Source organism: Nuphar pumila, chromosome 11 (genome assembly GCF_984573655.1).
Source record: "Nuphar pumila chromosome 11, dmNupPumi1.hap1.1, whole genome shotgun sequence".
Lineage (NCBI taxonomy): Eukaryota > Viridiplantae > Streptophyta > Magnoliopsida > Nymphaeales > Nymphaeaceae > Nuphar > Nuphar pumila.
The window spans coordinates 15,127,231-15,199,319 of NC_143259.1; the positions used below are offsets into that span (position 1 = coordinate 15,127,231).

A 72,089-nucleotide genomic window follows, 5' to 3' on the forward strand; every position below is an offset into this window, starting at 1 on the left:
TTAAATGGAAAGAGTAATAGAAGTGTTCATTTATTGCCAAGTCCATGTCTGAGAATATGATAAGAATTTGTATGGAATGTGGATGTTGACAAACAATCAACAAAGGCAAGTTGCATTGGCTTGATGACTTATATGTGTTTGGGGTCGATCTTTCGGAATGGGGCATGTGCAGTGCGGAGCTCTAGTGAGAGAAAAATGCATCGAGTGTAGAAATGTGCAATATGTGTTCGCTTGATCAATGACGTGCGGTGGTAGCACAACATGCGATAGACATCGGTATCATTGTTAGTGCATCACTGTGTGGCGGCACAGACGTGAAACATTATCCGGTTAAGCAGTGCCAGCAGATCAGAGGATGTTGCCTTTGAAAATTTGGTTAAAGACCTCTTGGCTTGCAAGAGTGTCTCATGCGTAGCGGTTGGACGCATAGGAGTGCGTGTGGATTAGGGCTAATTCATTATTTCTCCAGGGATCACATTAGGTGATTTCAACCGAGTATGGTGACTCAGGACTAAGCTGGTAAACACCTAGGCGCCGACGAATGAATTTGGGTGGTGCTCTTCACTATGATGTTCAATCATCAACTCGGAGCCGCAAGGTCTTCTTCCTTCAGTGATAAGGTTTTGTTATGTCGTGTACATGGAGCTGCAATACGCTTAATGGCACGCAAGATTAAGGTGAAGTGTGTGTCTCTTTCGAAAGTGATAGCTGGTATAGAACGGCTATACACTAAGCAGCATGAACAAAATGGAATGCACATTTGAAAATGCACTTGATCAGCTTCCGCTAAGCAGCTGTGCACGAAGTGATACGCAGGGCCAATGAAAATGATTTATCACATGAAAAGGTGTTGGTACGCAACCTTTGGCTGTTAGGCTGGCCAGGTTGATGCGTCAAGGGTTTGCGAAGCATTCTATGCTCGTAACAAAGCGATAAAAAGGCTTGCGGTTGTAAGAAAGGATCGTCATGTTGCACTGACTTATTGAAAAAAGTAAGCTCGTAACAATATGAACTAAGTGGATTATCATGGTGCATAAGTGGTTGGCTAGACTTGAGGCTAATACACAATTCTCCCTTCACAAACAACTTAGACTAACTGAAGTTTGAGTAAACAAATATTTTATCATGCTACCTTGCTCCCAAAAAACTGTTTGTATTGCCTGGAATAACCTCCAATTTTCTAGAAATCTTTTCTTCCATATAAACCCTTCATATTTCCAAAAAAATCATAGAAAATGTTACGGGCTGCAGTGCATGACCACCATAGGCACCAGGAGGTTTCAAAGTAGTGGGATCCGCATGGCCAAAACGAGCAAAGGAGCCTTGCACACATGCATTGATGGGTTTGGGGCCGAGTACCCATGGGATTGGGTTATGCATGTATGGGTTTGGAACCCAAGAGGTATATTGAATAATGACTGTAAAATGGGATAACAGCCAAGATTGCACTATTGAGATCCCCTCTAAATCATGACTAATACCTTAGTTAAGCTCCCTAAAACAGACACACACATTGACTAAACAATATAGAATAAAGATGGAAATGATACAAATGCCCTTGTAGTATAGGAGAACACCTATGATACAAACTATAGTTCTGGACTACACTGTTTCAGATAGGGATGCTGAAATTAATCAAAAACATCACACAACTACATCCTACAGTCCAAATGCCTTAATCCTACTTCTGGTGGTGACATAATTCAAGACCTTCAAAAATTGTATCTGCTTATCCAACCAACAATTTTAAATTTAAAACAATTAAAGTACATTATAAGAATTTTTAAGGGAAAAGGTACAAGCTAACATAAGCTCATTAAACAAGAATATTTTACTACTAAAATATTCTAATCATTTTTAAAACATTTTATTTGATGAAGCACACATGAATCTATTAACAACAAAGTAAGCACTCACCAAGTTTTTATTTCATGTCCATTCATAATCTTTTCACGACAGCTCTTAAGTTGAACAAAATGATAAGGTTTCAATTTACTAACTGAATGACAGATTGGTCTATAGAGAACCACAAAAATGTGAGTTGCATAACATGAAGTCAGCATTAAGGTGCATAAATCTATAGTCACACCCTTTAAAACTAAATGTTATGATGTCTTACCTTTTAAAACTTCTCTTAAAAAAACAAGAATAGAAAAAATTACACCAAGTTTGCAAACACACGACCAGAATCAGACAGTGTACTCAAAATTCAAAATTCCACCTCATCAAAAAATATCTAGTCTAGGTTTTTCATCTTCTCAACATTCCATGACAACGATTAAAATAGTTAACTGCTTTACTTGAGTTATCGTCCTTCAGTTTGAACCAATGACCTAGATCTTCCTATCCTATGGGCCCAATAACTTTCAACAAATCAGGGTACCTAATATCAAATATAGTGAAGTTTCTTTTGTTGGCAACATGATAATTGATTGTAGAATCAAAGCCTCCACTAAAAGCTATAACCAACCTCAGAGAAATTAATTAGGAAGAACTTAAAGAAAGGTTATACTATTTTAAGAACAAATGGAATAAGTGATTTGCACAATAACTGGCATGTATCTTTGTACACCCCTACAACATTACACCCCCCTTAGTAGCAAAACAAATTAATAGACAAAGCAAAAGGTTGAGTGCACTATGGATCATGTAAGCCCAGTAAAGGTGCTCGCAGATGTTTGTCAATCTCAAGTAGAAAGAAGCTGCATATATGAGGGCAAAGCAGTGGCGTTAACTGACAGTGATTTCCAAAAAGCTCCTATAGCTTGAAATACTGTTGAAGGAAAAACCAGATCACAGGATGTGATATCTTGAGGACCCAAAATTCATATACTGATAAGGTTCACCCATTAGTTTGTGATGAAAGAAGCCCCATCTGTTGAGTAAGATGCTCCAGATTGGCTTTATCCCACCCATTTTCCTTCACTTCCGATTTGGGACCATTTTCCCTTACCGCAGCATCCTGAGTGCTTGACTCAACCTCCTCGATTTCGTATGTAACAGGGGTCTCTTGAAGTAACTGGTCCCAGGAAAAATCACTTATATCTGGCAAAATAGGCATGCCAGCAAACAAAAAATCTGCATCAGCATCTGAAGAGAATTTGTCTGTTTCTATGGGCATAGTCCCATCAACTGGTATATGATCAATATACCCTGCCTCAGAATTGGAAGGCACATATGTTCCACCTGAAAGATCAGCAGCAGCACTTGCTGGAACCAACACTGGAAGCTGAGGGAATTCAGGAATGTTAAGAACTGTGTCTCCAGAGGATACAGACTCTGGCATTCCAGAAGCCATGTTTGCATCTGGTAACTCACTTGAGTTCACAACCATGTCTGGTACACCAGAAGAAGACTGAATCTCTGATAGCACCGTAGATGAGGGAACATCGGAAAATCCTGATGCAGCAGGCAAATATTCAAGTCCAGAAGACAGCTTTACTTCCGCAAGGGTTACCCCAGAAGATTGACTGGATGAGTTGCCATTCTCAAATGTTTCAAAAGTTGATGGAACAGCATCAATCAAAAAACCATCACGGTTGTCTGATGATGGTTCAAACCGGGGAGATGAACCAATGTTAAGTATTTGCATGAGCATGGCTTTTGCAGCCTCGTTAATAGGCTGGTACTTAATTATCTGCCCATCATTCGGAGTGTGTTCACCATCTGACTCAGCATCTTTCTTTGGCAATCGGCGTTTTTTATTGACCCCAGCTATGTGTCTATTAGCATCATTCTGTTGCACCAATTGAGCCAAGAAGCCAGGGCTCTGCATTGCCTTTGCCAAGAATGACATCATCTGCTGCTGTCGTTGCTCCATCCCTTGGAAGCGCTGACCTAATGTCTGCAACTGGTGGTCAGTGGCCTGTTGTTGCTGCCTCAATCGAACCAGCTCCTGCATAAGGACATTCTTATCCCTTTTAAGCCTCTCAATTTCTTCCTCGAGCCCAAACTTTCCAACCTCAACACACGCACCAACAGAGACACTCTGTCCTTGAGGCGGTTGTGGTTGAGCATGGCTGTGGATGGGCTTGCGCCTAGAGATAGTCTTCAACAAATGCTTTTGACCTCTTAAAAACCCATCATTTGCAAATTCCCATCTATCTGGATCAACTTTCCTAAAACCCTGCTCATAAGAAAACGTACTTGAGAAACAAACATAAATAGTCGAAGGATTTAGCTTATTCAAATGCAATTAATTTTGGAATCATCAAAAATGGCATCAAGAAGGGCAAAATTTTACCAACTCTAACATGACAAATACCACACCTTTTCTCCACACTTACACATTGCCTTTACATACATATAGTCTTGTGAATCGCATGAAGACTGTGAGTACATACAATCAAATCGAAACATTTCCATGTCACCAAACCATTTTTCAATCATCCCCCATCCAATCCCTCCCATTCATAGACAGTAGATTTCTTTGTACATGATAATGTCAGCTTTCAGACTCCTTGAATATTCTAACTTAATGAACGCCCCTAAATTAAGGTTGTAGCATTTCTTCACAACGAAATCTATCACATCTCTTCTTCCCATCCTTTTCTTTTGAACAAATAGCAAAAGATATAACAAACAGAAAATCATGAATTGTGCTTAACACAGTGAAGGAGCATACTCTGCTTCTTGGGAAGTCCAGGCAGTTGGATCCCTCAGCCAGAAGGATGGACCATAGTTACCAGTATACGAAATTGATATGAGAAGCTATGCATGAAGCGGAAGCAAGTTGTTTAAAACTGGGTGAAGCGTGAAGCTTGAAACGTTTAGGAAGCATTCAAGAAACAATGGGGAAGCAAATATGAAGCAAGAACAGAAGCGACATAAGAATGATAGCTGGTAAGAAAGTGAAATTGCAAATATTTCGAATTGAAGTAAAAGCAACAGATACGATATTCAAGCAACAATAGATGAACAAATAAACATTACAATCAGTGTTAACTTGTTTACTAACTCATCATTTGAATTATAAACAAGTGTCCTTAGTGAATAATATTGAGGGTTCACATTTTTATCTAATGACTATTCATGTAGTTATCATCTCGCATGAGTTAATTAGTCAAAGGGGATATATGCAATGTCATAAAGCAATTACAAGTGGAGGTGCTCAAAAATCTCTCTGTTAAAGAAAACAAAAGTTAGAAAACTCCAAACAAAAGGGCTCAATAAAAAAATTAAAAAAAAGGCTCCAAAAGAGAAGTGCCATATGTCTTTTTTCTTAGTGCATGCAAGGGAACACATATAGATGGAATAGGAAATGCCATTTTATTTTTCATGAACCATGGATTGAACACAAAAAATGAAAAAAGAAAGATGAGGCCCATATTATAAAGGGTTTTATCCAGGTTCCTATGCTTCTCAAATCTCAATTCTCAAGCCAGAGCCCACAGCAGGGGGGCAAGACCCTCATCTTGGCATGGATCATGAGAGAGAGACAGAGAGGGGTCCTATGACACTGAGACCATCTTCATCTCCTCTTTGAAGTACATACCCTATTTCTTTGTGCGTCTTCCATTTGTTGTGTGGCAGCAAAGAAAGGGAAGGAGTAAAAAAAATGTATTTTTCCCTTTTATGGCATCAAAAGACACTGACTCACCTCCTAGTAGCAATTGACAACTATCACCGATTCTAGCTGCCTCACCTCAACTTAGCCAGCTGGAGTCAATGTAAGAGAGATGGCATTAGGGAAGAACCCAAGAATGGAAAAAAATAGGGCAACTAGGTAACAAGGTAAGGAACAAAAGATAGGAGTTTCCGATTTTTCATTACTTCTTAAAAATACCACTGGCAAACAGAGAAATGCCCCAAAGACAAACTTGTGATTTATGAAGACCACCATTAAAATGAAAAACAAAATTCCACCAATAAAGAGGGATACCACCCTTCCTCTGTTGAGGAAGTGTGTTTCCTATTAGCTCTAAAAACACATTTTGTTAGTTTCGAGAAGTGTGATTTGCTATTTAAAGAAACATGTTTTCCCATAAAACAGAAACATGCTTCTTATTTTTTGGAAGCATGTTTCTTGTTGCTTCCCCTATATTTGGAGAAGCAATATGTTTCATGCTTATGAAGTGCGGTTGGAGGGAAGTGCATTTCCCTATGCACCTAGGCACTTTCGGTAACTATGGGATGGATTAAATTTCTGTTTTCAGATTATGTACAGCTGAATAGCACATTGGTTTCACAATGAGAATTTCCCAAAACCAGCTGGCTGGTGATACAGAATGGAGGAAGAGAATGAGACTGGTAGACCACTATCTTTGAGGATATTTTCATTAGATCAGCAAGTGATAATGAAATAATGAAATCTTATGGTTGGATATGGTGAGAGTCGTGAAACTGATCAACGTAGCACTTCTATTTTTTCTATAACAGAGCTGAGGGAATTAAGACCCCTCCTTTTACAACAGTTATTCAACCACCTACAGTCAGATCGTTTTGAACTTGCAACATCCCATCACATGGTGATGTGCACTAACTACCCCTACCAGACTGTTACAAGTTACATGGCTTGGGCTAGATCCACTTGGATCAGAAAACTTATATTTGGGCATGGAAGATGCATTCGGGACCATTTAGCTTGTAAGTAGGCTTAATGATCTTGTAATTGGGTCATGGGTTTGGAATATTTGTGTATTAGGATCCATAATCTATGAGAAGGGTGTAAAAAGGATACAAGGGTATTTTGGTCTTGAAAAGTCTCTCTGAGAATCCTTGCAATAGAGATGTCTTGTGTAGCTTCTAGAGGAAGTCTTGGTTTAGAGAGTCTATAAATAAAACCTCTAGCCTTCATTTTGTAATCTTTGGACAATTAATGAATTGAGCACTCTTGTTGAGTTCTCTTGGCTTACTCTAGTTCTCTAGTGTAGGATTGAATCTAACCTAGTGTTAGAGAGACTCTAGGGCTTAGATCTATCTAAGATCTAGAGATCATCTTGTACTCATCTCTCCATTAAAGTTGTCCATCTTATTCCATCTAAACCTCCCACAATCTTAACCGTCTATCTTATTCCATCTAAACATCCCACAATCTTAGCTGTCCAACATCTCCATACTCAATCCTGTCTTATTTCCCTCAAATTCCACCTAGATCTAGGGGTGGACACCCGGTCGGCCCGCCCACGGCTAATCAGGTACCCAACCCGACTAGGGCTACACTGTGTGGTCCCAGCCCAAAAATTATCAGGCCAGGTCTGACCCGATAGCTAATCGGGTCGGGCACGGGAACAAGTGTAGGCCTGAGTGGGCACTTATGGACTTAACAAAAAAGTAAAAGGTTAAGGAGTTAAAACCCTAACCCTTAAACTCTTTTACTTTTTCCCTTACCTCCCCGCCATTTCGCCCTTACCCTACCTATTGCGGCTGCGCACCACCGTTCGGCCACTTCTGGATGTTACTTTCCACTCCACCGGCCAAGAGGAGGCCCATGACACGTTGTGGTGAGGTAGGATGACTCTCTCTCTCTCTCTCTCTCTCTCTCTCTCTCTCTCTCTCTCTCTCTCTCTCTCTCTCTCTCTCTCTCTCTCTCTCTCTCTCTCTCCACAAAACGCTTGGGAAGAACCATTGTGTGAGGGAAGAAAGTTTTCCTTTATACATTCCATGAGAGAAAAAAAGAGTGGAAAAAAAAAAACTAAGGAGGCTCCTAAGATTCAACAATTATCAGGTAGATAGGGAATTGGCAAGACAATGATGGCCTTCAGCAGCAATCTTCAGCATTGCATTTCATCAGAGCTTCGATTTTCCGGATCATTCTTTCTGTTTCCTTTCATACTAATGTTGTTGAATAGAAAAAATAAACAAAAAGGAAAGATTATAGGTTAGAGACATTTTTAATTCTAATCAGTTTGTGAAAAGCGTTGAGACGCTCCACCAAAAACCGAGACGAGGTGTAAAGCATAAGCCTCAATTTTTTTTTTTGAAAACTTAAAAAAATTAAAATATCTAAAAATACAAATAAATCCTTCTCCTTCTCCTTCTCCTTCTCCTTCTCCTTCTTCTTCCTTTCTTTTTTTTTTCTTTTGCGCCTCAGGCTTGCTTCTTGAGGCACAGAGGACCGCGCCTCAAGGCGAGGCACGCCTTTTGCTCCTCAAGGCGCGTTTTTTATAATGCTGATTCTAATGCTTTTTGAGATTTCTCGAATTAGGGTTCTGGTAATCTCTTTCCCATGACAGTTTAAGTTTTGGTGGTTTTGCATTCATGTTTAATTCGGGTCAATTTGGTTACTATTCAGGCCTACCGGGTGTCAGGTCATAACTCGGGCTTGTTGGATATCGGGCTCTAGGCAGGTCACGGACATCAGAATGAAAGTCCTACCCGATAATAGTCAGGTCGGGATTTCGGCAGCCAGGGAAGCCATTCGGGCCAGTCGTGCCTTTGAGGGCCTGTTATCGGGGCAGCCCAGCCCGACACCATGTCCACCCCTAACTAGATCCAAGGTTGCAAGCTTGAGGCTTGTAATACAAATGAGTAGAGCCCCCGTTGGTCTTATCAACATAGCACTTGATAGAAGAGAGAAAACCGAGCCTGGTTAACAAGAATATCATGAAATCAATGTATAGGCTTGCATGTTTCAGTTGCATCCTGACTCCTAAAGAGCATAAACCCATAGCCCAGAAACTGGCTTGTTTAGCGATAATTGGACAGGGTTATATATCGAAGGATAAACCACAGTGGTTTCCTAGTAGGAGTAATATGTGACTGCATTGTTATACACTGATTCATTCGGCTTGCAACTGGAATGTGTACACCTAATCGCATCTTGAATATCAAGAATTTAAAAAAAGAAATCACGAAGTTCAAAAAGCCTAAGATCCCGTGGCCATAAGTCATAGAAGCAAGTAGTTCAACTAATGAATTCAAGGGAGAATAAAAAGAAAAAGAAAACAAAATAAGACGCTTAACATATTAGCGTAAAATAAAGAACGATATGCACTGAATTCTGCAATAAAAGAACCAGAGTTTCCCACTAATGCCAAATAAATGCATCAAATCCGAGAAAATTTCAACAAAAAAGATCAACCAAAATCCTCCCAATTCCCAAAACCCTATTTCTCGATCAATCACAAGAAACCCACAAACAGAATCACGCAAGCAACATCAAAATCGTCCAACTCAAACACAAAACCCAGAAAACTCAATCGAACCAAACGAAACCGTCGCCATTCGACCACATAAACAACCACAACCACACCTGTCGTCAATAGTCCGCGGAAGCGAAATCGAATCCCCAAAGCAACCATCAAAGGAAAGAAAAAACGACGGAATCGAACTCACGTAGGTGTTGAGCTGGCGGACGAAGCTGGAGAAGTTGTTGTGCTTGAAGTACTTGGGGAGAAGATCGCGGGCGAACTCGGGGGGGTTCCACACGACGAAGCTGTTGTTCCCTTGGCTCCACGACACGATCGAGTCGGTGGCTGGGTCGTCCACCATGTCGTACGTCTTGCTCAGGAAAGGCGGCGGGGCGCCCGCCCCCAGACCGGCATGCCCTCCTCCTCCCTCCTCCATCCCTTCCTGCCTACCTTTTCCGGCCAAAACCCTAACCCCTCATCTCCGCGGACGACGACGGCGAAGGCCGATCCTGCAAAATTTTTACGGCAAATTTGGGGGCGAAATTAGGGTTTTTCTGCAACTCGGTTTTTTTCCTTCTTTCTTGGGGAAAAAGACGACGGAAGGCGAGAATCGAGCGACCGTGAATTGAGGAGAAGATGTGTTGGGGGGAGCGAAGATATATGAAAGGGGGGGAGATGTACGGGAGCGAGGGTAGAATGGTAATTTAGAGTGGAGGAATATGCGAAGGCTGGTGCGAGGAGCCGCGCGGGATAGCGAGGGCTTTGAGCGCTTGGCGACAGTTATTATTTTTCTACCTCTTTTTAATGGCGTAAATGACGATCATGTCCTATCGGTCTTCCGGTTGGACCTGGACGACGCTCGGTTGGATGCAAACGGGTCGGATTTTCGATCCGGGACCGAACCGAGTTGAGCCTAGACCGTCGGATCTGGATAGTATATATCTATCCGAATTCGGATTGAATCCGAACAAAACATTTAGGAATTTTTTTCACATATGGATACTTGGGATTGGTAGATCATTTTCATATATGGATACTGGCATCTGAACCAGATCCAGATTTCATTGTAAGATTTCATTGGGATTAGGTCTCTCATCCGAATTGCAGATTTATTTGTGTAACGGAAAATTAAATAAAAAAACTAATAATAAAAGTCTGAAGGTTGGGACTCCCATTATGGCGCTTTTAAGGGATGTGACGTATAAATAAAACGCACCCCAATTTTTATATATCTCCCATTGAGTTGATCGGCACTATTTCATCACGGTAGTCTTATGTAAAAAATACCGGCGACATTTTTAAATACTATATGATACTTTGAAAATGTCCTGTATTTTTGTGATATTATCACAAAGGATTTTTTTTTCAATTTTTGCAATATTTTCAAAATATTTTTAATTTGAAAATATTGTGACTTTGATATTAAGGCTGGAAGCTAGTGTGGGCACGTGGACCTTCTTTTAGATCTTGGGTTTTTGGTAGGCTGGTTAATTATAGGACTTTTGAGGGCCGGGCCGGGCCGGGCAAGGCCGCGGCTACAATGCTTTCACGTGGAAATGGTGAGAGACTGAAGGCTGCTTGGGCCCTCCATTTTTATAGCTTTTTCAGGGGGTTCGATCTCTCGTCGCCCAAGGCCTCTTGCATTTTTGCATTAATAAAATTTTTCACTTTTTGCATGATGTTTAAAAAGACTCATATTTAAAAAACAAAAATACATTAGGCCTCAATTTTTCTCACTGAAACTCGGATTATATCCCTCTTGCATAATAAAACAGTGAAGACATATATTTTCAAATCAAAGCTCAAAAAATAATATTGTATACAGATCTTGACCGTGATATCAGGCCTTTATATCACGGTTTCATTGAAAAGTTGGGCCTTCTAATATCTTTTTACACATGAGCACTTCTTTGAAATGTATGGCAAAAGTGTGATAAATGGAATTTTCTTTCTTTTAAATACTTTTTAAATTGTACATTTTTCAACCCAAAATCAAGGCACACCCAAAATGGTTTGGGTTAACAATGTCCTACTATTGCGGGGCTTTGCTCACCTGTTATGAGCGACTTCTCAAGATCACCAAGTTGACCAGAGTTACTGGAGGTCACAAATTCAAAACCGACGAAGGGCATTGGAACATAGGGATTTTACGTATCTTTGGGATCGAAGGTGCATATCACGAGGAAACCTCAAGGTTTTACCAACCAAAGACGTGCCAGCAAGACCCAAGGGGTTTGGCGTAGTGGGATTAGGCCTAGACCGTTTGACAGGCAGTCTAGGTTCAAATCCCATGGGCATCACCCCCCGGCGTAAACCGAAGTTTGATGACTCTCTAAGGTCGAGGGGTAAGTAAGCCCTCTGACTTTTATGCCATATGGACAGAGACCGTAAGTACGGCAGGCTGGCTAGTTCTCTACGCCTGAGGCGATTTCTTCGAGTAAACAAAAAAAGATATGCCAGCATGCAGTTAGTGATTGAAGGGGGGGGGGGGGGGGGGAACTGTTACTAGGAGGATGGAAATCAAAATAAATGATTTGCATTGAACATAAAAATTCTCATCACCCAGGGATGCAAATGAGTAGAATTCAAGATAGACTTTTTGCAATTTTTTATTGTTTTGGATCCCATTCTGATCCAAATCGCCATATATATTTAGATGTTCCATATCAGTGCATCCTTACTCGATACTGATAAAATCTTGTGATAAAAGTCTTGTTTTATTTTGAAACACTGGAAAATTTGCTTAATCACATGGAAGTAAAAATACAAATCTATACGATCATAAAAAAAAAGATATAGATAATGTTTTATGATAAAATAATAATGTTATGAAATATAATATCTTATTTTTTTGAATAAGATCAGTTTAAACAAACAAAAAAAGAAATAAGGTGCTTTTCAAAGTAGTCCTTCCTATTGTAATAATTACCTTAGGTGTTTTTACAAAATTGTCCTTGCTTTTTTGTTAGTCCTTGAAATTAAAAGCCTGCGTGAGTTTTATGAAAATGATTTTTAAAATAATATTTTTAATAAAAATCAGGTGTCAAACATCAAAAATATAAAAATTTGTTGGCACAAGTGGTGGAGTCCGGGTCAATTTTAGCGCCAAAAAATATTTTTTATCCAATCACACAATCTAACTACGCTTTATTGCCTTGAAAAATAAAAAAATAATTAACTAGCTAGACAAAAAAGTGATGACCCAGTAGAGGGCTTAAACAAATAAATAAAGTGCTTTATTACAAAACTCAAATAAATTAAATAAATGAATTCCTAATCTAAAAAAAAAAAAAAGGCTTCAGTGCTTGAGTTTTTTGTCCCCTTTCTAGGTTGAATACTTTTGCATGGTTTGCTTAAGAGCTCTCTGAGGGCCTAAAGGGACCTCAAAGGGTACTTTGAAAGTACAAAAATGGGCTCATCGTACATCCAAACGCTTCTCTAAAAAAATCAAAAACACAAATCAAAGTAGTACGAATAGAACTAAACAAGAATTGATTAGTTAATGAACAAAATAAATCAACAAAACCAATAATTAAACCAACTAAAACAAACTAATAACATGAATTAACCTATGAACTACTTATAACAACCTAACACTAAAAGTCAAAATAGTAAAACAAACAAAAAGACTAAAATTCAATTAATGTAACAAGCTACTAACAATCTAACTAAAAAGCTAATAACTAAAAAAAACTAAATGAACCTAACTAAAGCTACCTGATGTACAGTTTTTCAGAACTAACAAATAAAACTAAAAAATAACATTAACCTAAACTATTCTAAAAAACAATTGTAATCGAAAATAAAAACCAGCTATTTATTCTAATAAAAAAAAACTATGCATGATAAAGGCTAATCAAGAACTAAAATAAAAACACTACTTGGCTGTTATTTAAGAACTAAGCTAACACGGTTTTCAAAATTAAAATAAATAAAACAACTACTAAACTAATAACATGATTCAAATAAAGCTCACTTAATGTGCCTAAAGTAAAGTATAACTATTTAATCTCTACTATATTTTAACTATAACAAATGTTAACTCACTAAAAAAAACAGTAGTTAACAAAAAAAATGTGATTCAGCTACTCTATTTAATCAAACAAAATACTAATTTAATACGTTGTTGAACAGAGTTCTAAGCTAAACAATTAGCACAATGCTGGAATAAAACTAACCATACTAAAAATAGTAAAATACGACAACTACCTAGCTGATTGTGCAAAACAAAGACAGAAGAAAAGTTTCTGAACTACAAACAATTGACGTGACTTATTTTAAGACTAGCTACATAATTAAACTAAAAATCTATAGCAAAATATAACTAATTGAAATTAATATAAACTGTTCTAAAAAAAACAATACATGAACTATTGAATCGGCTATTAAATTAACTACCTAATCTATACAATTTACACTATTAAAAGTAATTATAAACTAGCTAAATTACGTGAATCAAATATTCTGATCTAACTGAATAAAAAATTACCTTAATCTGGAACTATTCACGATTAACTAAAATTAATAATGGTTACTACTTAACAGAAAATGAGAATTGAATAAAGACACAAATCTGCTATAAGAAAATTACAATTTTTGTGATCTAAACAAACTGAATACATAAAGACGTGAAGCAACTATTCTACCTAGATCTAACCTAAAACTAATCAAGAATCAATAAGAAAAATATGAAACTTGTTTCAAAACTAACGATCTACCTAAATCAAGACTATTCTACGCCTGAATCAAGAAAACGGCTAACCTATATCAAAATGAAATATATTTTTTTCTTGTTTTTATTTTTTTGGATGCAAGAAAACTAAACTAAACTAATCTAGATATGCAGATGATATAATGATCTAATAAAACTACATGCGATAGTATGCTTTATACGATGCAAAACCTAAAACTACGTGAAATGGAAAATAAAGAAGCAAACCTAACGATCTGCTTTCGACGGATTGGATGAGAAGAGAAAATGATTAATCCCAGCCGAACACACGCCTCTAAAAAAAAAACGGTTGTTGAAGACGGATTGGATGCGAAGAGAAAAAGAGAAAGAAGAAGAAGAATAAGAATAAGAGAGGAATAAGTAAGGATCGAGAATAAGGGAGAGAGAGAGGAGAGGGAGAGAACAAGGAGGGTATTTTTTCTAGAGAAAAAACAGTTTTTTTGCTAGAAAAAGAAGTATTTATAAAAAAATTAGGTTAAAACATATTTTTTATAGAAGTCTAAAATATTTTTAAAAATTCCAAAAGAGGTATCCTCTAGAAAACATGTTTTTAAAAAAGGGTTTAAAAGAAAGATTTCTAAACTAATTAAAATAAGTTAATGATAGCTTAATCTAACTAAATTATAATTACAAAAATTCTAAAATTAATAAAAATACTAAAAAATACAAGGCAAGATTTGAAATACATGATTTTTATGATAATTTCCATTTCAATGCGGTTTCTTAAAACTAACCATAAAAATGAGTTTTTAAAATAATTTTATCATTGGATAAAGCATAAGATCCCGATGAATAAAATACAAATATTATGCATGACCAGTAGCCGCTAAGAACATGATGGTGACAATTGAAAGAAAGTCTCGAGGTGGTAGTTTATATATGATGCCAAGACAATTTAAGAAAATTTGATGCTGGCAAAAACATTAGAAAACTTAAAATTAGAAAACCTCACCAGATATTTATCTCACATATTATACTAACAAACAAAAGTCTTAGATTTGCTAGTCAGCGTTACCTGGACCAGGCCTGTATTCGAAACTGCCAGGCCATGATCCGAACTCATTGACATTACCCTATCCAATCTAATTGAAAGACAGAGATGTTCCATCCCATCCTCTTCAAACAGCTCACTGGATAGCAAACGTGTGGCTCCGAATGCCTCACGCCGTGGTTAAGAGATTGGAAGGGTAATTTACCAAATTGCACACAACTTTCCAATCAAAGGCCCATCAGATTTTTTAAATCGACCATTCAACATCAAACTCTTGGCCAACGGCTGCTCCTTTCAAGAAACATGATTAAGAACCACTTTCTAATTTGCTTGAGAATCAGAATCACATGAGACCTATGTCATTCTATCGCAAGCAAATTAGAACTTAACTTTTTATGTTCGGCTGCTTATACAAACCAGATTAACTTTCTCATTTAAATGAGAAAGTAAACCAGAATGATCCAACCGAACGTGCTTATATGAAAGGACACGACACGAGACTAAATTGGGTAATCCTGTGACTTAGGTCCCCATAATGTTAGCCACATCGCACCAATCTGTACATTGAGTACCTAAACAAGCCTTGCTTGAATGTTGTTATGCTAGGTCAAGTTGGTTAGGGTAATGCCCCCACAAACTAAGCCTGTTAAAGCCAAAGTCCATGTTGTCTTCATTTCCTGTTGATAACTGGGGGCAAAGCCACATCACTTATTCGTGAGCTCATTGGTGTAAAAACCGGGGATCTTTTATCAATGGGGCTAAGCTTGTTTGGTAGGAGCTGTTAGTGCAGGTCACCATGTGTTGGGAAGTTCCTAGTTCAAAACCCAATGGTATGTTGTGTAACTGGTGGGGGTCTGCCTAACCCCAGTTTGCCTATCAAAAGAAAACCTCAAGTCTTTTCTAGTTAACCAAGAGGTACACCTACCTTTGGTCTTGCAACAAGGGACGTGCACTTGTAGGTTTCAAACTCATGACATTGCTTCAACTTGATGACATTCAGTAGTGGACCCTACCAAATGAGTAAATCCTATGTGAGCATCGTCATCAAGCCTTGTCCTAACTTTATGGGGTCGGCTTTACCAGTCTTATTTCTTCATTCTTGTCTGTTTGAAGCTAAAACTTTGGTGACTATAATTTTAAATCCTCTGTAGACATGGATTCAAAATTCTTCTTTTAGTTGTAATGCATGTATCTTTTTCTTTAATGGATACACCGTACACATTCACAAATTTGAGCTGAAATTTGAAATTTACATCCTCTTTTTTTTTTAAAAGGATTTGAGATTCAGCATTTATTTACCTTTCTCTTTGACGCGGAGTTCATGGCTAATGCAATACACAGATCTGAATTCCAAGGCATTCAAATGCACCCTTTTAAGTTGGACCAGACTCAAGTCAACCAAGACCTAGCTCTACCCAGCTCTTCCACCACCCAACAAAGATGTCTAAAACTGTACTATGACCAAGATTAAAGATCCATTTTAGTAAATTTCTTCACATCATAAACCCATCTCCCACCCCCTCCCTCCAGTGAATCCTTCCCTCACTCTGCATGTAATCTATCCGCTCTGAAAACTCACCAATCTCTTCGTTTAGAAAACGATGGCTGTGACCATTAATGGCGTCTTTTTTTCTTTGAGTCCAAGGCTATTTCATTCAGGGAAAGCCAGAAGTTCTTCATCACCAAATTCGGTATTGCTACTCGACTTCCATCCAGAAAGAACGAGTTCTTTGCGAAAACGTCACCCTTCCCACAAGAATCCAAAAAGAAACGGCGTTTTTGCTAATTTGATGACCGACCCAGATGATTTTGAGGTCGGAAGGTTCATTGGGAGTTATGGGTATATGAATATTACCAGGTAAATTTTTGTGGGTCTTCTTGTATTTTACCAATTGGTGTTTTCCTGCGTACGGAGCATTGTTACGGTGTATTTTTGGTGGTGTATTGTTTCTGTTGTTGGTTTGTGGATTTTTGGTGTTTTAGATTGTGAAAACTTTGTTTCACATCACAAAAATTGATAACCATTTGAGTTCCGCTGTAAATCTTCTTACAATTCCACGAGATGAAATGAAATAATCTCACAATGGGTTTCTTTGTTGGTCCACCGCCGCCAAGTAGTGCCTCTCTAGGAAGCACGTAAATTGAAGAGCCATTAGTTTACAGACTAACTTTCTTGAGCTTTGTATATGTCTATTTTTCTTTTTTTCTCCAGTGGTGCAGGAATTGGGAGCAAAACTGTGATTAGTTCTGTTACATTTGGTAAACTTGAGATTGGCATTGACTTTTTAGTTTACTTTGCAGCTACTCTTCGTTTCAATCAGGAAACTTTCTTGATGCTGAGGGACTCGAAGACGTGAATCTTCGGAATTATCAGAGTGACATCGAGCGGTTGAGAGTCCAAGACGTTCGAGAGGGACCTGTGAAGATCAGGTGAAAATCTTATAGATAAATGGATTCCTGTAATTTTCTCTATTTTGGTGCATGCGTTTAATTAAAACTATCCTTGGCAGTTTTAATGCAGGCTTTATGATGGCCGAGTAACTCAGGGACCCAAGAAAGGAACTCGAGTTGTATTTAAGGTTTAGCTCCCTTCTCTCATATCACTTCAAGCATGTTGTTATTGCTTTCAAGGGAATTTTACTCATATATAATGTGGTCCATCTAGCATTCAGGGTTATTTATCTATTCATTATTCTAGTATCCTCAATGTTTTGTGTAGATATTAGCAGGTTGAGTATGCTGTCTATAATTATATATAGGAAGCTGCTCATTGGAATCTTTGTTGTGAAGATACTGGAAGGAGCTACTATGGGGTAATGACTGATTTAAATAGTTTGTACAAGGGCACAACAATACATCAAAATCAATATTAACACATATGCCTGGTAGCAGTTCATGAAATTGTATGTTCTTGACAAGGTCATTGACATAAAATTCACTTTCTATTGGTCATATCTCCTGGCAACTATAAGTTTGGAAAAGTTGTTGCTCAACATAATGGCTATGCCTCAATGCTATCTTTTATGAAAGAAAAATAATAATTAGAATAAGCTGCACTAGTAATGCTTGAATAGGTCAGTATGTGAGAACACAAGTAAGCTGAAAATGAGGACTGATTATAGCGAGAGCCTTTCAATAGTTAATCTGAATCTGAATATCTTGATAGGAGTAGCCACATTGTTATCATCTATTGATAACCTATTCCCTGAAATAGTATTTTTTTTTAGGATTAGCATAAACTAAGCACTTAAGTGTACAAATTTGATCCCTAGAAAGCACTTGAAAATTGCATATCAAACAAGGGTCAAATGGATGTGAAACAAAATGCAGAAACAAAGGAGATTTCTGCGTAAGCCAATTTATGAACTACACATTGGAATGAGCCCATCTTCATACAGATATTTATTCCAGAAAAAAAATTCACCAAGCCATTTGACCGAATGATACAACCAAATGTCAAGATGGAGGTGTTGCCCTTTATGCGTTCTGTATCTTAGGAATATTTCTTCCACTGGGTTGAAAGAAGACACATATTACAGACCATTTTCCATCTTGAGATTCTGTGAGGAGAGATAAAGATTTAGGTCATTTATCTCATAGGGAATGCATTTTTTAACACAGTAATACACTTTAAGTTGTGTTAAGTCATCTGTTTGTTGCCTGCCCACAAGGTCACCAACAACATAAGTGCCCATGTGATTGATAACCTACATTGACTTATCCATAAGCTGATAATGGGTATTATGCTTCTGAGAGCCTCTGAAACTCACCTCATCCTGCCTGCAACACCAGGAAATCAACATAGATGCAAAACTTTACGAGGCCTACCAAGAATATCTGTCAAATCACAGGCTCATCCCTAACTCAAGGATGCTCCTAGGACCACTGTGCTGTGTTCCAAAAAAATCTTTTAGAGTTATCCTTGAAGACAAGGGGCACTTGTATCCAACATTTCCACTTTCTGGATATTCTTTGAAGAACATCTGCTTGACACCTTCATGAAGTCTTGAATTTGTCATTCTTGTCTGTAGGCACTTTGATCATCATTATTGCCTCATACTATTTTGAATTTATATAGAGAATACTGACATTGGTTTCTCCACCTGAATCTAGACACACATCAAACAACCTTTGACACACGGGTGTTCCATTTCCAGTCCTGTGCCTGCATCTTCATATACTATCTCAAACAGAATATATGATAGAAATTGGTTGTATATTTGCTTTATAGCTTTCTCCTTGTAACAGCACACACAAACATAGTTTTCTTATAGCTGTTGGCACTGCCTTATATGCATACCTCAGTTTCAAGCTCTGTCAAATCCAGGATGCATTATGAGTTTTCTTTATGATGTTAGAGGAAGATTCATACTTTGGGCATTCCCAGCTTGACTAAAAAAGAAAAACACTCTTGCCAAGTTGCTAAAGTTTCTCTCTCAAGACTTTGCACAATCTTGACGCTTTTTCAAATTTATGAATGTCAACACAGACAAAGAGATGAATATAAGCATATTTTCATGTGTGTATATGCATGCATATGTAAATGTGGTTGTGGATTTCAAACTCAGGTAGATAGATATATAAGTACATGCATGTGTATGCATAAACATGTATGCTTGCATGTGTGTGGTTTTCCATGTCCGTGCTGTACATTCAGAATTGTCATTTTTTGAAGCATTTGAAAACAATATTTGGATACTATTATTAATATTATGATTTTGCACTGCTGAGCTCCCTGAGTTTCAATCTCCTCACTGCTAACTATTTCTATGACCTTTCCAAAGGTTTATCCTGGAAAATGGAATGGCGGAATAGAGGCTGACATGATGTCCTCAAATGAGCTTAAGGCTCATGTCTTGCTCCAAGTAAGAAATTTGTGGTATTTCTGAAGCTGTCTCCAAAATTTCTTTAATCTTAGCGTTTTTGGCGAAAAAAATTGAAGTATGAATATGTTCTTTGATTTAGGATGTTACTGAAGATGCCTGTCAAAATCTTCAGATACTATTAGGTGGTTTTGAAACAAGTACAGGTGAACAGGTGTTGTCATACACTCTTGACTCCATAACTCTTTTACTTATAATTTCTCCAGTGACATTTGGCTAATGTTTCTTCTCTTTCACAGTGGCTTGCATTCCAGAATGATGGAAGGTATAGTGCAGCAGACTATGCCAAGATTATGAGTGAATCAGTATCAAACTATCGTTCCGAAAGGGAGTGGAAGTCATGGAATCCTTTTGAGTTGGAGCAAACCATCAAACTCAGGCAAATTTTTGTTATTAAGATACTTCGGGGTGCTATAAGTGGTCTTGCATTCATGCATGACCATGACAGGCTACATCAGAGTCTTGGACCAGCTTCTGTGGTTCTCAAGTATTACTTAACCATTAACATTTTTTCGATTGTTCGCTTTGGTGGATTTTTGTAATTGCAACATTATCTTTCTCTTGCAGCACAATAAGAGAGAAAGATGTGGCTTACTTGGTGCCACGAGTTCGTGATTTAGCATTTTCTGTTGATATAAGGTAATGCTATTTTTGAAAAATTTGAAATATAGCTGCAAGCTTACTGCTTCTTGCTGCCATGTCCACCTAGCTTACACAGCCTTCTTTCTTCAGTTACACTGACTTGTGCTTTGCAGCAGATGAATTTTGCATCTAAATTATCTTGTCACTAATCAAGTAGTTATTCATCCCTATATTTCAAGAATGAAGTTTTGTCAAAGGGCAGCTGTTTTATTTGGTTAAAGTAGAAAAAAGAGTTAGAAACAGTTGTATATGCAGAACTGAATTTTATAATCTCACCCTTGCTAGCAGGCTTAAACCACTATAACATTTGTTCATTTGATGTGGATCAATTGAACAAAAAAAGGCAAGTGTTGTTCCAAATCCTCAAGGATCTAGGTCAGGCTATGTCTGTCCTTTGCTGTTTGCTCTTTGTTTATGTACCATCGAATGGGCTTGCGTGTCTTCTCTTTTATAGGCATGCTGAGGGACAGACACAAGTGGCATTCAAACTCAAGTCCTCTCAGTTAAGATATTTGCATATATTTTTACATGAAGCATTGGCTGGATTCCTAGTTAATGTTGGGTTGCGTATGGAGAGTTTTCCTGATCTTGTTCATCAGATTTATTTAGTTTTTGTTTTTGTTTTTTAAACATTATCTAATGCTAAACTAAAAGTGTGTTGCTGTTAAAAATCAAATGGTCAGTTGCTGAGAAAAATCAGATTTTACCAGAAGATAGATGCAGAAATAGAGGACAGCAGCAAGGAATATGAGGCTGAATCTAGCAAAATTTCTCAATGAGGAAAAATAGTGCCCTTTATCTCTTCTTTATATATTGTAAACAATATTATTTTACATGCCAATAATGCCCATGTCTAGTACACAAATAAAACAATTAAATTAGGGGCATATAATGGAAACAAATCACTTCACAAATGTGGGTCAATGGACTGAATATGGGTCCAGACCCAAATCACGGCATAACGTCACTTCCCAATAGTTGCCACCACTTTCTGTGAGCACCGGGGCAATAGCCCCAATATCCACGGTTTACAAATTGCTCATGATTGACAGGAAGACGGCCTTTGGATTTACCCATGCATCCTGCCTGTACCTTGCTTGGTCATGAGTAAGGGGTTTATATATTAGTTGATGCCTGTAACTTATTTCTGCATCTAAAATTTGATTATCAAATAGTCTACAATCCTCAATATGAAACATCTTTATGAACCTGTTTTTTTGATTGTTTTGTAATGAAAGAGGGAAAAACAATACAGGAGTGTGCCTTTTATGGGCTTACAAAAACACAAAGACCACTTATAGGGTCAATACAAGAACACATGCACATAAGCAACTTAGGGACTCTGATACCATGTAATGAAACCAAATGTGTACAAGTACAATGCCACTAACGGGCTACAAAGAGCACACACACATAAAAGCCTCTAATGGGTTAAATACAATCAGCCCCAATGGCTAATACAATCCACTCACAAGAGTAAGAGAGAGAAGAGAGAACACAATACAACAACAACTACGCCTTCATCCCAAAACAATTGGGGTCGGCGATATGAACCAAAAAAGAAAATCATTCTGGGTCTTCCACATGAATCCTTCTCCTCCAATCATTTCTATCCAATGCCATGTCCTCGGTGAGGTTCAAAGCATTCATATCCTTTCCTATCACCTCCATCCATGTCTCCTTAGGCCTACCCCGACCTCTTTTAACTAATATATTTTCCCATTTCTCCATCCTTCTAACTGGAGCATCATTAGGCCTTCGCCGAATATGTCCAAACCACCGTAAACGATTCTCTCTCATCTTATTTTCAATGGGTGCAACGCCTACCTTCTTACGTATCTCCTCGTTCCGAATCTTATCTTTTATTGTATTTCCACACATCCATCTCAGCATACACATCTCAGCTACACTCATTTTTTGAATATGATGTCTATTGGCAGCCCAACATTCCGTACCATACAGTAAAGCGGGCCTAATAGTCGTCCTATAAAACTTTTCCTTCAACCACAATGGCATTCTACGATCGCACAACACTCCAGTTTCACTCTTCCATATAAAAAATATATTATATTAAAAATGCTTGAGACAAGCATAATTTTAGAGGGGGAGATCCCCTTTATATACAAGAAGGAGGCTCAATAGAGCCGTTGGGAGCTCCCAACAGCTCTACTTGGTCTTTGACCAAATAGCCCTATGAAAAGGGAAAAAAGAAAAAGAACATAAAAATAAAGGAAAAAACAAATGTGCCCCTAATGGGCACAACCTATTACAGTGACTGAAATGATGAAAATATCCCTAACAGTATAACCTATTACAATAATGTACAAACAATATAAAATGTATATATATATACATATAAATATGTATATATATAAATCTATATAATATATATATATATACATATAGATGTATATATATTTTAACAAACACAAGTAAAAAGTATAGGATTTTATTAGAACCAATTGCTTGAAAAAAGCACAAGAGAGAAAAGGGGGAGATCCCCTTTATATACACATGGGCTCAATAGAGCTGTTGGAGCATCCCAACAACTAGAAATAGAGTTGTTGGGAGCTCCCAACCGCTCTATTTGGTCAATGACCAAATAGCCATTAGTCAAAAGGGAAAAGACGAAAATAAAAAGACAAATATGCCCTTAATGTGCACAACCTATTACAATGACTGAAGTAACCAAAATACCCCTAATGTGTGTAACCTATTACAACAATGTACAAACAATATAAAATATATATGCATATTTATATGTATATATATTATGTACATACACAAATATATAAGTATATATAACACATATTATACTTATATATTCATATTAACACTCTCCCTCAAACTTACAGTGTGATCACTAAAAGCTTGTCAAGAAATAAAATTGGGGAGAATGAAGCACTTTGGTGAAGAAATCAGCCAACTAAAATTTTGATGCTATATAGGACAGGACGATAGTCTTCTTAAGTTATTTTACACGAACATAGTGGCAATCCATTTCGTTATGTTTGGTGTGTTCATTTAACGTATGATTGCCAACTATGTAGATGATGCTTTTGCTATCACAACACAACTTGGAAGGTGAAGACATTTACACCTCCATAGATGTTGTGGTAGTCATGACACGACACTTAACTTCTGTTGATAATAAAGACACTTTCTGTTGCTTCTTATATTTTCAGGATACCAATGAATTAATTATAAAAATACAAAATCCAATAGTTGAGCATCTTTCATTGAGATCTCCTCTTCTGTCAGAATCAGAATATGCAATTAACTCGAGTGGAGAGGAAGAAGATAAGAAAAGTCCTTTAGAGAAAGATTTTTGCAAATATCAAATAATCCTCATGACAACACTCATATGCACAGTTGTAAGAGAATGCTGAAACTGGCTGATTGTGTACGACATAAAAAATGTCATGTCTGATGATAGTTAAGTAAGTCAATGCCTCAATCATCTATCGATAAAGATTGGGGTCATCTAAGGGGCATTCTATCATCAATTTTCATCTTCACATTTATTACTTCAGGTGTGTACTCTCTTATCATCAGTTATTCCCAACCTGTCAATGATCTATGTAGCAAACTTGGACTGAGTTAGTAAATAATCACGAGGGGAGTAGCCTACTTCTATCCTAAAAGAAAATCTAAGAAGCCCTGGATCAGTCATTTCAAAATTTTGTTTAAGAACATTTTTAATATAAATTACTCCCTGTTTATCGCCTCCACTAATGATCATATCATCAATATAGAGAAGTAAAATGACAATACCTACATCAGACTTCTTAACAAACATAATTGTATCAGTATAACAAGATTTAAAGCCAAGCTTAACCATAAATAAAATAAACCGATCATACCAGTCCTTAGGTGTCTCTTTAAAACCATATAAAGCCTTTTTTAAATAAAGAACCTTTCCTTTAGGAATTTCATATCCTGGTGGTGGATCCATGTAAATCTCTTTTTTCAATTCACCATTAAAGAATGCATTTTTGACATCCATTTGATAAATGTGCCAATTCATAATGAAAAATATAGCTATCATGGTTCTAACAAAGGTTATCCTAGCTACTGACATAAATGTTTCATTAGTAGTCTATACCATATTCTTAAGAATAAGCCTTGACTACCAACTTAGCCTTATACTGTTATAAATAACCATTACTCTTGGGTTTTAACCTTGTAAACCCACCTATAACCTATGTTTTTTTTTCTTTTGGTAGATATATACTATTTTTCATGTGTTAGATTTTTCTAAAGCTTCAAGTTCAATGTTCATGACTTCTATCCATTCTAAGTGACTTTTGACTTGTTTGTAGGAATTGGGTTGGAAATAGGAAAAGATTTTAGCTAGACATGGTCTATGATGAAACCTTTGCCTTGTCGCTAGGATGACTAGTGTCCGAACCTTAATCGCCATTGCTTTTGTCTAACAATGGACAATTTATCAACTAGATGTTAATAATGTCTTTTTAAATGAAGAACTTTGTAAGAAAGTTTACATGGATTCTCCACTGGGTGTTGATATTAATGGTAAAATTTTGAAACTTAAAAAGTCTTTGTATGGTCTTAAACAAGTCCTTAAGGCTTGGTATAATAAATTTAGTAATGTTACGATTGGTTTGAGATTTATTTATTGTTATACTGACACTGCTCTCTTTGTCAAGAAAACGTGTGCTAATATTATGATACTTTTACTGTATGTTGATGACATGATCATTACAGAAAATGACAAACATGGAGTTATTAAAATTAAATCTGTTTTAAAGGAAAATTTTGATGTCTGACTTGGGGTTTTTGAGAACATTTTTAATCACATGTCATTATTTATATGACATTACATCGTAACACGTAATTGAGACATAACAATTATGCATATGGCATGACTTACCTGTATGATATAAAATAATTTATATCTTTTTATTTAAATTACTTGTGAAATTACATGACATGCTTGCAACCATCATAATTTAAATGATTATCCTGATTTAATTTTCGAGACACCACTTCTTAGGCTACTTTGGGTTCGTAGGTCTCTCAAGGGTGTTCATTCAAACATTTCATTTTATATTTTGAACCTCTGGAGGAACACTAAAATATTTGCACCAGTGTCCAGGATTCTTTGTCAAGACATCCCTTTCCTTAGGACTAAGAGTCTGGGAGACATTTCATCCCTCTATCTATAGTCAACGTAGTGCACCACTAGGCATATGTTCACAACTCTACCTCCGCCTCGAATATTAGATTTTGTTGTCCTCTAATTCACCGTGGAAGGGGACGAGTTCACAGTTGACCCAAGACATTACCGCCAAAACGTATCCATGTTAACACATATTCCACGAGATTGGTGTTTATGCCAGTTCACATTTGACTAACTTGCTCGCTCACGTTTGACAAGCTCCAAATTATTAGTGCAATTTTCTTATCTTTCTAAGAACATTTTCTCAGTGCATGCTATTTTTAAAAATAAATGCAACATACTCAAAATTTACAATAAGTTGCACTTTTTGGGTCAATACTCATAAAATTTTTCATGCTATGCAATATGCATTTTCAAAATAACCATGAATAACATGAATTTACAACTGAAAGTACTTTTACTTTATCACATATTTATGCATTACAATATGCATTTCAAATCATTTAAACATAAATTATTATAAAAAATGATGCAACATTTGTATCAATATAATTTAACACATCATATCATGCTTTTTTAATCATTAAATCATGAATGGATCTCTGGACAATTCCAAAATCCTAGGTTAGCACTCATGGCTTAACCACAATCTTATATATGTATGTTGATTTTAACCTACATATCACATACAAGTCTCATATTTTCTTTTATATAATTAGGGCTCTAAACTCAAAATCCCTAAAAATAAGAAGGCCAAATATTTTCAACTATCTTAGAAAAATAGTGTCAACCTTAGGGCCTACAATTTAATTTCACATCCTCTAGAGTATATAAAATTAAATTCTAAAAATTAAACGATAATTCAAATAAATTCATAGGATTCATTTTGAGGTTTCTTTTTCCCATTTTGGGATTTTTTGAAATATCAAAAAATACCTGTCCTAAATCAGATTATAGGTAAAAAATTATTTAAAAATTTGAACAACACCTGCTCTATTTTTTAGCAAGAATGCCTATGAATTTATTGAAATTTGAACAGTATCTTGTCTATTTTAATTTGAAAAATCCATAAATTGTTTTGAAAATTTTGACAGAACTTCCTCTGTATTAATTTATAAATAGAAATTTTAACCAAAACCTACATTATAATAAGTCATAATTTCTGGAAATTTTGCCAGAACCTACTTTATAACAAGTCATAATTTCTGAAAATTTTGCCAGAACCTACTTTATAACAAGTCATAATTTCTGAAAATTTTGCCAAAACCTATTTTATAACAATGGGAGGGGCGAGTTTATAGGGGAGGGGGTGGGTCGGCCCCCCTGTGTCGCCAAAATGGAAGGGGAGAGGGGTGACTCACCCTCTCCCTGCCATGTGTTGGCATAAGGTGAAAATCACCCGCCCTCTTTTCTGGGTGTCAGCACCGGAGAGGAGAGAGAGGGAGACATGATTTTCCAATAATCATGACCTCCCACTGATTTTGAGTGGTGGTTTTTTGTAAACCATGTCCTATATTTTTGAAAAACCCTTGAATTATCAAAATTTCAAAAGAACCTCCTTAAAATATAGCAAAATGCATTCCGATCAAATTATTATTTTCCCTTTTTGTAGTTTAAGTATTTAGTTATACACTGCCGGTCCCAAGCCCGGATAAAGGAGGAGGGTTGCGGTAGGCCTGTGACAGCCAACATAAAAACTTAGTCATACCCTATGAATATGAACCAATATGAGAATTTCGTTGGGGCGTTCCCTACTGAGCGACGCGCTGTACTCTATAGGCCCGGAGGCAGTGATAAATGGGCAAGGGTTGCTAGGTCGTCGCCCGGAAGCGACGCGTCACACTGGAGCCCAGGTGTGGTGTCAAATAGGCAAGGGTTCCCTCACTTTGTTAGACGGGTGGGGGTAAAGAAGTTAGTCCAAGACCATAAAATTAGGTTAGCCACTTGGAACATAGGGTCTTTAACTGGTAAGTTGGTAGAGTTAGTAGATGTTATGCGTAGGAAAAAAATGATATTTTATGTCTATAAGAGACCAAATGGGTAGGTGAGAAAGCAAAAGTGATAGAACCTTGGGGATATAAGATTTGGTATACAGGAATAAATAGGAATAAGAATAGGAATGGAGTAGGGATTGTTATGAGTCGTGAGTTTATAGATAATGTAGTTGAGGTCCGTAGGAAGGGTGATAGGATTTTACTTATTAAATTAGTATTAGATACATATATTATTAATATATTAGTGTTTATGCACCTCAAGTAGGTTTAAATGATTCTATTAAGCGTCGATTTTGGGAAGATTTAGATGGAGTAGTACAAGGGATATCTTATGGAGAAAAGCTTTTCATCGGCAGTGACCTTAATGGGCATGTAGGCATTAGTAGGGATGGATTTGAGAGTATCCATGGAGGATATGGTATAGGAGAAAGAAACGAAAGTGGAGAAAGGATTTTAGATTTTGGTTTGTCCTATGATATGATCTTAGCAAACACTTGGTTTAGGAAGAGGAAGTCTCACCTAGTAACATTTAAAAGTGGGGTTAATACGAGTCAGATAGTTTTTTTCCTACTTAGAAAGAGAGATAGGGGTTGTTGCATCGATTGTAAGGTTATACCGGGAGAAAGTGTAGCTACACAACATAGAGTCTTAATTTTAGATCTTAGAATTAGACAATGCCGCAAAAGGGATAGACATATGATAGATCCTAGAATTAAGTGGTGGGCACTGAAAGGAGCTAAACAAGGAATGTTTGTAGAGCAGGTAGTTAAGGAAGCTGATTGGTGTCTCGAGGAGGATTCAGAATCAATGTGAAATAAGATAGCGGGTGGCATGAGAAAGGTGGCTAAGGAGGTATTGGGTGAGTCTAAAGGCGGTGCACCGCTAGGTAAGGATACATCGTGGTGGAACGAGGATGTCAAATTAGCTATTAAGGTTAAAAGAGAGTGTTATAGAAATCTAAGTAAGAGTCGTGATAAGGAGAATTTGGAGAAGTATATGATAGCAAAGAAGGAAACTAAAAAAGTAGTTCAGAACGCGAGGGATAAGGTATATAGGGAGGTTTATGACAAGTTGGATACCAAAGAGGGCGAGAAGGATATTTATAGGCTTGCAAAGATGAGAAATAGGAAATCGAGGGATCTGGGTATGGTTAGATGTATCAAAGATGAAACACAAAGGGTTTTAGTCAAAGATGAGGAGATTAAGGAGAGATGAAAAGATTATTTTGATAAGCTATTTAATGAAAGTCATGTTCAGAATCTTGGAGACTTCTCCATTCCTTTTCATGAGATGAATCGTGACTTCATGCGCAAGATTCAAAAGAAAGAAATTGCAGAGGCTTTGAAGAAAATGAAATCAAGAAGGGCAGTTGGCCCAGATGGTATACCTATCGAGGCTTGGAAGTGCTTGGGAGAGAAAGGTTTAGAATGGTTGACAAATCTTTTTAACAAGATTTGGCGGACAAATAAGATGCCTAATGAGTGGAGGAAGAGTACTTTGGTGCCTCTATATAAGAATAAGGGTGATATACAAGATTGCACAAACTATCGTGGTATAAAACTCATGAGTCATACTATGAAACTTTGGGAGAGGGTGATTGAGTCTAGGTTGAGGAAGATTGTCATGATATCGGAGAATCAATTTGGTTTTATGCCTGAAAGATCAACTATGGAAGCTATATATCTTCTTAAACAACTTATTGAGAGAAATAGAGAGAGGAACAAAGATTTGCATATGGTTTTTATTGATTTGGAGAAGGCATACGATAGAGTACCTAGGGACGTTCTCTGGTAGACCATGATGAAGAAAGGTGTTTCTCTCAAGTACATTAGTATAATTAAAGATATGTATGAAGGAGTAGTAACCAATGTCCACACTTGTGGAGGGTTGACAACCAATTTTCCTATAACGGTTGGGTTGCATCAAGGATCTGCTTTAAGCCCTTTCCTATTTGCTATAGTGATAGATGAGCTTACGAGATCAATTCAAGAAAATGTGCCATGGTGTATGTTGTTTGCTGATGATATTGTTTTGATTGATTAGTCTAGAGCTGGGGTTAATGCTAAGTTAGAATTATGGAGACAGACATTGGAAGCAAGAGGTTTTAAGTTGAGTAAGAGTAAGACAGAATACATGGAATGTCGGTTTAGTAAGCAACAAAGTAGTGATGGAAGTATAGTGAAGCTTGGTGAGCAAGAAATATCGGTGCATGATTGTTTCAAATATTTGGAATCTATCATTCAAAAGTATGGAGAAATTGATGGAGATGTAAATCATATGATAAAGGTTGGGTGGATGAAATGGAAAAGTGCAACTGAAGTGTTGTGCGATCGTAGAATGCCATTGCGGTTGAAGGGAAAGTTTTATAGGACGACTATTAGGCCCGCTTTACTATATGGTACGGAATGTTGGGCTGCCAAGAAACATCATATTCAAAAAATGAGTGTAGCTGAGATGGATGTGTGGAAATACAATAAAAGATAAGATTCGGAACGAGGAGATACGTAAGAAGGTAGGCGTTGCACCCATTGAAAATAAGATGAGAGAGAATCGTTTACGGTGGTTTGGACATATTCGGCAAAGGCCTAATGATGCTCCAGTTAGAAGGATGGAGAAATGGGAAAATATATTAGTTAAAAGAGGTCGGGGTAGGCCTAGGAAGACATGGATGGAGGTGATAGGAAAGGATATGAATGCTTTGAATCTCACCGAGGACATGGCATTGGATATAAATGATTGGAGGAGAGGGATTCATGTGGGAGACCCAAAATGATTTTCTTTTTTGGTTCATATCTCCGACCCCAATTGTTTTGGGATGAAGGCATAGTTGTTGTTGTAGTTTAAGTATTTAGCAAAATATGCCCTTGGTTGGTAAATTACCATTTTACCCCTGAACAATTTAATTATTTCTCAGAATATATCTCTGATTATGAAATTACTATTTTGTCCTTGGATAATTTAAATATTTACAAGCATGTCTCTGAAATATGAATCCAAATAAATATCCAGACTCGTTAAAAATATCCATTTGGATAATATCCATATCTATTAAAAGATCCATATGAATTTATGTAACATTTAAAAATTGTAGTTATTACAATTCTTGTTTACATGGATATTAGAAGTGTATATGTTTGTTGCATGCTTGGAGAGGATGTAGGGGGTGTAGCGGGTTTTTATTTAAAATGTGTTTCTAAACTCAGAGGGATTTACTTGTTTTTGTTGAGTGTAAAAGAAAAATTGAAATTAATTTTCTGTTTTTTGCTTGCAGGTTTATAGCCTATAAAAACGAGATCCTTGTCTTGTCGTTATAAGTTGCGATGGTTAAAAAGGTCCAAAAAATGAAAAATAAGACTAATCCTAATTGAATTCTAACCTAACTTAACTAAAATACATAACTAAACAAAAAGGAGATTACATATATGAGATTACATATTTTAACACATTTATGGGTCAATACCAGTACACATGCCACTTATGGGCAAGAACACAAGTAAAAAATATAGGATTTTATTAGAACCATGCTTGAGAAAAGCATAACAAGAGAGAAGGGGGAGATCCCCTTTATATGCACAACATGGGCTTAATGGAGTCTAGACGTTGGGAGCATCCCAATGGCTAGAAATAGAGCCGTGGGGAGCCCCCAACAGCTCTCTATTTGGTCAATGACCAACTAGCCCTTAGTCAAAAGAGAGAAAAATATAAAAATAAATAAAATAGACAAATATACCCCTAATGGGCACAACCTATTACAATGATTGAAATGATCAAAATATTACAACAATATATAAACAATGTATATATATATATATATACACACACACACACACACACATATTTACATGTATATATATATGTACGTATTAACGTGTTTGAGATGCTATTATGTAGGACATCTTTATTGATGATGGTGTTGCATCAAGTAATACATCTTTATGTGTAAGGTTTTAGAACACAAATTATGAGGCACTATTCCAAGCTTTTGCTGATAATAATGATGCATTGTGTAGTTTATCAATAAACATATGTGAGAGAACTTTTTCTTGCTTTGAAATATGATCTGCACTTTTATTAGTTGAGTTCTTTATTACATTTAAAGAATTGTACAAAGTTAGTTAAGATTTTGATTCTTCTAACTGAACATTTCCTAGACTTTTGACAATAACATACTGGAGCATTTTCAGGTACTCATCCCTAGAGTCAGGCCCTACCCTCCTCTCAGATGCATTATGGCACAGGGCAACTGCAGCAGGCGCTTTTAACTCCTTTGAGAAAAGAGCTTTTGGCATAGCAGATGATATGTAAAGAACTCTAGAGCTTCTAATTCCTATATTGTTTATTTTAGTAGTTCTTAACTCTTTGTGGGATAGATGGCTAATATATAGTTTGTGACTGATGTTTCATATTTCTCTTTATTGGTCATATCTGGGAACAGCTTTGAAGCTGGGCTTCTCCTTGCATACTTGGCTTTTGTCCCATTTTGTGAAGCGGGTATCATGGATGGGCCTTCACTGCAAGTAATTGAAATGCTTATTGCAGATCATTGTTCGTTCTCGTTGTCCCTTAATTTATTGAGCTAGCATCTCCACTCAGTTGCCATGTTGCTACCTATCCTTAGTGGATTTATAACTAGCATATTGTGCTTGCAGAAGCTTTTTGAGAGTACTTTCCAACTGAATGTCAAAGCAGCAAGAGAGTATGTTTCCCTTCCCTAGCGGATTATAAATACATTTGACAGGCGTGCCTTTTTCCATCTTTTGCCCAATGATATATTTGTATTTTGAAAGTGTGCATAGCTTTTGATGAACCATGAGTAGAATTGTCATAGCATTTTTACTGCCTCTTTGGCAGAATGCTTATGCATGCAAGTGCTATTGTGCTTTCTTTTGAACTATGTTTCCAAGTCTAGGTACCAGTGGGCTGGGCCATATAACTGCACTGTATTCTGAAGGGCAGGTTGCAATACAAAAGCTCTAGCTTATACACTACTAAGGCTGGGGCGTATAAGTGAAAATTTCAGAGCCGAGCCTGAGAAGAATATGAAGCCAAAGAAAGAAGAGGAAGATAGCTCAAGAACAAAGAGAGGCACAATGAGAAAACCCTTGCTTCATTAGTTTGTAAAAATGAGAGAGCAATACAACTTAAGGGGGACAACTCCTCTTGGTTACACAACAAGACAAAATTAATTGACTACCTTAACTTCCTATAAAAATACAAAACCACCTTCATAAATGATTATGTACAAACATGAGTGAGGGTAGCATAAAAGGCTAAGAATACATATGGTACAACCCCATATTACCTACACTTCTCAACACTCCCCCTTAAACTTGGGATGATGTTAGAGGAATCATCCCATGTTTGGAAAGGAAATATTGAAAGTGTAAGGAAGCCAAAGTCTCTGTGAACACATTTGCAATTTGCTCATTTGAGCTCACATGCTCCAATGATATGATCCCATCTTCATAGGCTCTCTTAGTAAAGTGACAATCAATAATGTGCTTCGTCCTTTAATGAAATTCTGGGTTCTTAGCAATATGCATAGCACTCATGTTGTCACAGTACAAGGGTGTCCTCCCAGAATTTGCCATACCAAGTTCCCCCAAGCGCCATCTAATCCAAATGATCTCTGCAGTGACTTGAGCTATGGTTCTATATTCTGCCTCTACCATGGACAAGGCAACACACTGCTATTTTTTGCTTTTTCAAGAAATCAAAGAGCTCCCAAAGGAAACACAGAATCCGGTAGTGGAGAGACGATCCCTAGTCGTTCCTCCAAAATCCAACTCACAATAGCCTCTAATGTTTGTAGAGGATAACACTGAAAGGAACATCCCAAAGTGCATAGTATCTCACATGTACAACATTATTCCAAGTACACCAACAAGATGAGCTGAAGTAGGCATACTCATAAACTGGCTGACTACTTGCCTACATATGTGATGTGAGGTCTAGTGATTGTCAAGTATATTAGGCTGCCCACAAGTTGTCTGTACACCATGGGATCTTCAAGCTTCTCACCATCTGTAGTTCTCAACTTAACATTTGCTCCATTGGAGTAGAAACCTTTACCATTTGCTAATCTTGCCTTTATCAGAAGATCGGTTATACTTGTGTTGTGACAAATAGAGATCTCTCCTTGAGTTTGCAACTTCCAACCCCAGGCAATACTTCAAGTTTCCTTTGATCAGTCATTTCAAATATGCTGGCCAACCCCAGGCAGTGCTCTGAGCTTCCCTCTATCTAACCTCAAAAGGCAGGGCATGACCCTTAGCTAACCTACAACTCTCACATTCTTGCACAAGATTCAAAACTACGAGCTTTGACTCTCCTAAACTACTTGAAGTAGCCAAGTATTAACCTAGAGCTGGATATATGCCCCCGTCTCTGGTGCTACAAAAAGGACTCATCCAAACTAGCTACCCCATACCAACTTCACATATCCTGTGCTTGGTCATTGTTAATATATATATATATATATATATATATATATATATATAAAATGTATTTTAGGTATATATGTAATTTTTATTTTTGTTATTTTTTCCTGTTTTTATTTTTGGTATTTCCCCTTCTATAAGGTTCGTTTTAGGCATCATGGATAGCCAATTAGCCATTGAGAATAGCCCAACGGCTAGCTCTCACTCCTCCCTCTCTCTTCTCATTTGTATATATAGGGGATTAATCCTCTCTCTCCACCATGCTTCACTTGAGCATTTTGAGGATTAATAAAAGTATATTTTTTAACTTGTGAGTTTGGCCCTTTAGTGGCTTGTGTGTTCTTGAGTGTTGCTTTCTAGCCCTTAGTGGCTTATGTGTACATCTCTTAGTGGACTTGTGTGTGTGCACATCCTTTCTTTGTTTCATTACGTTCATGTCCAACCAATCCAGATAATACAGATCACCCTTTCTATGGCCAAACCCAATCCTCTTCTCTGATAGTTGATCCTGCACAACAGAATCAATAGGAGAAAATGAAAAATTATAATTTTGTATAGTTATATGGCCAACAAAAATGAGATTCATGGCTAATGAAGGGACATGATAAACTTGTGAAACATTAAGCTTACTCATAGAAAAAGAGGTAGAGGACACAATACCAACTTTAGAAATTGACAAAGAAAACCCATTTGCAGTATGAAAGATGCTACTACAGGGGTAAGAAATGGTTAGGATAGAGCTGTCATATGACAAGATGCTCCGGAGTCTATCAACCAACCATGGGGACTGTTAAATATACCTACGTAAAAAGTACCAGAAGAAGGAGAAGGACCGGAGGTAGAGGAGGCAGTGACAGACCATGTGAGGAGTTGAAGCTGCTGAATCTGCTCCAAAAGTTAATACTGAGTACTGTTCACAATCTCAGCTGAGCTAGACATAGGGGATACACTAGTCTAAGAACCAAAGCTGCTCACAACAAACAAGCTAGAATTGACCTTAGAACCATCTTCCTCAGTAGAGACTGTGAGAAAAGCCCAGAATTGATGAACAAGAAGCTGCAAAGGAGAAAGTGAATGGGCTGCAACTAATCACGTTTTTCCATTGTGGAAAAATCGTGACCTCTTCAATACTTATAATGTAAAGCATAATACATGACCTAATACATGGCTATATGACACAAATAGCCCTAATAAGTTACAGTATTTACAAGTTTGTCTAATATCAATTAGACATATTACATAAGGGGAGTTTGGATCCGGGTCCGGATCCAAACCTTAAGTACAAACACAAGTATACCCAGTCTAATAGCCTCCCTCAAGTTGTGCATGATTTTGAATCATGGACAACTTGCCTTTTAGAAACCAAAACCGGCACTTTGTGAGTCCTTTGGTGAACAAATCGGCCACTTGGTCTTCTGTTCTAATATAATGAGGCTCCATCTCTTTCTCTTCAATCTTCTGTCTGATAAAATGTTGATCAATCTCAATGTGCTTGGTCTTGCTGTGATGAATAGGATTAAGAGATATTTGAATAGCACTTTGATTGTCACACAAAAGAAAGCAACCAGCAATCTGCTCCTTTAATTCTGTTAACAAATGTCTAGTCCATGTCACTTCTGCCGTAGCAGCAACCATCACTCTATATTCTGCTTCCGTGCTAGATCTAGCCACGGCCTTCTGTTTTCTGCTACTCCAAGAAACAAGATTGGCACCAATGAAAACACAATACCCTGAAACTGACTTTCGATCATCAGGATCCCCGGCCCAGTCCGCATCTGAATAAGCAATGATGTCATGAGCAGTATTCATGGATCTGCTTTTGGTGTACAAGAGTCCATCTCCAACAGTACTCTTCAAGTACCTCAGTATCCTTTTTACTGCATCCATATGTCCCGTCCTTGGCTCATGCATGAATTGGGAAACTTGATTGACTGAATATGTAATATCGGGCCTGGTAAAAGTAAGATATTGAAGCATTCCCACTAGACTCCGATATTTGGTGGGATCATGATACAAGTCTCCGTCTTGCACACTTAGTTTCTGGTTAAGCGCACTAGGAGTAGCAAGAGGCTTGCAATCTTGCATTCCACCCTTTTCTAGCAGATCTAGGGTGTATTTATGTTGGGTCAAAGTAAGTTTATTTCCTTGATTATCCACCTCTACCCCAAGAAAGTATCGAAGGTTTCCAAGGTCCTTCATTTTGAACCTTTGACTCAGAAGATCTTTAGTTTCTTGAACATGATTCTCACTGCTTCCTGTAATAATTATATCATCCACATATATCAACAAGAAGGTAGTAAACTCCTTGCCTCGAAGAATAAAAAGGGAGTGATCCAATTGTGATCGATAAAAACCATATTTTTGAATTTCTAGGGAGAAACTCTCAAACCAAGATCGAGATGCTTGTTTCAATCCATAGAGTGCTCGATTTAGTCTACATACATACTCCTTTGAATCTCCTTCTGTATAGCCTGGCGGTTGTTCCATGTATACTTCTTCCTTCAAATCTCCATGAAGAAAAGCATTCTTCACGTCTAGCTGACTTATTCTCCAACCATAATCTACCGCCAATGAAAGAACAATGCGAATTGTGCCCATTTTGACAACTGGACTGAAAGTTTCATCATAGTCTTGTCCAAACTCTTGGGTGAATCCCTTTGCTACAAGACGAGCTTTGTATCGTTCAACACTCCCATCCGGTTTGTATTTGATTTTGTAGACCCATCGTGACCCAACAACATTCTTATCTGGAGGTCGGGGGACAACTGTCCATGTTTGACATTGGTACAAGGCTTCCATCTCTTCATTCATAGCTTGAATCCATTTTTTGGATTTAATGGCTTGATGAAAGTGTCTAGGCTCAGTCTCTTTCTCAATCTGTGACAAAAACAATTGAAAATCCATGGTGAAATTCTCATAACTGACCCACCTTTCAATGGGATGCCGAGCTCTTTCAGATCGTCTGATCGGAATGGCTACTGGATTAGAAATTGGAGAAGTAATGTCATTGGATGACACATGCTCTTATTGTTCAATATCATCCGGAGTCAAGGGTGAGTCCCTTTCTCTTCTCCTATAAACTTGCCCAGCAAACTTGTGAATCTCTGGAGGATGTTCTACTTCAAGTTCTTGTATGCTACTATTTCCATCTTGACAGGATGTTCCTTGAGCACAGGAAGAAGAACACTCATTGTTGGTTGCAGGAAATAGCTTTGCACTGAGCCATGGATCATAAAATAGCGCATTCATATTGGTTTGGGCAAAAACATATTCTCCTTCTCCAAAATCATTTTCATCAAAAACTACATTCCTAGATATCTTGATTCGTCTGCTGTCAGGATCATAACACCTGTACCCTTTGTGATGATCTGCATATCCGACAAACCTACACTTTGATGCCTTAACCTGAAACTTGTTTCGCAAAGAAGAGTCAATATGAACATAACACATGCAGCCAAAATTTTTTAATTCATCATAATCAGGATGTTTCCCAAATAGGATGAAATAAGGGGATGTATTTTCTAAAAGCTTCATGGGCAAACGATTAATAAGGTGAACAGCAGAGTGAAAAGCCTCTGTCCAGAGTCCTATGGGAGTGCGACTGCCGTGCATCATGCTCATAGCGCTTTCCACAATGTGACGGTGTTTCCGTTCTGCAATTCCATTCTGTTGGGGCGTATGCGGGCAAGATACTCTACGAGTTATCCCATTATCTTGGAGGTAATTGATAAAATCCCTAGAGAAGTATTCCCCCCACCATCACTTTGAAAATGTAAAATATTGCAAGAAAAGTGAGTTTTGACAAATGCATGAAAACAACGAAAAATAGAGAAGACTTCGGATTTATTCTTCATGAAATATATCTAAGTGAAGTGGGAGAAATGATCAATAAAAATAACATAATATCTGCTACCAGAATTAGAGGGATTAGGAGCCGGTCCCAATACATCGGAATAGACGATTTCAAAAGGCCTTGAAGCTCTCTCATTTATTGAATGAAAAGGAAGAACATGACTCTTACACATTTGACAACTTGAACACATTTTATTATCTGGTCTAGAAATCAAGCTAGACTCAGGAATAAGACCATCAGACACTAGTCGCTCAACAAAGACTCGACCACAATGACCAAGACGCAGATGCCAAAAATCAGGCTTATTACATTTATTTGAAGATTGCAAACTGAACACATGAATATTCTTTGACGACATAGACTTAGGAGATGTCTTCAAGGTAGGTTGAACACAAGTAGAAGGATCTTCCTGGAAGACATACATATTTCCCCGGCGTTCCCCTCTAGCGAACGTCTCCTTCGTTTGTAGATCCTTGACATAAACAGAAGATAGAGTAAATTCAACAGAAGAATTGGTATGATCAACAAGCTTAGAAACAAAAACAATATTTTTTGTAATATCTGAGGCATGAAGAACATTGGACAGATGAAGTGAGGATTTAGGCAAGGGGATAGAAACATTTCCAATGTGGGTGATGGGGTGGTGGGATCCGTCTCCAGTAACGATGTTACTTTTTCCAAAATAGGGAGTTAAAGTAGAGAATTTACCCGCATTACCTGTGACATGAGTAGCTGCTCCAGAATCAATATACCACACTCCTTTATCATCACGCTTCAGATCAAGTTCAGACAGCGTTGCCAAGAGAAGCTCTTTCACATCGCCACCGAACTTTGAAGAGTTTTCCTTTCGTCCTGACGAGCTCTCACCCTTTTGGAACTTTCCTTTGTTCTGCGGATTGTGCCAACAATTGGCTTTAATGTGGCCTCGCTTGTTGCAAAGATAACAGGTGGGTACGTTTTTTACATTATAGAGAGGTGAAGCATTTGGGGTAGGTAATAGCCCACGTCCCCCTGGAGTACCTCGACCTCGTCCTCTGCCACCACCAAAATTATTATCACCACGTCCCGGGCCAAAAGAAACCCCAGTAGCAAGAACCTGTCCACCAGTCTCATGAGACATCCCTTTCAGAGTCATCTCATATTGAAGTAATTTGGCTTGCAAGTCTTCAAATGATGGTAGATCAGGCAGGCATAACAAGGAAGTCGAGAGAACATGAAATTCCGGTCCCAATCCATTCAAGGTTTGTCTGACCTTGTCTTTATTTGCCACTTCATACCCAACAACTGCAAGTTGATCAGTGATGATCTTAACCTTATTCAAGTACTCCATGACGGGCAAGGAACCCTTAGTCAGGAGTTGAAATTCACGCTGAAGAAAGGAGATTCTAGCTTCTGATATCTGAGAGTACGTCTTCACTAGTCTGTCCCATAATTCTTTTGCTGAGCATTCATCTGGAATCCCCACCAATACTTCTTGAGAGATAGTGGAGATGATAAAGGCAACTGCAGCTTGATCACGCTTCATCCAAATCTCATATTGAGGATTTGGAATTTGTGGTATGAGATCAGCCTCATTTACATTCTTAGCTTCCTGTATGATAAATTCTGGAGGAGCTGGGATTGATCCAGTGAGATGTCCAGAGAGACCTTGACTTTTAATAAAAGGAAGAATTTGTCTTTTCCAAATCAGGAAATTGGGATTGGTAAGTTTTTCAGAAATGAGTTGACCGAGAAAATTAGAATTCATGTGGAAGACCCAAAATGAATTTCTTTTTTGGTTCATATCGCTGACCCCAATTGTTTTGGGATGAAGGCGTAGTTGTTGTTGTAGTTGACCGAGAAAATTAGATGAGAGAAATGACTGAGAAGAAGCATCCATGGCTAAATTTTTTTTTGAAAAGTGCAATCAGTAGAACAGAATGAGAGTATCTGTAGACAGATCACGATGCAACAAGTAAGTCTCGTTTTTTTTTTTTTTTAACTTGAGTACTTAACTTGAACGAGAAATAATAGATCTGGTGTACAGATCCAATCTGATTTCAAAGTTGCATACGTAAGATTGCACACAGCAGTAACAAATGTAAAGAGACAACAGGCTAAATCAAGGATTAAGGAAGATAGATAGAGAAAGGTAAATCTAAAAGGGAACTTTAGATTTGATTCTAGCCAGTTATCGGATCTGATGCACAGATCTGGGAAAACAAAACCCGATCCAACAAACCTGATATGCAAGAGTAACGTGAGAAGAATCAAACAAAGCAACACAAAGAAAGAGAAACTGATTTGGGGCAAGAATAAATCAGTTTCAGGAAATAGGGGCAAGAATAAAACCTTTTTGAAAACGTGAAACTGATTTGACGCTGTCGTGAAATGGATTTGACGCAAACCCAAAGAAGACGTGAAACTGATTTGGGGCAAGAAATAGGGTTGTCGTGAAATTAGGGTTGTCGTGAAATCAATACAGCACAAACCCAACTCAGTTACAGATCTGAAGAGCAAAATCGTAATCCAGAGAAAACTGGAGAAGAATAGAAGGGAACAACAAATGAATAGAAGAGAGATAAGAAGGAGAGTTAGGTCTCTTAGGTACGTACCTGCTGGAAAAACCTTCAGCCCTTGGATCAGAGTTGCTCTGATACCATGTGAGAAAAGCCCAGAATTGATGAACAAGAAGCTGCAAAGGAGAAAGTGAATGGGCTGCAACTAATCACGTTTTTCCATTGTGGAAAAATCGTGACCTCTTCAATACTTATAATGTAAAGCATAATACATGACCTAATACATGGCTATATGACACAAATAGCCCTAATAAGTTACAGTATTTACAAGTTTGTCTAATATCAATTAGACATATTACATAAGGGGAGTTTGGATCCGGGTCCGGATCCAAACCTTAAGTACAAACACAAGTATACCCAGTCTAATAGAGACAACTACAACTCCACCCTTCTTCTTTTTGAGAACAGGACATGGATTTTTCATATGTCCATAGCTCTTTCAGTAGTGGCATTGGATGAAGCTCATATCTCAATGTCCCCCACTAGACGACCTCTTGTTCTACCTCCACCTCTCCCCCCAAATTGACGGGTCTCTATAAGCACACTCTGTTGGGGACTAGCTATCAAGAGACTTCAACTTAGTCTCTTTTGAAAGAAGCTCACCCAATGTCTGTACCAGAGTGGGGAGAAAGGACCGATGGAAAATATTGTTGCACACGCTATCAAATTCGGGACGGAGCACCATAAGAAAATCAATTACTTGTTTTTGGTCCTTGACCTCTATTCCAGGTCTTGCATTCAACACACTCATTATATTTATCACACTTCATAATTGCCAACATAGCTATCAAGGCATCTGATGCTTGCTGAAATCAAGCGTAAAGTTCCTGAATGGACTCATTCCTTTGCCCATAGTCACAAATATGGGTGTCGGCTATATCTTGGCAAGGCTATTTCTCGCAATATTATAGGTTTGATGATAAATCTTGAAAAAATCTTGGGGCATAAAAATATATATAAAAATAACAAAAATAAGTAAAAAAATATCATGTTTAGATAATAAAAAATAAGTCAAAATACAAAATAAAAGAGAAAAACACATTTAAGATGTAGAAAACAAGTAAAAAAAGTAACAATAATTAATAATATCACGATATTTTACCTATAATATCGTTTTCTGAAAATACAGTGATAATATCACGATATTTTAAAAATATCACCGATATCTGTGATTCTACCCTTGCCTGAGAGACTTCAACTCTTGTTCTAATTGGTATCTCTTTGCCCAATTAGATTGCTCATACACTTGCTTCAAATACGCCCAAGCATCCTTTGCATTTTCATACTTCACGATATTCATTGAAATGTTATGTTCCACTGATCCCAAGAGCCATGACTTTACTTTGGTGTTGTCTCTCTCCCAATCTACTATGCTTGTTTCATAGTTGTCATCTTATTTCTTGGGCTTGACTTTGGTGCCTTCCAAGAACCCAATGTATCTATACCCCTTATTAACAGTTCACATAAACTCCACCTAATATGCAAAGTTGGTCCCATCAAATTTAATGGGAATAATGTGAATATTCTCTTTCTTCTCCATACTTATCCATTCCCCAAACTACAAATCAGGCTGCACAAATCATGAGACCACAATATGGCAACACCAAGATATTGCTAGCAACAAAACCATTCAACAAGCTAAATCACCAAAATGAAACAGCAGCAGCCCCAATACAAAGAGGCAGTCACACACTTCAAATAGGCTGTTCTTCACAACAAGACTCCAAGTAAGAAACAAAACTAGCAGCCGATACCCCAATTTCTACCCATAAACTGAGAAAACACTCTAGGATTCACTGTGCAAACACAAATCTCAATAAAAGTGAGATAGAGATGGCACAATAACACAACATGCTGACCCAAGCACAAACAAATGCAGTCGACAATAAGAATACCCTATTTCAGTTTACCGCCACATGCATAGAGCACTAAACTTTTTCATAGCACACCTAATCAAATGTGCTTCTTTTCATCACAAAACTGCCCACAACACACTTCTAACACAAAAACGACCTCAAAGATACCTTACGGAGGTATCTAAACCCACTGATAGGGCTTCAACAAGCAAGGAAAACAAATCTCGACACTGTTCAGACCCATTAACAGAAAATCCAAAAAAATGTCCAGAAATTCCAATATATTCCTGATGATACTGTTTCATGATTCTAAATCTCTCTAAAACCAAGAACTGCTATGTTGTTACTATTGAGATATAAGGGTTTAGAGAAAGAGAAGAGCTAGGGTTACAAAAGCACTCATATCTGAAGAAGCAAAAGATGTCATTACACACTGCGTGAACGAGAGAGTTGTTAAATTGTAATACCAATTCTATGTAATTGTTATATATATATATATATATATATATATATATATAGGAAGATACATGCACATATATATTTCATATATATGTGCATATATCTACCTATATATATATTTATTTCTCGTAATAGTTGGAGGGGTAGTTTAGTCTTTTTGTGCATATTCATTTTTGGATATGTTGTAATTTCTTTTTATTTATTTTTTACTTTTATTTTTTTCTTTTTATTATTTTCTTTTTATCTAGGTTATTGTGTACCTTGAGGGTCCCAACATCTAGTCGTTGGGCCCCTCCAACGGTCACATTTGTGACCATTGGAGGGGCTCCAACGACTAGAAGTGGAGCCCCTCCAAGGTCTCCACCTCTATATAAATGGGGGTCTTCCCCTTGTATTTTTCCTATGGCTTTGGGTCAAAGCCCAAGTGTTCAATAAATATTATATTCTTTCTTTTAGTGCTTTTGTGAGATTGATTGGTTTGTGCCTTTGTGCACAAGTGTTCTTACTGTGCATGTGTGCACTTGTCCTTCATCAAGAATATTGGGTCTTGCTTATAGTATCTTGTTGAAGATACTTTCACAAGAGTGCCCTCTTATATTTGGGTAGACCTCTCTAAAGGGTTACAAAAGAAAAGTAACATGAACTATTTTACAAGTTTACCCCTTACCTATAAGACTATGTACAAAGGAATAAAAAGAAAGCAAAAGCTAAATTACATATATGTTTTAACGCTCCTCTTCAAACTTGGAGTGATGTAAAGGGATCATTCCAAGTTTGGAAAGGAAAGTATTAAAATGCGTAAGTGCCAAACTTTTTTGTAAACACATCCGCAATCTGATTCTTTGAGCTCACATGATTCAAAGCAATGATCCCATCTTCATAATTCCTTCTTATATAGTGACAATCTATTTCAATGTGTTTGGTGCGCTCATGAAATTATGGATGCTTTGCAATATGGATAACACTCATATTGTCACAATATAATTGAGTTTTGTCTGCACTGGAAATTCCTAACTTCGTATCCAAATTATCTCAGCTGTGACTTGAGCCATTGCTTTGTATTTTGCTTCTGCAGTGGATAAAGCAACCCTCTGTTGTTTCTTGCTTTTTCATGAGATCAAGAAACTTTTCAGAAAAACACAGAAACTAGTAGTGAAAAACCTATCTCGAGTAGAGCCTCCAAAGTTAGCATCACAAAAAGGCTGTAGCTCTGTATCAGATGAAGATGAGAAGAATATGCTATAGTGCATTGTGTATTTTACATACCTGATAATCTTGAGTACAACAACTAAATGAACTGTTGTGGGAGTACTCATAAATTGGCTGACCACATGAACTGTATAGATAATGTCTAGTCTGGATATAGTCAAATATACAAGGCTTTCAACTAATTGCCTGTAATTGACTGGATCTTCTAGCTCAACACCATTAGTGACTCGTATCTTCAAATTTGTTTCCATAGAAGAGGTGACTCTTTTTTAGTCATCTACCAATCTTGCCTTCACCACCAAGTGTGTGGGATACTTATGTTGAGACAAATATAGGCCCTTTGGAGATTATGCTATCTTTAACCTAAGAAAATAATACTTCAAACGCCCTAAGTCTTTCATCTCAAACATGTTAGCTAACTTCTTTTTGGTCTCCTTCACTTTTTCCATATCATCTTCTCAAAGTATCATATCATCTACATAAAGAAGTAGTACACATTTTTTAAGCATAGAAGACGACACAAATAAAGCAGGGTCATGATGACTCTGCTCAAAACCAAGGGATTTTATCGCTGAGCTAAACTTCTCAAACCATGTTTGAGGAGCTTGTTTTAATCCATATAATGCTCTACAAAGTCTACAAACCCTACCCTCTGGATCTGAGTATCATTGAGGTAGTTCCATATATACTTCCTCTTCTAGGTCTCCATTTAAGAATGCATTCTTGACATCTAATTGCCACAGATTTTAATGTTGAATTGCAGCCACAACAAGTAAAGTACAAATAGTTGTCATTATGCGCAACATGAACAAAGGTTTTGGTAAAATCAATTCCAAACCACTGACTATAACCCTTAGCTACTAATCTTGCCTTGCATCTCTCAATTGACCCATTTGCTTAGTCTTTATCTTATAGACCCACTTGCTTCCAACAACATTTTTTCTTGGTGAAGGTTTTATGAACTTCCATGCTTGCATTCTCTCAAAGTGCACTCATTTCGTCAATCATAACTCTTTGCCACTCCTCTTTGCTCGTTGCCTCTGCATAAGACTCAGACTCATCATAAGAATGAATTAATGCACGATGTTGAGGAAAAAGACTCATAGGATACAAAATGAGGAGGGACTGAAGCTCTAGTACTTATACTGAGAGGGATTAGAGAAAGAAGATGACAATTCAGACAAACTCTAACCTTTGGTGATCAGATTTAGCTAACCATGGAATATGATCAGAATTGGCCTCTTCTCTTTTCTGCGATTGCTCCTCCACTTGTTCTAAAAATGGGATCTCAATTAAATTTTCTTGTCTTCTTGAGTAGGACTGCCCAAATCTACCATCTTTAAACGGAATTTGCTCCCTTTGAACCTCTGCTCTCTCGTTTACATTTCCCCTGCTCCCTTTGAACCTCTGCTCTCTCGTTTACATTTCCCTCTTTAGACTGAATTTGCTCCCCTTGAACCTCTGCTCTCTCATTTACATTTTCCTTTTCATCAAACAAAACAAAAAAGGACAAGTCATACTCATTCCTTGTCTCTTCTACATGTTTTGAAATTTAACACATCTTCATGGAAGACAACTTGCCGAGATATCCATAGAAACATTTCAAATACACTACTAACATATTCACCTCCAGAGTCCGTATGAAGAGTCTTGATCTTAACTGCAAATTGATTTTCAATCATAACACAAAAGTTTTTAAACATTTCAACGAGTTCATTTCTATTTTTCATAAAATATAACCATGTAAATCTTGTACAATCATCTATGAAGGTAACAAAATATGATGACAAAATAAAAGAACCCCATACATCAGAATGTACTAGATCAAAAGGATTTTCTGATTCTCTATCACTAGATCTGAATGACAAGGCATTACCCTTTGCCAACCTACAACTCTCACAATCTTTGACATGATTTGACACAACTAACTTTAACTCACCAAAACTCCTTGAAGATATTAACTTTTACAACCTAGAGCTGGAAATATGACAGTCTCTGGTGCCACAAAACAAATTCATCTATGACAGAAGCTCCCAATATGATCCCATGCTGCTTTTGCTTACCCATATCAATCCAATCCAAGTAGTACAAGTCTCCTATTCTATGACCAATGCAAATCTTCTTCCCTGACAACTGATATTGCACCACATAGTCAGAAGAAGAGAAGGTAACATTACAGTTAAGTTTGGTAATTTGACCAACAAAAACAAAATTCATAGCAAGGGATGGGACATGATAAACCTGAGACAAATTAATTTTACTATCATGATAAAACTTAAAAGTAATGAAACCTACTTTTGATACAGACATAGAGGAACCATTTGCAATGCAAAAAACACCACTGCAAGATTGACAGTTGGTCAACATAAACTCATGAGAGGTCATATGACATGAAGCTCCTGAGTCTATTAACCAACCAGAGGAACAACCTGAGATACCTTGGAAAGCGATACCAGAGGAAGAACTAAGGATAACAGAGGAAGAAGCTACAATGAACTGAGCAAGAAGTTGTGGTTGTTGGATATGTTTTGCATCTTTTCTAGTAGTTGGAGCTGACCACCACCTGATAATTCTGATCCTTTTGAGGCTGATAGCCACATAGACTGAGCTGATCCTTTTGAGGCTGATAGCCACATAGACTGAGTACCAATGTCAGAATAATCCTCTTTAACCTGCATACCTTCACCATTCGAGGATGCTGCAAACACGCCACCTTTCTTTTTCTTGAGTATTGGACAATAATTTTTCATATGACCAAAATTCTTGCAATAGTAACATTGAATAGAGCTGAGGTCATCTCTCCCTCCAAAGTGTAAATCACCTCATCCATCAGTTCTTTCTCTACCTCTGCAATTCGAGTGTCTAGAAACTTCCATGACATGGTCTCCGGATGAGTAAGTTCCAAGAGACTTCATCTTGGTCTCTTCTACAATCAATCTGCTATAACCTTGGTAACCGAAGTCAATCACTCAATGACCCTATCGGTTTCCTTATGCTGGTCAAGGAGTCCCAGACAAGTTCATTTGTTTGGTTTTCCATAAGCTCAAGAGCATCCTAAATTCTTTACATATGAGAATAAAATTCTTCAATCGACTTATTCCCTTGACGCATGCTCCTCAGTTCTTGAGTGAGTTGATAGTGCCTTGCCTTCTTTGGCTTCCTGAAACTTGGACAGATTCATAGCTATTCTCTATTCTACCAAACCAAGAATCCAAGCCTTAGCTCTTGCATTGTTCACAATGCAATCTTCTATCGCTTTGTCAAAATCTGCATCCATGGGCTTGGGTCTTGCTTTTGAACCATCCAAGTACCCTCCAAGCCCTTTTCCTATTATTACGGCTGACATAAAATCATCCCAATACGCATAGTTTGTCCCATCCAGTTTTACTGGAACAATATAGATTCCATCCTTCTTCATCTCTCACAATTATATCAAATAAACCACAATATGACGCAACAACTAGGATACATTTCAAGTAGAAACCCTTCTACACAAAGCAATTCCACAAAATATGATTCCCAAACTACTTTTACACACAGAAACCTGCCAACAATTACGCAGCACACTGCCCAAGCCAAAACAACCTGTAACTAGGGTTACCGCCCCCCAACTGAAGATGAAAAACATGCTAAAAACTTTAAAATATTTACTCAACCAAGCCAAATTACTTCCAATAGATCATTATCCACTCAAATGGGGGTGAATATACTCCCAAACTGAATCAGCTGATACGGCACCACGTATCAACTCACCCAATGGCCAAAATACAATGCAAAAAGGCAGAAAAGAGGCTGCTATAGGGATTTTATCAAAACTCAGTATATATCCCAAAGCTAAGCACAAAAATGAGATAGGAGTCTTCCAAAATAAAAAATGACTTGAATAGAACAATCTGAGCCCTTACTAACCAGAAAACGAGACAGATTTAAGGGTTTTCTCAAAACTGGTTTGAAATTTTCAAAAAACTCAGAAATTCTTGAAAAATTCACCAAAAATCCAAAACAACTCCAAATCCAATGGGGTTTGATTTGTAGAACTTCTAAAATCAAGCCCTAACAAACTGTGGATTTAAACTAACCAAAACTGGTCTAAACAGACCAGTTGTTCCACTCTTGATGACATCAGCTGATGTCAGCACAATACCAAGCTTCTCCTCCTTCTAGAAGGAGCTGCTCCTTCCCTGCACCCTCTAGCTCTGATACCATGTTGAAATATAAGGGTTTAGACAAAGTGAAGAGCTAGGGTTATAAAAGCACTCATATTTGAAGCAAAAGATGTCATTCCACACTGTGTGAATGAGAGAGTGCCCTCTTATATTTGGGTCGACCTCTCTAAAGGGTTACAAAAGAAAAGTAACATAAAGAACTATTTTACAAGTTTACCCCTTACCTATAAGACTATGTACGAAAGAATAAAAATAAAGCAAAAACTAAATTACTTATATGTTTCAACAGTTACCTCAGATTGCTGAAAACAAAAAGTCCTATAAGGACTGATGACGTCACCTTCCTTGCATGAGCACACTGTTGCATCACCCTTAGATGACTGAATGAAGGCTGATGAGTTTCTCACATTGATCTTAATCCTCCCTTCTTGGCTCTGATAACATGTGGAAGCCAAAGAAACGTGAGGAAGATAGCTCAAGAACAAAGGGAGGCACAATGAGAAAACCTTTGCTTCATTAGTTTGCAAAATGAGAGCAATACAACTTAAGGGGGACGACCCCTCTTGGTTGCACAACAAGACAAAATTAGTTGACTACCTTAACTTCCTCCAAAAATACAAAACTACCCCTCATAAATAATCATATATACAAACATGATTGAGGGTAACATAAAAGGCTAAGATTACATATGGTACAACCCCATATTACCTACACTTCTCAACAAAGAACTGTAAAGAATTTTCCATTTACATATATGTCAAAATTCTCATGTAGAGAATGTTAAGATCTTTGAACAAAGTGGAATCCAAGATATTCCATTATTTCATAAAAGTGCCCAAATCATTCCATAGATCAGTTAAAAGGCTTTCTAATATTGCCAATTGTGCACCAGTTTCTGAATGCTCGGCAAGAAATCTTTTGAATATGATAAGATACTTGAAATGGAACACCACTAATTTCCATGTCTAAGTCCTATGTATAACATGTGTTAAAAGTTGGATGCTTCACTCAAGCATCTGTATTTCCAATTATTAGTGGGCTCCTATTCATCATAGGGCTTTTTGATTTTTTGATTATCTAATCTCCAATTATTTATGAGCTACTATTTGTGATTATCTTGAAAGGAATGACGCTGTAGTCATGACAAAAACTTTAAATCTTAATGGACTCACATAGAAGTCTAAAGGTTCTAAAATAATCTACTTAAAATTTTTGATGAGAATTTTTTCCTTGTAAAAACTAAAGCATTACATGTTTTTTCCAAGTCATTCTATTTAAGAAAGGATTTGACATATACATGATTTTAACCGCACCATTTTATATTCTACAACAATGACATGTTATAAGTTGCTCCAGCAAATAGTTATACACTATGTCTTAAGTTGCCTTATGGTTTGATGTTTTATTTGAACAAATCAACATGATTAACTTGGGTTTTTCATGCCTAGGTACATTAGGATCTTTAAAATTTATTGTTGTTACCATTATTAATGACCAAATTAAATCTAATAAAAGGCTGTTTCATGTAGGGTCACAATCATTTCAACTAGCAAATAAGGTTTCACATTTGGTTTTCCATAGACCAGTTCCTAGTTATAAGGAACTAAAACAAGAAATCACAATGACAATATAACAATTGCCATTAGAGTGCAATAAAAGGGTTAGTTTAAGAAATGAATAGGTCATTGCAAAACTCTACAATTTTAGGAGTTAAATGAGAAGAAAATAGGTAATTTTGGAAGGCGATAGTTACACACTTAGATATTGTATTGCACTATCATTTAGGGATAAGGAATTTAATTACCATGTAGATATTTCTTAAATTGAGAAATGGAGAAGTGGATTTATGATGAAGTTTATCTTACTATTAGGGCATGGATATAGGTCCTGTTAAGAGCCCAGTAACTACTTAATAAGGAGCAAAATGAAAAGGAAACCAAAATAAGAAGATTATGGGGTATCAAATTCTTGAGGCATTGTGAGTCCCACTTAGTATTGTAAGTATATCAAAAAAATGTTTATGATGACATATCATTTTAACCAAGAATTGCAACAAAAAATATTAGTTGAGAAATGGAAAAGTGGATTTATGGTGACCAAGTTTTGAATTTGAAGCAACAGGTTCAGGTCAATGAACACAAGTCACTTTCAAAGGCTCGCTAGCTCCGTTCAGTTATCAGATTTATGTGATTTTTGGCTCAATGAATTAATAATGTCCTAAATTTTGTCTTTTAAGAGCAAAACTTAAATCTTAAAATTTTATGGTTGAAATAGTTTGGCAGTCGCTGTCAGATTTTTTATAAAATTTACCGTATATACAATATTTTTATTTTATTTTATGAACTAATATTGTTTTGTGGCAATTCTTGGGAAAAATGATATGTCATCATAAACATTCTTTTGATATACTTACAATACTAAGTGGGACTCACAATGCCTTAAGAATTTGAAACCCCATGATCTTCTTAATTTTGTTTCCTTTTCATTTTGTTCCTTATTAGTTACTGGGCTCTTAACAGGACCTATATCCATGCCCCACACCTGCATCACAGTTCATGTGGTGACAAGCTCTTGCATCCACTTAAGGATGCAGTTAGAATCTTGATGGAAATTCTTCAACCTCTTAGGGCACACTTTCTTCCTTGCTCTTTCTATATAATTTTTTCTCCTTGGGTGAGATCTAAAATAATGAAATGGGGCTTTATGATCCATATTGTCATGGTGTGCGAGGGCGCATAAACCTAACATAACTTGAGTCTAGTGTCTGCAATATTTGGTTCAGTGTCATCAACTCATTAAAAGAAATGGCACATAGAGGTACTCTATGGCCATCTAAATGTATATATTTTAGCAATTGTGCTGAATCATTTTGTTTAATTTATTGCAGGTATTGTCAAGCAGATGAACGCCTCTCAGCAGCTGTGAAATTTTTGGACCTTGGTGATTGTGCTGGTTGGGAGCTGCTACAGGTCTATGTATGACCAACATATGAGAAGTTTTTTGCATTTAGTTCCGCTACTTAACATATGTTTTCCTATATTCTTTTGAGCTTCAACTACTAACAATCAGGAAAAAGAAATTAGACATGCTAATATTGAAATGATAATCATGAAACAACTTATTAGATGGGGGAAATGTATTTGATGACAGCTTCTAGCAATGCAAGAGCAAAGCTGAAGCAACAGGATGTCAACCTCTAAATTCGTTTTGAAAATAAGATGGATATCTAACCCATTCTGACCTGGTTTTCATTGGCGTTAGTGTACATCTTGTGTTCTGAACAGAAACTGAATTAGATTTGGATGTGATCCATTTTTTCTAACCCATAGTTGGAATCAGGTTCTTGTCAGATCCCCAATAATTAGCAGCAGACAGTTTGATCTTGAACCAATTTTACATGTCTATGTGGGCATGAATCTTGGCTGATCTTCACATGATCGGAAGAAATGGCCCATCAAGAGAGCGACTATATATGAAATGGATTATAAGCAACTCGTGGAGAACTTTTATAAAATATTTATATAATTATTTTTCTTAAAAAGGAAAAGTAATTACTTCGAATATTTAGTGTTCGAAGTGCGATCTGGATGAAACTCAGAGCTGCCATTCTGAATTGCGTTTGAAGTCATGACTTCGACTTAATCTTGCTTCAAATCTGATGTGGTAGGTTGGATCCACTGCATCCATTCCACATCTGACCAAATTGGATTTCAATCTAAGTAAGCATTGTTTCATTGCTATTACATGTGGTTGTCCAATGTTCTTAGTTCAGAAATCACTTGTATCCCAATGCCACAACCTGATTCTGGTTTAATGTTGATGCTATCTGTGAAGTTTGTGAATGCCGAGTTATTTTGTTGATTATTAGTTTCACAAGATCTGAGTTCACTTTTTGATTGTCAATTTTACAAGAAACTAATAGCACTATATTATTTTTTATAGGCTATGATGAACCCAGATTTTCGCAGAAGGCCGATCGCATCCGCTGTTTTGAATCATCGGTTTATGACTGGTGACCTACTTTAGATATCTTTAGCTGATTTAGGAGGCCGTAAGTGGGCATGATTTTGTACAAAACAGAACGAAATCACCCTTTTCTATTTAACTTTTATTGGTTTCCATTATTGATAACAGGCAGCAGTCTACTCATTTGAAGTCCATTGACTAAGAGATCTACTGCTCACCAGAAAAGGGTCACCAAGATGTAAGATTATCATACAGAGAGAGAGAGAGAGAGAGAGAGAGAGAGAGAGAGAGAGAGAGAGAGAGAGAGAGGTTCATCTTAGGGTGGGTTGCGTGCTGATCAAGGGTTGAGAGTGAGCCAAGCACCTTCTCATGAGCGAATAGAGAAGTATGACTTTTAGACTGTGACAGTGTGTGTGTGTGATAGCATGTAGTTTTCATGGATCTATTTCCTGCCTCCGACCATACTAAGGTACATATCTTTTTATTCAAACATTATGCTCGGGTTTGGATTGAGCTTGAGGCAGCTTGGTCTGAACCCAAGCTCAAGCTGCCTTGAGCTAAAGCTAGATGAGTTTTAACATGCTATGCTTGGCTCCCTCCACACATCTATCAGCTCTTAAAGCCCTTCTTTTCAGAAGAATTCATATCAAGTTTTTTGGATCTTAATCTGATTCAGTTTCAAACTTGAGATCCAGTAACTCTGGTTCATAAATTGGTATCTGAATTCTTCATCAGTTCCAAATCTGGTCATTAATGGATGCAGCAAATTCAATCCAACTATATAGTCGGATCTGCTTTGGTGAGTCCATGCCCAATTACTATCAAGTTGGTATTCTTCAAGAGTCAACATAGTGAGCAAGAGAATGGGTTCCATGTCTTCCCCCTTTTTTTCATGGACCGGGAAACCACCATCGGGATCGGAGACCTAGTCATGCTGACTCGGCCTGTAGTACTTATGGTTGCCTTCTGACAGTGTAAACCTGTGCTGCAACCCTTGCCTCCAGGGAGCCGCCTGACTTCGGCTGAGCAAGGGCTTATCCCTTGCCCTCAATAATGCAAGGGGTTTTGCACTCATGAGAATAAAACCCTGACCACCCTTCTAGTGGTCAAGGTCCCCTCCCACTGTGCCAAACCCCTTGGGGCCAATGTCTTCCCCTTTGAAACAGGGGTCTGCATAGCATTTTTCTTTCTAAAAGTAGCATGTTTGCTTGCTTTTATGAGACTAAAAGTTGCCCTGGTGGTAAGGTGACCATCCCCAAATTGGTTTGTCAAACTGACCAAGCTGCTACTGAACCCTTTAAGATAGTGTTAATTTTAACTTGGAGTATCTTTGTGATACAAGCTGGCTTGCGCAACACTAGACTTCCCATGTCTTCCCCTTTGAAACAGGGGCCTGCATAGCATCTCTTTCTAAAAGTAGCATGATTGTTTGCTTTTATGAGACTAAAATAACCCTGGTGGTATGGTGACCATCCTCAAATTGGTTTGGCAAACAAACCAAGTTGCTACTGAACCCTTTGAGCTAGAGTTATTTTTAAGTTGGAATATCTTTGTGATTCAAGCTGGATTGAGCAAACACTAGACCTTTCTTTTGGGTTAGATCCCCCATCACTGACCACACATTGGCAGCCCTCCAGTAGGTAAAACTCTTGAGGTCCTTACTGACCAAGGTGTACACCCAGCTTCAACCTTGTGGCAAGGGACACCTATGGATTTTGAATTCGCAGCGTTTCTTCAGCTTGGTGACATGCAGGAGTCATCCCTACCAGATGGACAGAGCCATTATAGGCAAGCAACATCAGACTTGGTTCAACTTATTAATCAGAGACGCGTAACTCATCTGTAATATGTAAAGGCCTAAGCTTGAGTTCAATCCCCGCTGAGCTGTCAACCTAACTCAGATGAGCTAAATTCAAGCACATGACTAAGTTGGCCTCAAGCTTTTTCCTTATTGGATTAGCAAGCTGGAGTTAAGCAAACCCCTACCAGTTACATCAAGAATTCAGCATGACATTTACATCACAAAGGAAAACCAATCCGGGGTTTTATCCTTCCAACTCTGATCATGACCAAGGGCCCCAAGTTTCTCAAGGTGCATAGGAGTGTGCAGAGGCATAGCTAGAGGGGGGCAGGACTGGGCTGTAGCCCAGTCCTGCCTCCCAAAACATTTTTTTTTTTTTAAAAGCCCAGTCCTAGCCCAGCCCTGATTCCATATGAAATAGATTTTTATTAATAATTGTAGCCATTTTTTATTTTATCTCAAATTTTTTTTGTCGGGGCCGCTGCCCCCAAACCCCCGACTATCACACAGTTTTTTTTTTCTACACCCCTGTTTGCCCCCCCCGCCTCGCATGAATCCTAGCTACGCCCCTGGAGTGTGGATGCACTCCTTTGGGGTCCAAACACGTTTGAGCTTCTCAAACTTGAAGAATTCCAATAAATTTTGATCAATCAAATACTGATTTACTTAAAATACTTGCCACCCGAGCCTCCACCAAAGCTTCTCCATCATCAAAGACCATATTATTCCGAGATGAACCTCCACCACCAATAAAAATGCATTTATTGGGAAGTCTGATCCCAGACCAATGTCGCAGAGATTCCTTCAGATTCTCCTTAGATTTCCAGCGGACACCAAATAGATGACACATCTGAGTCCACACTTGCCAAAAACCTAACAATGAAGAAACAAATGATTATGGATTTCTTCAACTTGGAAAGAATATTATTAATTGAGTATGATTGCAATTAAGTATATAATTTCATTAAACAAATATTTTTTCTTATTTATTTATTTAAAATAATCATAGTAATGAAATTAGCTATACACTTCTATACATGATCCATATGACATGTCAATTTAAATATGCAAATAAAATTTTCATGACTAAATCAGTGTTATAAATTAGTATATATGATTATAAATAATCTAAATTAAAATATCTAAGCTTTTCTGAAGGGATCAAATTTCAAATAATAAATACTTATAATAAAAAACATGTAATCATAATCAACAATCATAAATATGATTTTAAATAAGATCAAACTTATCTACATAAGCAACCAAATATGCCTAAACAAAAACCGTTTTATTGTTAAGCAATTTCAGACATAATAAATGAGAAATTTGCTTTTGGATTAAAAATACAAAATTTAGATAATTGAATAAGTTTTTTTAATGCATAAAAAATCACTGAACTTTAATATACGGTTGCAAGGTTACGGCTTCCACAAGATGACTATATCAAGTGCTATCCGATTTTAGGTATGATCTGACACAAATATATGTATAAGTTTCCAACACGAATTTGAATAAATAATATACATGAGTTAATAATAACATCAAGAAAGATGAGAAGAAAAAGCATACCTTTCACCAACAAAAGACTCCTAAAAAAATAAGGCATAAGGCTAGATCAACTTAATTTAACTTGAACCACCATCAAAATAGAATTGAGCTCAAGATTTTATGTCCATCCTAGGTTTAAGAGCACACTGAATGAGACAGACATAACTTGCCTCTTGGCTATATGGCATACGGCTACTCATAAGGATTTCTCCATTGCTCCTCCTTAAGGCGAGACACTATTTATAGAGTACTCCCATTAAGAAAAAAAGTCTCATTTGATGCCAACTTCCAACCACACCTTTCTAATTGACAAGGCCATCCCTCATTAGGTAATATTTTTAATTAAAATAAGACTAAAAGTTATAGAGATTTTAGGGATACCAAAATAAATAACAAACATGTCTCGAAAACAAGATTTACAAAAACTTAGTTGGCAAATCATAACTTTTATGAAATATATCCATATTTACTAATATACTATTCCAGACCATATTAAAAGGCGTACTAGAGGTCTGATTGTAACACCCAAAAATTTTGTATCCTGAAAATCATAAATTTTTTTTTGAAATATTTTTATAAAATTGTAGCGAAAAACTAAACGGGACAAAAAATTGGTGTGTTACTTTCCCGATTATATTTACATCCATACATGTCATAAATTGAAAATTTAAACATTCATAAATTAAATAAATGTCCATACATCTCCAAATAAATAATAATAGTCCATTTAAAGTCTTGAGTATTTAAAATGCTTGCAGTCCAAAAACACTTGAAGGTTGGAAAAGTCTTGGCTCGGTCCCCGTCACAACTTTCCACCATCACTTATGAGTTCACTCGCTACCTGAAAACATTAAAATCAAGAGAGTCAATCAAACATATCTCAGTAGGGTAGAACTATTAAGAACACATAAATTAAAACAAGTACGTAGGAATTACTTTGATATTTTATGCATTCGACAAGATTAAATTCAACACAAAATAAACATGGATTTCTAATATCTCATTCAAGCATATATCTATAAAGTTACATTAACTCAATCATCCACTTAAACATGAATAATTAAAAATGCATGAACAGTTAAAAATGCATGCATTTACCATTGCAGAAGTCGATTTTTATGCATGAGCAATTTTTTATCTTTAATTAATTTTTTTATATAATGCATGCCATGCCTATCTAATGCATAATCATTTAAATTTCACTTCTTAGCCCTGTGGGTACTAACACTGGCACATGCAGTATTTTTAAACATAGGTGGCTTTGGCTTGGCCGGGCACCTTTCATCAGTCTTACGAATAAGAGAAGAGCATATCGAGAGAGCGCTCCCAACATCATCATCCCAATGCATCAAATTTCCACTCATGAGTTTCTTTCCACTACATTACATTCTATTGAAGAGGTTTTTCCTATATTTGTGGTTAGGAAGGAGCAACCTTCCATGCTTAAGACATTTCCCACGAAGTCGAAAGTATTGCTTGCCCTCTCCTTACAAGCATCATTCTTTAGTGTTATATGTTTAACTTCTTAAATTAATTATTTTACATGCAACACCATATCAGAATCCACTAGAGAGATTCTGCCACTTCAGATCCAATGGATGCATATTTTAAAAACATTACATTCGATAACATTGCTCATACTTCTTTATTTTCAAACATATGCACATATGTATCAACAAAATAATAGATTTTCTTAAACATTGTATTCCTCCATTTATTCACATCATCATTATCATCATCACCATCATGACAGTCATATAAGAAAAAATACAGCATGCTTGAGTCATGAAACATTCATATTTAATTTGCAAAGCGGACCCCTCGGTCCATACATTAGCGAAAGACCGTGAAAACATGCTTTTGCATTTACCTCTTACTCAGTTCGTGCCTCATAAATGGACACTTAGTTTTTGTAGCAAACTGACTTTTTATAGTCCATACATATTCTGACATTCATTCGTAAAGGCATGTGTACACACATAGAATTTGCAAGTATTCAATAGTTGGGTTCTAAACCGGTTCCAAACTTACAAAAACCCAATTTCGTCTGACTATTACAGAGGTTACAGAAATTTCATATTCGTCAAATAGAGCTAAATTTTTTACAGTTTATAAAGAATTTTGTCAACTTTTCGATGCATCAAACCGTTCATAAAAATTTATCCAAACGAGAAAGTTACAAATATTTTAGTGCAGACCTATACTTTTCTGTTCCGACTATCACAAAACAGTGCTCAGTCCATAAATAGAGCTCAAAATTTCACAGAAACTGTGAAATTTTGTTAGCTTTCCAACGCAACAAATTTCTTATAAAAACTCCTTGGATGAGAGAGATATGAGCGATTTACCGATCGAGTGTTTGGCTAGAAATACATATTAACGAGTATATGCATTTGGGTGGGCCCAAAACAGGCCACCCAAATTCATATTTTCTAAAATTTTTCACATGAATCTCTTAAGTAAAATCACATAAGCAACTCTATATTACTTTAAACTAATCTATAATGTGCAAATCTTGTTTTCGCAACTATTAGGCCAGAAAATAGACCTGTCTTCCCGAACCCTATTTCCACAAAAATAGTTTCAGTGATTTTGGCAATAAAGCGCATGAAAACCCGTATTTATCCATGATAAAAATAAAAAAAATAATGAAAATCACTACAATACTTTCACATAAATATTAACTAAAAATTCTAAATAAAGTTTTGCTGGAACAAATAGATATTGCATGTATTTTTCAAAAATTACAGATTTTATTTCTAAGAAAGTCGATAGCACGAAACACGTATCTTTCTATGACAAAAATAAAGAAAAAGATGCTAATCTTTTCAGTACACTCACATGAATATTAACTACAATTTTTAACTAAAATTTGCAGGAAAATAAATAGGCATTGCATGTATTTTATAAAAATTACTGATTTTATCGATAGCGTGCATACATAGTTCTTTTTTGTTTTTTATTCAATAATTCAACTACTTTTGGGGGTGAATCTATTTTTTCTAAGAAAAATAGAAATCAGACCCTTGTTATTAAGTCCAATACAAATTTATTTCATAAATTCCCTTTTTATTTTTTTAACAAAAGTTTGAATCGGGCCTCAAACTAGATTTTGGGAAAATCGAATTCTAGAGAGGGTTTTCTTTCAAAAACCCTCTCCATCATATATTTTGACAATCCTAAGCCAAACTCACATGTGTGAGGCATGGTTTAGGGTCTGTCCTTATGAAAAATTGGAAGAACTCGTACCTGTGAGTTTCGATTTACGTGTAGAGAATAGAATTCCTTACCGCTTTTGCGAAATTGAGTCCTACGCTTGCGAAATTAGACTTCAAGCATAAACCAGCCGACCAATACTTGTGATGGCCATGCTAACAAACTTCTTTCACTCCTCACATGCACGTGGGTGTCATTCTTGTTGGACCAAGGGAGAATGCGCAAGGGATACGTAGGGAGGAAGATGAGAAAAAAGTGAGAAATTAGGGAGCAAAGGGGAAAAGAGAGAGAAAGAAGGGAAAAAATCTCAAAGTTGCAAATAGGGGGTGCGAGCGTGCGCCCCTCCCATGCTTATATAGAGGTTGAGTAAGTGGTCAAGGGCTGGGTTAATCTCAGCCCTTGATCTTTCTCAAGATCTCTTTCGTTTTCTCAAATTTTTCTAGTTTTCTTTTTTCTTTATTTTAATTTCTCTCTTTTTTTTATTAGTATTTTAATTAGCTTAGATTAGGTTATGTATATTACCTATTATGTAATGTATACTACATAGAATAAGGGTGGACATGGGCTGGTCGACCCCCATGGTCCAACCCTTTTCAAGTTTGAAATGTCAAACTTGGTTGCTTGGCAAGCAAGTTTAACCAGTCTTGTTTATTTTTTTTCTTTCCTTTTTCCATTGTATTTCCTCTTTCCTACCTTATTCTAGTCAACCCCTGCTAGAATCATCTAAAAGAGGTTGCCTCTCTCATGGAAGCTCTCTCTTATAAAGAGGAAAATCAAGTTTTGACTTTTCAAAACTTGTCTTGTAATTTGGTAAGTTTTGCTTTAACTTTGTTTTTAAAGCTTTATTTTTATTTTATCTTTTTTAAAAGTTAAAATGGAGTGCCACATAGGATGGGATGGCCCACTTATGGACTCATACTCATTTATAAAATCTAGTTTAGTTACAAATTCCATTCCACTAAATTAAATTTCTAATTAATTAAATTGAAATTTAAAATTTAATTCTTTCAAAACTAAACTGTAGAAATAAGTGAAATGACACTAAATGAAATCCAAATTAGGTTTAAATGTAGGTGCATTTCCTCTATTGGGATTTTGAATATATATATATATATATTATTTATTATATATAAATTTTTTTCTAAAGATAATTCGAATTCTTTAAAATAATTTTTGAAGAAAGGGAATTCACTAGGGTCGATGAGACCCTTGGGCGTGTGGGTGTATTCCATACACTTTGATTTTTTTTTATAAGTCTTACCTACCCTATAGCACAATGCTTAACTTAAACTATCATTTTTGATTTATCACACAATAATAGAATTGCAAAAATTTTAAGAAAAATCCTCAAAAAATTACGGGTATTACACTGACCTTAATATAATACGCTCATGCTAGTTACCATTATAATAACTAGAAAAGCTTTGCCCACCAGTACATAGACATACAATACCAATACATGACACATTGATTGTCTAAGATCAAAGTTCGCATAGCCTGTTAGGACCCAAACTCTCACGGAGGATGGTCCTATAGATTTCGACGAGTTGGAGGTGAGGCACAACTCTAAAGAGCAGTGCACACCATGAGAGGAGGGACGTGAAACAAGGGGGGGGGGGGGGGGGGGGAAGGGAGAGAGTTGCCTTTCTTGGTCAGCTACATCAGGAAGCATGAACTAAATGAGAGGTCGATGATTAAGGAGGGAGAAGAGGCATTCCCTCTGAGTTGATAACGGGTGTGAAAGAGAAGCGAGAGAGAAATGCGTTCCCTTAGAGAACAAGGTCACAAATCAGAATGAAGCCTAAAAAATCTCTAAATAAACTTTATTGAAAATAAATTAAGCAGAATACATCTGTATATAGATTTACAACGAGCAAAAGAATAAAAATACACACAATTTTCACCCTAGAGAGGACTCTATGAGGGCATCCTACTAGAGTCTCAGCCTGTGTAGAACTCCATACTGAGAAAGTTTATCTAAAAGTCCTAGGATAAAGGGAAACTCCCTCTGTGCAATCCCAACTGGGCGGGGTCCTTGATGGGGTGGATTTGGTTGGTCGAACCTAGAGCAGGAAAAGGTTTGTAATAAATCCCCTCTCTTAAACTCGCATTGCCCTCAAGACGAGATCTCTGGATACTGAGCCGCTAGTTGGTCTTCCTCTTCCTCCTAAGTATCTCTGTAATCAACCTCCCCTCATGGATCAAACAAAAAGGTAGGATATTCCTCCTTTGTCGTGAACCAACCATCTAAGTGGCAACACACATGGTGCTCAAGTAATTGCTTATCAATTATACCAAACATTGCCTTGAATAAATCGTGTGCATCAGGTTATTGTAGCCTTATCAGTGACGTGTTGCAATGATGACTCGCCACTGTAGTATGGTGAGAATTGGTGATAAGAGACGCATGAACACAGGTCATAGCGACCATGCAAGGATGCACATGCCGCTAGCATTACGATAATGCAAGAGTGCACGAGCGCAAGATGCTACCGAAACATGGAGGCGTGTTGGCTGTGTGGTTGATCTATGAAAACACTGAGACACAACCATCATAACCTACTTACAAGTAGTGGTACGCATGAACAATAACAAAGATGGGCTTTGTGAGTCAAACGTTGAATGAATGATGCCCTTCACTAACTGGTTTGGATGTTCGGTAAAGGCAACAATCAACAAGGTCAGATCAACACTCATTCTTCCCACAACTTAATCGAGCTCTTGCTGTATTTTGGTAAATTCACAACGGGCAATGAGGGGTTGTGCTTAAACCATGACTTCTTAGAAGAATGATACAAGATTCATATCATGGAAAACTAGATCCATTTTCTGACAATCTTCACATGGTCCCTTGAAGAATGATGAAAGATTTACAAAATAAATAATCTAGTCTAAATCAATTCTTTTCATTCACTCAACAAATTTGCGCTGCCACAAGGCATTATTTATCTTACACCTTTCATGCTCCTCCTTGAAGCATTCACAACACTCCTTTATGTAATCAATGAGTTGGAGTTTTTTGGCATCCATGCTCAAAGGTTCAGTTTTAAGTATTTTATATTTTGTGCTTAATATGTACCAAATTTGAGGCTGCGGCCTACGTGGTTGGCTAGGAAATTTAATTTTGAATCTAATGCAACAAACTATGCCACACATTCCTCACAGATTGACAAGGATCACTATTCCATTGTGCTAGACTGAGTACTGTACTATAATATTGCAAGAGGTTTGGATGGTGTAGAGTGGTAGGCTAGGGTTTAAGGCTGAATCTAGGTTTGATAATCTGGTATGGGGTATTAGGTATGTAAAAATATTTTTTTAGATTTTTTCAAGATTTTTCTAAGGTTGAGATTAATTTATTTCTAGGTTAGGTCAGGGCGTTATAGGTTCAGTTCGGTTTTCTGGGTTTTGACAGGTTCTAAAGATCGAATCAGATCTCAGTGACCCAGTCAAATTTTTGAGATCTGTAAATTAAGTTTGAAAGCTAACAAATTTACATTCATAGGGTAAAAATTTCAAGATTTTTGGATCAATGATCAATCCTAGGATTTTTTTTGAAGTTTAAAAAATTTAGGTCATCACGATCCAGTCGTTGGATATGACAGATTTATGTAAAACAATGATATCTATAGACCAAGATATGATTTTTTTGATATGTAAATTGGATTCAGTTTAGAACATATATGACTAACTAGGGCAATTTTTTAGGAATTTTTAGGGTTGTTAAACCACCAGGATGAATTTTTAAAGACCAAAACTGGATGCAGGCCTGAAAAAAATTCAACCACACAACTATTAAGCCATTGAGACTATTTATCCTTAAGCTCTTGGTGACAGACAAAAACGTCTTGGGGGACATGAATCAACTCAAATCCTCAAGATTTGGGGTCGATCATCATTGGTTCTGATCTAACTTCACTCATAATAAAAATTTGATGCAACTAAATAAAATATGTTTCAAAAAATAAATATGGGCATCAAATCAAACCTAAATGAAAACCATGTGTTATCATTGCAAAATTTTACTTTTGCAAGTCAAACTAACCTTTGAAAAAGTTTTTGAAAATAACTCGCCATCATTTTAAAATGCAGGATAATTCTGAAAAATGAGACTCACCTGACAGTACGAGGTTCAACCATTCCTAGCGCCATAACCAGGGGTAATTGAACCAAGGATCAATCAACTGCTTTGCTTTTCTCAACTTGTCTAAATCGATGTTCTATTCTCTAAATGTACAAAGAATCAGGCATGTGCTATGAACTTTGAAAAATGCAGATTGAAAATATAATGTATGCTTCAAAGATTTAGAAATACTTGAAAAAAGAAGACACTTGGAAAATCATGAGCCACATCAGAGAAGTATTTTTGAAGAAAGGAAAATCGATTTCTGAAGAAAAGATCTTTTTAGAAAAATTGAATTCTGAAGAAACTTGAAGATTTTTGAGAAAACTGATTTTTCTGAGTTGGAATTAGAAAAAATATAAAAAATGATGGGCATGTGGCCCTATGAAATCCATTTCATGATGCAATATAACCTAGATGATGTATGAATGCAATTTTGAGAAAGTATTTTCTGAAGAATTTGAGAAAAATCTTTGAAAAAGAGATTTTTGTGCCTTATAGAACTTAGATGAAATAAATTCTTTACATATCCTTGATTATGACCACGAATACATATTGAATATACCTCATTTGATTCTAAAATGGGTAAATACTTAGAAAAGTTTTGAAATATGCAATGATTTCTGAAGATAGCCTAAGAGTGTAGGCTGCTTGTAGCTTAGAAAAAGATGATAAATCTGGGTTTTGTTCGTATTCTGACTATAACCACAAATACGAAACCCATCGAGTTTATCAACTCTTTAGAAGCTAGTGCACGTGTCATTTGTGTAGACCATGATAGATTTGAATATGCATGAATCATCATCCATCACACATTAACATTATTAAAAAAAATAAATAAACTATATGCAATGCAACCTTATTTTAAGCAGGAAATTAAGTTCTTATTCCAAATTTACAATTATAATTTACATCAAAAGAGAAAAAAAAGAAAAGAAAATATAGTCTTGAATATCCCTGCAAAACTAACAAAGTTGTTAGTGAAGATATGTCAGCTTTTCGAGATTTATCCAACAATATCTAGAAATTGCTGAATTTATCCGAATATAAGTCTTTTTCCATATTTTTCTGAGATAAACATAATAAAAAATTATATAAAATTGAATAAATAATAAAAATAAACAACTTTGATATTCAAAATTTTGATAAAAATAACCAAAATTCCCCTTAAAATAAGACTATGGCCTTGAAATCAGGGTTTTCAAAAAAGATTTTTGTAAAACTTTTAATTAGAGGCTCAAACAGATTCAAATCAACACCAAATCGGGTGTGAAGCACCCTAGCATGATTATAAGCATGATAAAACTTTAAAAATATAAAACTTTTCCTAAAAAAATTGAAATATCATGAAACTAAAAATTTTTGCCAGTGTTTTACTCGAATCGGGACTCCGCGGGCATCCTATTTTTGTGATTTAATCAAATAAAGCATCAAACAAATTCCAAAATCTGTAAAAATTAACATGGATACTTTTGAGAACCCTAAAATTAAACTGGAATTGAAAAACATAATTTTTGGGATTATTTTAATATGAAAATTAAATAAAAATAAGAAAAATAAGTGATTTTACCTGCAATCATGAACATGTTACAGTGTCAGACCTGAATTGGGTATCAAACCACCATAGAAATTTTTAAAAATTTACAGAGAGATACTAGACAGATTTAAAAAAAAATTCTTTTTAAAGATCTAAAAAATCATCTCCGGTTAGGGAGATATTGCTCCAACAATACACGCTTGATTCCGGCAAACACATAACAACTCAAAAACACACAGTTATGATTTCAGCTTGATTAAAAATAACAAACAATATTAAAAAATTACAGAAATCATACTGATAAAAATAGACATGTTGCTGAATCCGTGACTTTTTACAAATCATCAATAAAATCTTTGGTTAGGTAAATACGATTCACGCAAGTCGGCCTAGAGTTCGAATAATGCATAACGATTGATAGAAACATGTTCTCATTTCTGACAAAGGAAAAATAGAAATCAGCCATGGAAAAATCTAAAATTTTTACAGGAAATACTAGACAAAATAACGAACACACTGCAACTTACAGATCATCAATTGAATCTTCGACAAGGGAGATATTGCCTTGGCAAGTCATTTTTGAATCCACATAGCGTTTTCACGGTTCAAAAAGCATAGTTCTGTTTTTGATTTTTTGACAGGGTTACATAACCCAAAACAATCCAATTTTTTATAGGAAATCACTGATAAATGTATGAATTAACTAAAAAAATTTATATTTTTATGACAGAAAATTAAACATAAAATAACGTGGTTCGCACGTGCCCGGAATTGAGATCCACAGATTATCGATAAAGGCATAAATGACCTAATCTAAACATGAAAAATAATAAAGAAAAAGTAATAAATAATATGACAAATTTAGATTTAATGCTTGAATGAGTAAAATAAACATTAATATGATGAAATAAAATAAAAATTCAGAGAAAGCATGGTTGGGTTTTGATTTAGCCTCTAAAAGAGGGATTCGACCCATCAAACGGTTGAATCTCGATCTTTTTTGGGTGTTTAACATAATAAACAAAAAATAAATATTATAAATGGATCAAAAACATATAAGAGACCATCAAACATCATCTGATCATCATCTTGAGGTTCTCACATAATTTTTTTGAAATAAAAGAAAAGGAAAAACATGCTAAAAGGGGCGGCAATGGCAAAAATATATAAAAAATAAAAATAAAAAGGAGAAAAGGAAGAAGAAGGAAGGCTTACTTTGGTTGCACCAATTGGGGAAGGAGGAAGGCTGAGAGAGAGGAGAGAACCATGAAATTTTGAAAAGAGAGAGAGAGTGAAAAAAACATGGGTTGACCTCCCCCTAGAGTCCCCTATTTATAGTTTTTCAAAACCTCCTTAATTAGGGTTTCTAATTAAATCAATTAAGGTGATTGACTTTTTTGCAGAATTCTAACCTAATCTAACTCTAGCTAACCTAGTTGAGTCCTAATTAAACCCTAACACCAATCCAAATGTGGCGCCAACTCCTGTGGGCCCACATTTATTTTTTTTAAAGCTTAAATTTAAAAGTTAAAAATGAGGTTTGAAAACAATAAAGTAAAATAAAGTTTTAAAATCAATTTGGACTTTTTCAAACTCCTAAACCTAATTAGGACACTAACTAACCCGAACACTCTCAAATGTGGTGCGACCCAGAGTGGGCCCCATTTAGTTTTTTAGAAAATGATTTTAAAAACTTGAAAATAAAGGTTTTCAAACGAAGATAAAGATGAATTTGAAATTGAAAGTTTTGAATCAACTAGAATCCTAAATGGATTGAAAGACTCTAGGGTTTTGAAAAAGTTAAAATAAAGACTGAAACAAGTTTTAAAACAAAGTCAAAATCATGAAGTGAAAATTAGAAGTTTAAAAAATATAGTCCTAAACTAATTGAAATTCTAGTCTAGAGTCCTAAACCAACTAGAACTCTGAAATTTAGGTGTTTGAAAGACCAAATGAAAAGATTTTTGAAAGATTTTCCCAAAACTGGTGAAAATAAGTCAGAAAATGCAGTCAGGGTTAGAGTCTTGAATCAACCGAAACTCTGAAATAGAGTCCTAAATCAACTAGAACTCTGCAAATAGACTAATTTTTGAAAGACAAATGAAAAGGTTTTCAAAACAAGTAGAATTGAAAGTGGAAATAATATTCAGAATAGAGTTCTAACCCGATTAGGACTCTAGGACAGAGTTCTGAAATTTTAAAACTCTTAATTTTTGGTTTTTGAAGGCCAACAAAGAGAATTTAAAAGATTTTCTCAGAGACTAGTAAAATGAATGAAAGATGAGATCAATGTTAGAGTCCTAATCAACTGGGACTCTAGGATAGAGTCCCAGAATTTTGAAATTCTGTGATAAAATCATAAAACTTTGAAATTTGGTTTCTGAAAAGATAAATAAAGAATTTTTTGAAAGGTTTTCTAAAAAATGAAGTCAGGGTTAGAGTTCTGATCCAACTGAAACTCTGGAACAGAGTCCTAATTCGACTAAAACTCTAGGATTTTGACTTTGTTCGAAAGATTTTGACTTCGTTCGAAAGATTTTGACTTCGTTCGAAAGATTTTGAAAGATTTCCTTGAAAACAGTTGAAAATAGCAATGAAAGATAGAGTCCCAATCCGACTAAAACTCTGAAGTAGAGTCTTAGTCCAACTAAAACTCTAGAATTTTGAACAAAATAAAAGATTTTAACAGATTTTATTGAAAATAAGTAAAATAGAGATGGAAAACAGAGTCCTAGTCTGACTGAAACTCTGTGATAGAGTCCTAGTTCGACTGAAACTCTAAGATTTTTTGTCTTTTTGAACGTTAGATGAGAAGGTTTCTAAAAATAAGTGAAAAAACGGGGATGAAGAATGAAATCGAGATAGAGTCTTAATCCGACTAAAACTCTGGGATAGAGTTCTAGTCCGACTGAAACTCTGAGATTTTGGCCAAAATGAAGAAAATAGACTAGGGATAAGACTTCTTTTGATTTAAAACCAAAATGGAGTTTTGAAAAAGGTTTAAAAAGGTAAAAAGACAGAGTCCTAAGTCAACTAAAACTCTGAAATGTGAAAAATTTGAGATGAAGGAATTCAAAAGCGACACTACCTAGATGGGTCTCATCTGTGATCAATTAAAAATTGAGTTTAAAACGAATCCAGATCGCTTTCTAAGGAAAATATTTTGAAATATAAAATTCTGGGGGTTGACAAAAGGCAAATATTGATCTAAAAACCGAGGTTTTTGAAATTAATTTTGAAATAGGGTTTTAAAATCAATTCTGGATTGAAGATTTTGAAAAACTAGAGTGCTGGATCTCGAAAATGATATGCAATGACATGAAATATGATAAAATGACAAGAAATGATATGAAATAATATGAGATGACATGAAATGATATGCAAAATGCAGACCCGGGATGAGGGATTTGAAGTCTCGAACACCTGGCAGAGACAAAAAATTGAATATTTTTGTTCAAAAGCAAAAATTGATGACTGAAATTGAGCCAAAATGGAGATTGAATTTTGAAATATTTGAATTTAGGTAAAATTCAGGCTCTAAATAGCTCTGGCTCAGGTATCGACCAACCGGTTCTCTGAAAGATTTAGAGAGCGAACCCCAGTGGCAAGAGAAAAGAGTTTATGAGCGAAGGTGAAAAATTTGGGGTGTTTACACCATGAAGGGCATGGTCCCTTGCTGCATTGTCCAAGGCAATTGGTTGGATGACATGGCTTCTGAGAATGATGCTCTGATACCACTATTAGGACCCCAACTCCCATAAAGAATATTCCTATGAATTCTGACAAGTTTTATATAAGGCACAACTCCATAGAGAGACACACACCACGAACATGAGAGACATGCAATATTGGTAGAGAGAGAAAGAGTCATCTCTCCTGCTTGACTATACCGAAAAGTGTCAGGTGGATGGGGGGTCGATAGCAAGAAGGAGAAAAGATGTTCTCTCCGAGTAGATGATGAACGTGGAAGAAAGGCGAAGGAGAAATACATTTCCATATAGAACACAAACTAAAACAAACCTTAGAGAAATCTCTGAATAAACTTCATTGGAAATAAACTAAGCAGAATACATCTATATATATATTTACAGAGAGCAAAAGAGTAAAAATACATGCAATTCTCTACCCTAGAGAAGACTCTAGGGGGCATCCCACTAGAATTCAAACCTAGGTAGGACTCCAGGTTGGGCAGGTTTCTCTAAAAGTCCTGGGATAAAAGAAATCTCCTTCTGCACAGTCCCAGCTGAACGAGGTCTTGGTTGGGGTGAATCTAGCTGGTTGGACTCGGAGCATGAAATGATCCGTAACATATTCAATCCTACCTCGAAGGCTACTAACAAGTATGGTTATTAACCATTATCTCTCCATAGGGTTACTTTCTCCCGTACATATCAAATTGCCTAATTGGCATAAAAACAATATCGGGTCTATTGAAGTATGTGTGTTGCATGCTTCACGGTCTCTATTAGGTTCTCAGGTGATTTTTCCATACTGGCATCGTGAGTAGGTCTATTTCTTGAAGGCCTCATCTTCAAGAGATCCTACAAAAAAAGATACACTACATGACCCCAACTCACTCAGGCTTATACTCCTAATCTAATTTGTGAGACATCAAAGGTAGTGTATCCAAAGTTTTGAGGCTATCTTTTTTTTGTGTCCAAATTGATACTACTTATATAAGTGTTTAGATGAAGTCATCCTGCAACCAAAACTGATAAAACCATGATAAGATCTTGCATAAGTCATAATTGCATACAATAACATAACAAAAGTTCATGAACATAATCTTGACCATATTTGAATATTCATGAATTTTATCAAAAGTTATGCAAAGCTATATAAAATTTTCAACATCTCCCATTTGACCTAAATAACTTTTTCAAGACAATGCAATTTCACATACATATGAAATACATACAACAATTTCTATAGTTAACAAACTGTAAGCATTGCTTTTGTACCCAAAGAAAGTAGGGTTACTTATTTCATATAAATCTAATTAACGAATAACAACTTTTCATATATTTTGACATGCAATCACAAATTTTCATAAATACCACCTTACTCTTTCGCAAGCTTATCGGGAAAAAATTATAAGTCTCTGTTATCCATGAAAGCGTATTCCCAACTTTAATGTCCCAACAAAGAGCATTCACTTGTAAGTTTCAAACATGTGACATCTTTTAAATTTGATGATGTTCATACATTTATTTTTCGAGAGAAAATTCCATATGAATTATCACAAAAAAATGATGTATATAAATACAACTCATAGATAGTCATGTCAATCATATAGTTTTCAATTCATGCAAGTAGATGCTTTTATAATTTAAAGAATACACGATTCTTCATTCTTATGGTAGATAAAATAATATTAGATTGCAAGAACATGTGCCTTCACCACAAAAATATATATAATGAATAAAAGGGTAAAAAACTTATCTCAATGACTTTACTACTAATTTATATAATTATGCAAGAAAAATTTTCAGGCCTTATATACAAAACATATGATATAACATCTTTAATTAATGCATTGTTACTTGGTTGCAGTCAAATGCTATAACTTTACATTACTTAAATATTGATTGATGATCGGTCTGCAAACTCCCTTTTCATATGATTTTTTTGCGTGTAACATATATATAGAACCGAGTGACTTTGTCTAACTGACTTAGTCCATCAACATTTTTTTCTTCTTCTAGATGGAACCAATTAATAGTCATTGACACCCTTTTAGGTATCGCCCACCGTGGACGTGTCACATCATATCTCATTGTTTATACCTAATGCATTGCACCATAATTTCATCATATTATATCGAGCTATTGTCTTAGTTGTGCTTTTGGATTAAAAAGATAATTTAGAGAATTGAATAAGCTTTTCAACACATCAAAAGTCACTGAATTCTGATATATGTTTGCAAAGTAATGGTGTTCTTAAGCTAACCATATCAAGTGCTATCCAATTTTAGGTATGATCCAACCCAATCGATATATAGGATTTAAGCATGAATTTGAATAAATAATATGCATAAATTAATAATAACATCAAGAAAAAGAAGAAAAGAAAATATACCTTTCACCAGTGAAAGACTCCCAAATCCATATTGATTGAAAAAGAAAGAAAAAAATAAAGCACAAAGATAGATCAACTTACTTTAACTAGAATCATCATAAAAATAGAACCAGGTGTAAGCTTTTATGTTCATACTAGGTTTAGGAGCACACTGAATGAGGCAGACCTAGGCATGCCTCTTGGCTACATAGCACATGACTACCTAGAAGGATTTTTCCATTATTCTACATTAGGGTGAGACACTCTATTTATAGATTATGGAGACTCCAGTCTTCCATTAAGAAAAAATGTTTCAGTTGATGCCAACCTTCGACCACACTTTCTTAATTGATAAGCTCATCTTTGATTAGTTAATATTTTTAATTAAAATAAAACTATAAAAGTTGTAGAAATTTCAGGGATACCAAAACAAAATTTAATAAATATAATAATTGCAAACATGTCTTGAAAACAAGATTTGCAAAAAACTTGTTTGGCAAATCATAAATTTTATGCAATATATTCATATTTACTAGTATGCTATCTGAAACCATATTGAAAGACCTACTAGATGTCTCACCTTAATATAATGTGTTCACGCTAGTTACCGTTACAAGCATTAGAAAAGCTTTTCTCATCAGTACATAGCGATACAATACCGATATATGACACACTGATTGTCTAAGACCAACGTTCACATAGCCAATCCTACCTTAAATACTAGTAACGAGTGTGGTTATTAACCATTGTCTCTCAATAGAGCTACTTGGCTCTACACATATCAAATTGCCTAATTGACTGAGAGACAATGTCGAGTTTACTGTAAGCATGTGTGCTACATGCTTCATGGTCTCTGCCGGATCCTCAAGTGATTTTCTCGTACTAACGCCATGAGTAAGTTTATCCCTTGAAGGCCTAATATTCAAAAGACCCAAAAAAAGAATAAGATATACTAAGTCACCCCAACTCACTTAGGCTTATACCCTTAACTTGATTTGCCAGACATCAAAAACATTGTATCTAAAGTTCTAAGGTTGGAGTATTTTTTCATGTCCAAATTGATATACTTATATAAGTGTTTAGATGAGCTCATTCTACAACCAAAACTGTCAAAAACATGATAAGATCTTGTATAAGTCATAATTGCAGGCAATACTAAAAAACAATCCATGAACATAATGAAGGTCGTATTTAAATATCCATAGGTTTCATCAAAAGTTATGCAAAGCCATATAAAATTTCCAGCAGCCATATAAAAACTAAACCTCTGCAACCTATCCATAGTAAGGAGTCTCTTGTCCGAAGCTTCTTCTCAAATAATAAGCTGCTTTCGGGTAATAATTCTAGGCCCAGATGAGATGATGCATAGGGTAGGCCTGGCCCTGGTTCCCAACTATATCCCAAGCCGCTTTGCTGTTGAACTCCTTTCCTTCTGTCTACTCTAAGCTCGGCTCAAGCTTGTCGTGCACTTGAGCACAGCTTAGTTCAACTCAGCTGAGCTCGAAGATCCTTATATTGAGTTTAGCTTTTTTATACTGCTGTATATGAGGTGGACGCCATCAAAATTTCAAGATTATATTGGATTTTCGTAATTCCTGCCACTTTTAATTAGTTTCCAACATTTAATCAGCGTTTGGATGGTACCAATATCTTAGAATGCTTGGGTACTAAGCATAGTTATGGAAATTAAACTGAAAAAACTCATGGCAATGTTATGTGGAAAGAAAATTGTAACCAACCCCTCCCAGGAAAAACGTTACCACAGAAAAGGAAGGGAGGGGCGGCAGTCTCATTGAAATCAAGGCTATCCTTGTGGAAAGAGAGTGCCATGTTTGCGTTGCCAT

The 72,089-nt window shown here is 36.3% G+C and overlaps 2 protein-coding genes across 4 annotated transcripts; one reads left to right on the forward strand and one right to left on the reverse strand.

Annotated features, from left to right (window-relative positions):
• Positions 1-2,514: 2,514 nt before the first annotated feature.
• LOC149822080 (heat stress transcription factor A-1-like) lies at positions 2,515-9,647 on the reverse strand. The gene is made up of 2 exons (XM_089980795.1): positions 9,277-9,647; positions 2,515-4,126 (listed from the first exon to the last, which is right to left on the reverse strand). The coding sequence occupies exons 1-2, from the start codon at positions 9,505-9,507 to the stop codon at positions 2,843-2,845; spliced, it is 1,515 nt and encodes a 504-aa protein (XP_089836921.1). The 5' UTR covers positions 9,508-9,647; the 3' UTR covers positions 2,515-2,842.
• Positions 9,648-16,345: 6,698 nt separating this feature from the next.
• On the forward strand, positions 16,346-52,453 carry LOC149822081 (Protein kinase superfamily protein). Of its 3 annotated transcripts, none has more exons than XM_089981541.1 (12): positions 16,346-16,652; positions 17,096-17,224; positions 17,316-17,373; positions 19,579-19,659; positions 19,760-19,831; positions 19,917-20,164; positions 20,245-20,316; positions 31,641-31,757; positions 31,892-31,973; positions 32,106-32,152; positions 50,885-50,972; positions 51,940-52,453. In XM_089981541.1, the coding sequence occupies exons 1-12, from the start codon at positions 16,396-16,398 to the stop codon at positions 52,021-52,023; spliced, it is 1,335 nt and encodes a 444-aa protein (XP_089837667.1). In that variant the 5' UTR covers positions 16,346-16,395; the 3' UTR covers positions 52,024-52,453. The 3 variants fall into 3 exon arrangements, with proteins under 3 accessions (XP_089837667.1, XP_089837668.1, XP_089837669.1); XM_089981542.1 differs by having other exon boundaries at positions 50,885-50,966; XM_089981543.1 differs by lacking the exon at positions 51,940-52,453 and having other exon boundaries at positions 31,892-32,001; positions 50,885-50,937.
• The last annotated feature ends 19,636 nt before the right edge of the window (positions 52,454-72,089 follow it).

Coding starts and splice junctions, on each gene's coding strand:
- LOC149822080 (XM_089980795.1), bottom strand. CDS start 9,507: ATGGAGGAGGGAGGAGGAGGGCATGCCGGTCTGGGGGCGGGCGCCCCG. Junction 4,127..9,276: donor TCCGCCAGCTCAACACCTAC/GTGAGTTCGATT, acceptor TCTTATGAGCAG/GGTTTTAGGAAAGTTGATCC.
- LOC149822081 (XM_089981541.1), top strand. CDS start 16,396: ATGGCTGTGACCATTAATGGCGTCTTTTTTTCTTTGAGTCCAAGGCTA. Junction 19,660..19,759: donor AGGCTCATGTCTTGCTCCAA/GTAAGAAATTTG, acceptor TCTTTGATTTAG/GATGTTACTGAAGATGCCTG. Junction 31,758..31,891: donor TTTGGCATAGCAGATGATAT/GTAAAGAACTCT, acceptor ATCTGGGAACAG/CTTTGAAGCTGGGCTTCTCC.